Genomic DNA, 71,881 nt, shown 5'->3' with positions numbered 1-71,881 from the left:
CGTAGTTTTAAGTTTCCAATTGGAAGTGATAGTAATGGAAGTGAAAGGGTTGAAATCATTGGCTCCTAATCGCATCGTCTACTGTACCATGGAAGTTGAGAATGGCGAGAAGTTACAAACAGACCAAGCCGAAGCCTCGAAGCCTATGTGGGACACACAGGGCGATTTTACAACGACTCATCCATTGCCTGTAGTCAAGGTTAAATTGTATACTGAGAACCCTGGTATGCTAGCTTTAGAAGACAAAGAATTGGGTAAGGTGACGATAAAACCCACGGCTTTGTCATCAAAAACTCCTGAGTGGCATCGTATGGTGGTGGCGAAGAATCTGCCCGATCAAGATTTGCGCATTAAGATAGCCTGTCGTTTAGAGAAACCCCCCAATATGAAGCACTGCGGTCATTTGTATGCTATTGGCAAATCTGTATGGAAGAAGTGGAAGAAACGTTATTTTGTATTAGTACAAGTCTCCCAATACACCTTTGCCATGTGCAGTTACAAAGAGAAGAAGTCCGAACCGGCGGAAATGATGCAGTTAGACGGCTATACTGTCGATTATATCGAAGGAGCTAGCGCTAGCCTTATGTTTGGCACCGATCTCAACGGTGGCCGTTTTTTCTTTAACGCTGTGCGAGAGGGTGATAGTATTGCCTTTGCCTGTGATGACGAAAACGAATGCAGTCTGTGGGTAATGGCAATGTATCGCGCCACTGGCCAATCACACAAACCGACACCGCCAGTTACTCAGGACAAAAATTCGGCCATATCGAAAATTCAGGGTGATGCTGATAAGGCACGCAAGCATGGCATGGAGGATTATATAAGTGCCGACCCATGTTCTCTAGATCATGCACTCTTCTTTAAATTGCTACAAAATCTCGCTTTAGAATATCGCCTTAATGATCAATACGCTTCCCTAGGTTGGTTTAGTCCCGGCCAAGTGTTTGTGCTGGATGAATATTGTGCTCGCTACGGTGTACGAGGTTGTTATCGTCATTTGTGTTATCTCTCTGATCTGTTGGACCGTGCCGAAAAGGATTTCATGATTGATCCAACCCTTATCCATTACTCGTTTGCCTTCTGCGCCAGCCATGTCCATGGAAATCGACCAGACGGCGTTGGTAGTATTACGCACGAGGAGAAAGAGAAATTTACCGAAATCAAAGAACGCCTGCGCGTCCTGCTCGAATATCAAATCACAAATTTCCGCTTCTGCTTTCCCTTCGGTCGGCCTGAGGGTGCCCTGAAGGCGACCCTCTCACTGTTGGAACGTGTGCTAATGAAGGACATCGTGACGCCGGTGCCACCCGAAGAGGTGCGACAAATGATTAAAAAGAGCTTAGAATCTGCGGCCTTGGTTAATTATACACGCTTATCATCCGAAGCTAAAATCGAAGAAGATTTACGCGGCGAAGTTGCCGTACCTGCAGCGAAGAAACTGGAAGACTTGATTCATTTGGCTGAGTTGTGTGTGGACTTGCAGCAGCAGAACGAGGAACACTATGCCGAAGCATTCGCCTGGTTCAGTGATCTGCTGGTGGAACATGCCGAAATATTTTGGTCACTCTTCGCAGTCGATATGGATCGTGTTTTATCGGAGCAACCACCGGACACCTGGGACTCCTTCCCTCTCTTCCAAATTCTCAACGATTACTTGCGCGCCGACGACAATCTGCGTAACGGGCGTTTCCATCAGCATCTGCGTGATACATTCGCTCCATTGGTTGTCCGGTACGTGGACCTAATGGAGTCATCGATAGCTCAGTCCATCAACAAAGGCTTCGAGAAGGAGCGTTGGGAGAGCAAAGGCAATGGTTGTGCCACATCCGAAGACCTGTTTTGGAAACTCGATGCCTTACAATCGTTCATACGCGATCTCCATTGGCCAGAGCAAGAATTCCGCCAGCATCTAGAACAGCGTCTAAAAATGATGGCAGCAGAAATGATCGAACAATGCATAGCTCGTACGGATGCGTCGTTCCAATCATGGCTCAAGAAGAATATTGTCTTTGTCTCATCAACCGATTACATAGTTCCCACGGAAATGTGTGCCATGGTAAATGTGATATTAAATGCGAAAAATCAAAGCTTCAAATTGACAACAATTGACGGAATTGACCTGTATAAATTTCATGCGAAAATTGACGATCAGCTCGATAAAGCGAATGTAGCTATGACACAAGGCCTCAGCGGTAAACTTATGTCTGTGCTAGAGTCGACTTTGTCCAAATTGGCACGCTACGACGAGGGTAGCCTAATTGGTTCGATTCTCAGCTTTACAAATGTCTCCAGCTCGGGCAAAGATCTTGGCCAAGGTTATGTTATATTCTTTCGCAATAATATGGAACAGATACGCGGCAAAATTGGCGACGACTTGTGGACATTGAATTTCTTCGAACAATGGTACACGCAGCAAATTAATATGCTTTGCAATTGGCTTTCTGAGCGTTTGGATCATGCACTCCACTATGCTCAGGTGCAGGCGTTATCCCACATTGTGAAAAAGATCTATTCGGACTTTGAGTTGCAGGGTATGTTGGAGGAAAAGCTAAATTCTAAAGCATATCAAACTGTTGCCCAACGTATGGCTACCGAAGAAGCGACTTGTGCTCTAACCATGCCGGATGTTGCAGAAGGTGATGAAACTCTCGAGGATGGCAGTGGTAGAGCACTCGACGGCACCGAGGAGGAGGGTGTCGTTGAGGAACCCGGGCCACGCGTTAGAATGCCACAGCCGAAAGATGTTACGGCACAGGCGGCGGCTGTTACCAACGTTGTGGCCGGTCGCGTCGGTAATCTCCTCGGTAAGGGTATCGGCGGCTTAAGCTCAAAACTTGGTACTGGAGGTTGGTTCTAATGCCAATTCCGGCCGATCATTAGTAAGGTGGTCATTATAATACTTACAATACATAATATACATGCATATATATTCCTGCTGCTGCTGCTGCTGATGGAGTTGGTGATGGCAAGCTGCATATGATGATGATGATGACCACAACAACAACAACAACTAACCACACAATCAATGTGTAACACCACCAACAAAACTTTCTTCTCTTCAACCTGTAACCTTGTAACTTTAACTTTAACTACAACAAACAACAACAACAAAAACCCAAGCAACCAACAACAAGAAACATCAAACAACAACAAATATATAGGCACATTTATGGAACAATATATTAACGAATAGATACCAAAATTTAAATTTTAAATTATATCTACATATTATAATGAATTATATAAAATATTATTATTATTAATATAAATTATTATTATTATAACTATTAATAACATTATTATTATTATTATTACTATTAAATGAATAATATTATTACATATATTTAATTATGAATGAAAAAACAAAAAACACAAAAATCGTAAACCGAAAACCATAAAACAAAAAAAAAATATTAACATGTATTGCATTTTGGTGGCAGATGTAGCAGTAGAAATAATTAATTTTTACTAGGCAAATTACTTACATTTGAAACAAAATAACAAAAATCAGAAAAACAAAACAAAAAATATTCTATATATATATATATATATACATAAATTAATATATTAATATTTAAAATAACAACCAACAACAACAACTAAATAAAATTATACCAAAGATTAAATAACAACAAATGCTTATTCCCAAACCAAAATTTAACAAACCAAAAACAAAATGAAAAAATGGAAGAAAACAAAAAAAACATCCAAAAAGACAAAGAAAAAAAATATAAAGTAAAATATAACACCACAAGAAAAAAAATTTACATACATGTTGTTTCCCTTTCTTATCACAATTTGGTTAATTGGATTTAATTACTTTTATTCGCCAACCGTGGACAATGTGCATTTGTTTATAGATTTGCATTGTAGTTAGTAGCTACGACACAATAACAACAAAAAATGCATAGCTTGTAAGTTGTTTTTTTTTAATATTTTAGTTTTAAAAATGTTATTTTAAGTTAAGCAACTATGAAAAAATCCTCTTTGGGTTTCTTCGCCAAGGCTAGAAAGGTTCATAAAAAGTATTCGCCCAACAAGGTATTTGTATATCATATATATATCTATATTTTTTTTATTTATTTTATTATACCTTACACCACTTCGATGATGTTATAGGTTAGAGAGGAGGAATACTAGTTTATTGTTTAAGACTCAACGATTTTTGTTCAGGACCTTTTCATAATTTGGCAAGGTGTGAACCATATTTTTTTTTTTAATTTTTTTAAAATTTTCTTTTTAGAGGTTACTTTATAGTGGCATGGGGTGGATTCAAATCTGCAGCCTCTTTTTAACCTAACCTAACCATATTATTATATTATTATAATTTAGTGCATTTGTTTGTAACGCCCAGAAGGCAGAGAGATAGACCCCTTGATAAAGTACCGATCGACTCAGAATCACTATCTGACTCAATTTAGCTATGTCTGTCTGTCCGTCTGTCTGTCTGAGAAGTTTGCTTATAGCTCCCATATATATGTTCATTCGATTTTGAGAAATATTGCAATAAAGTGCTCATTTATTAACCGGTTCTCTCGAAACTCGGTAGTAAGGATTTTCTTATAACTCTTAATATCACTGGTGAATTTCAAAGAAATCAATTCAGATTTAGATATAGCTGCCATATATGTATTCGAAAATTTTTTTCAGACGATCTCGCCAGGATTCGGACCCACGGGTTCAGCATTATAGGCGGACGTGCTTACCTATGGGCTACGGTGGCCTCCACCACTTTATATAAAAGCTAAATCCAAATCTGTTATCCCCAACCACCTACATCAATAAGAAGTATGTGTGGAAAATTCGAAGTAGATACTTTTATTCCTTCGACCGCTACGTGATTTCGTCAAACAGATGGACGGACATGGCTAGATCATTACAGTAAAGAATATACGTATATACTATATGGGGGGTCTTTGGCAAATTTTTCATTAAGTAGGACATCGTCAAAGACTTCGTTCGGCACCAGCGCCATCGCCTCGATTATCCCGCGATCACATGACTTGCTTCTATTCTCAATTAATTCCCTAAACGACTTAAGCTTCACAGCCGCAGTGGCTGCGTCATACATAATCTGTAATCTGTAATCGTCTTCAGTGCCCTAGTAGGGTTGGGTTTCATTGCCCTACCTATGCCAAGGCACACGTTCTCTAAACCTGTTAGAATCTTCTTTTGTTGCACTTGCTTTGCACAGCCGTCTACCATACTTCGAGGAGTAAGTAACTATAGGTCCTAATCACATTCCTATAGAGATAGTGGACTTTCGTCGGAGTCAGGCTCCATTTCAAGCATACGAAAGCAAAAATACTTATTAGGATGTGACGGAAGATTTTGGGTAGGAAAATAAACAAGTAAACAGGCGTTAAGTTTGGCCGGGCCGAACTTTGGATTCATAGCATAGCAGCTATAACGAAAAATGGTACGATTTGGACTAAATTCGACACGGACATTGAGTGGTCTAATAAGTACAAGTCATTGTTCAATTTTGTAGAACAAAATTTTGGACGTTTTGGTAGCCATATCCAAATTTAGACCGATCTGAACCATATACGACACGGATGTGTCAAATTTTACCGAAATCGGATTATAAATGTGCCTTTTATGGGGTCAAAACCTTTAATCCAAATCTGGACCGATCTGGGCGAAATTGCAGAAAGTTGTTGAAGACCTTAACATAACTCGCTTTCCCAAAATGTGTCTTTTATGGGCCCAAAACCTTAAAAGGAGAGATCGGTCTAAATTGAAAGATGGATGTCAAATTGAAGATGGATGTCGAAGGGCCTAACACAACTCACTGTTCCAAATTATGGCGAAATCGGACAATAAATGCGCCTTTTATGGGTCCAAATCCTTAAATCAAGAGATCGGTCTATATGGCAGCTACATCCAAATCTGAACCGATCTGGGCCAAATCGAAGAAGAATATTGACTGGCCTAACACAACTCTCTGTCCCAAATTTCAGCAAAATCGTATAATAAATGTGGCTTTTGTAGGCCTGAGACCCCAAATCGGCGGATCGGTCTATATGGGGGCTATATCAAGATGTAGTTCGATAAAGCACATCTTCGAACTTAACCTGCTTATGAGCAAAAAATAATCTGTGCAAAGTTTCAGCTCAATATCTCTATTTTTAAAGACTGTAGCGTGATTTCGACATACAAATGGAAAGACGGACATGGTTATATCGTCTTTGATTTTTATGCTGATCGAGAATATATATACTTTATAGGGTCGAAAATGGATATTTCGATGTATTGCAAATGGAATGACAAAATGAATATACCCCCATTCTTCGGTGGTGGGTATAAAAAAGTCTCTTCCACACAACAGTTCAATGTAGAGGTGGGAGTCTAGCACTAGTTTCTCATTTAGCTCATTTAGGCAAAGAGCTCACTTGTGGTGTAGGGTATAATATAGTCGGCGCTATGCGACTTTGCTTTATATTCTTATTTATAAATATTTATACAGTTTATATTTGTAAACTTTTGCTTTTTCAGGTACATATCTTAACTTTATATTTGGGACACTGTGACATCTTTAATCCATACAAGGGGCAGCACATATTAACGAGGAACTGCAATCCAGTTTAATTTATCAGTTAAAATTTAAAAATAGCAGTAAATATATTTTTGCAGTGTCATTATTGTTGAATAAACTATTACATTACATTACAAACTATATTATTACATATTGTTTATCTTTTAAGGAAAACTGGTTATAATACACAAAAAATTATCAATAACAATGTTTTTAAGGTTAGCAGTTAAGGCAAATCCATTATCAAACTGATATTTGCAATACGCTAGATTTGGGAGGAACATGGGTCGATTAAACTGGACAAAATTGAGAAGGAATCAGTTAAAAACCATGATAAACCCAAATTACACTGCGGAATACAACAAAAAACAAGTAAACATACCCCCAAACTCGGGTATATATATGTAAACCCCCTTTCGTCCGCACAATCCGTTGAAAATTGGATAACTTATGCACCCAAATTCGGCACGGACATTGAGTGGTCTAATAAATATAAGTCACTGTTAAATGTTGTATTGTATATCAAATTTCAACAAAATTATGAGCTTCAGACCCTCAACCGGCATATCTGTCTATATGACAGCTATATTTAAATACAGTCCTATTTTTACCATATTTGGGTCGGATGTTGGGTGGCCTAAAACTATTCACTGTTTCATATTTCAGCGAAATCGGATAAAAAAAAAGCTTTTATGGGCTTAAGACCCTTTATCGGTCTGTATGGCTGCTTTATCTAAATATAGTCCGATCCGAACCATATTTGGGTCGGATATCGGGAGACCTAGAACTACCCACTGTTTCAAATTTCAGCGAAATCGGGTAATAAATTAGGCTTTTATGGGCTTCAGACCTTTTATCGACAGATCGGCCTATATGGCAGCTATATCTAAATGTAGTCCGATCTGAACTATATATGGGTCCTATGTTGGGAGACGTAAAAGTACCCACAGTTTCAAATTTCCGCGAAATCGGTTAAAAAATAAAGCTGTTATGGGCTTCAGACCCTTTATCTGGAGATCGGTCTATATGACAGCTATATCTTTATGTAGTCCGAACTGAACCATATTTAGGTCAGATGTCGGGAGGCTTTAAATAACGTATTGTTTCAAATTTCAGCGAATTCAGGGTAATAAATAAAGTTTTTATGGGCTTCAGACCCTTTATTGGCAGATCGGTCCATATGATAGCTATATCTAAATATAGTCCGATCTGAACCATATTTGGGTCAGATGTCGGGAGGTCTTAAACTACTCACTGTTTCGAATTTCGGCGAAATCGGATAAAAAAATATATATAGCAGCTATATCCAAATATGGTTCGATTTGGAAAAGACGTATCTGTTCTGTTTCAGCTCAATATCTCAATTTTTGAAGGCTATAGAGTGATTACAACAGACGGACGGACAGACACACGGAAGTCGTTAGAATTTTACGACGATCCGAAATATGTATAATTTGTAGGGTCGGAAATTGATATTTCGATGTGTTGCAAACGGAATGACTAAATGAATGTATCCTACGGTAGTGGTTATAATGAGAGGTAAGAAATGCACGGATTATGGAAGAAGGGGCAAAAAGAGAAAACACGTGTATCGGCGTGTTTAAAGTTTACATGGAAAAATAACCCAACAAGAGGAGACAAGTTTCCCACTTCTGGATATTTTTCTAAATATTCGGCTTACGGTAACTTTCATTTAAGGTGTATAGTGTATTCGGCAATATCACTGACAAGACTGCGGGCAATATTATTGTACAACATTTTAACCCTCAAGCGACTCACTAAAGGTATTTTGGTCTTTTTGGTCCCTTAAAAAAAACGTTTAAAACTCATTTAAAATGAATTAGTGGTTGATCAAAATATTCTACAAAAATTTTCGCTATGAAAATTAACCTGAAAGCTAGAAATCAGTAAAATTGTAAAGAACATTTAAGGGTTAAAGTATTATTTTTTCTAAGTTGGTGCTAGATTTGCCAATAAAACTTAATTTTAGGAGGATGTATCAAAGACAAAAATATTCCTTACTAAATTTGATTATAAGTCACTGAACAACAAAAAGACGTATATATGATACATATCGTTTGTGTGCTTGGCAAAAACACAAAATTATTTTCAACTTTTTTTGCTTGAACTTATGTCGCACTTTTTTCGAGTTTGTGCATGAAAGTAACATGAAACATCATTTTAGATAAATGATATAGTCAGAAGAAATAGTCTTAACCAAATTTCAAGACTATACATGTATGTAGATGTAAACAATTTTAAGGAAATTAAAATACAAAAACGAAAATAGTTTGATAACAACTTTAACCGACATTACCATCTTGTGAGGCATTTAGAGTCTAATGGCCTTTTAAGGACCCCATACTGTTGTTCCGCAGAAATCGCTCTACGGGCGACCTCATGGCATTTCTGCCGGAACGTAGGAGTCGCTCAATCAACCAGTTTGGTGATGACAACTTTAACCGACATAACCATCTTGTGAGGTATTTAGAGTCTAATGGTCTTCTTAGCGACTAACAGCATGGGTTCCGCAGATATCGCGGGCAACCTCATGGCATATCTGCCTAACGTAAGAGCCGCTCAATCAACCAGTTTGGTGAGAGTAAGGTTCTAGCTCTGGATATCTCCAAGGCATTTGATAGGGTCTGGCACGGTGCACTACTATCAAAGCATGTCACATTTAGTGTCGGTAATGGCTTCGTACTATTTATTTCGAGCTTTCTCAGATATCGCAGTACCGAGTCGTTAAAGATGGCTTCTCATCCAATGAGCAAAAATTGACCACAGGTATACTCCAGGGCTTTGTTCTTTCTCCTTCTCCTTTTGCTTTAACTTATTTTCATCAACGATCTGTTTAGTCAGACATCGAATGCGATCTATCGCATATGAGGATGACAGCAATCTCTGTCATACGTACTCATTCGACCATAGGCCGAGTCTTCGAGAGATTGAGGACAAGAGGTGGGTTATGAACGATACACTTTGCCAGGGATTGCTGGTCATTTCTGAGTGGGGACGAATGAATCGAGTAGATTTTAATGTGCATGGAAGACTCAGTGCTGTTTGTTGTCACACATACGATATTCGCTGACCCATTACGATCATCTTTGTCTATTAACGGTATTGATGTTGAGCAATCATAAGCTCTTGATGTTCTGAGCATGAAAATGCAAAGTGATGTCCGTTGGGTAAAACATATATTTGAAGTGTCGAAAGAAGCATTCAAATGCTTAGGCTTCCTTAAACGGCGTAAGAATTACATACTCCTTCTGATCTTCTTAACATCTATACCACTTTCACAAGGCCGCAAATGGAGTACAACTCACATGTATGCGCTGGAGATTCAAAATCATCCCTGGAGCTACAGGATATTGTATAGAGGAGGGCAATGGCGTTGATTGGGGACAGTAGGGTATTCAACTATATTGCCTCCCTTCAACATCGTCGCAATGTCGTCATGTGTTCGTCATGTGTTATTTCTGATGCTTGTAAGCCGAATATTTAGAAAAATGTCCAGAAGTGGGAAACTTGTCTCCTCTTGTTGGCTTATTTTTCTATGTAAACTTTAAAAACGCCGATACACGAGTTTTCTCCAGAGATGAAAGACAAATGTCACTAAACACTACATCCTTAATGTCAAAATGTTCTATAAAAGATTTCATCAGCTTTTTATTTCTATAGAATTAAAAAAAAAAAACAAGTAAAAAGGCGTTGGATACCCACCACCTCAGGTATATATGTAAACCACCTTTCGTCATATTCCCGTGAAAAATGCATTATTTATGCCCCCATAGAAGCTTTATTGAAATATGGTCCGCTTTGGACCAAATTCAAAACGGATATTGAAAGGCCTTATAAGTACAAGTCATTGTTCAATTTTGTAGAACAAAATATTGGTCCTTTTGGTAGCCATATTCAAATATAGACCGATCTGAACCATATACGACATGGATGTCGAAAAGCCTAACATAAGGCATTGCGCCAAATTTCAGCAAAATCGAATTATAAATGTGCCTTTTATGGGCCCAAGACTTTAAATCGAGAGGTCGGTCTATGTGGCAGCTATATCCAAACCTGGACCGATCTGGGCCAAATTGAAGAGGGATGTCGACTGGCCTAACACAACTCACTGTCCCAAATTTCGGCGACATCGGACAATAAATGCGCCTTTTATGGGCCCAAAACCTTACATCGAGAGATCGGTCTATATGGCAGCTATATCCAAATCTGGACCGATCTGGGCCAAATTGAAGAGGGATGTTGACTGGCCTAACACAACTCACTGCTCCAAATTTCAGCAAAATCGGATAATAAAAGTGGCTTTTATGGGCCTAAGACCTTGAACCGGCAAATCGGTCTATATGGGGGCTATATCAAGATATAGTCCGATATAGCCCATCTTCGAACTTAACCTGCTTATGGACAAAAAATAATCTGTGCAAAATTTCAGCTCAATATCTCTATTTTTAAAGACTGTAGAGTGATTTTAACAGACAGACGGACATGGCTAGATCGTCTTAGATTTTTACGCTGATCTAGAATATATATACTTCTAGAATATATATACTTCTAGAATATATATACTTCTAGAATATATATACTTCTAGAATATATATACGGAAATGGATATTTCAATGTGTTGTAAACGGAATGACAAAATGAATAAACCCCCATTCTTCGGTGGTGGGTATAAATAGTATCGTTGGTATATTTTTGTGTGTTTCTTAAAACTCAATTTTACTTAATAGACTACAGCTGGAAAATATCTTAAAAGTTTCTATTTTACCATGATGATTCACTGACCTATGGCTGTGAGCAATTATGTATTTATTTTATTGAAGTTTATCACAAGTATTTTAGAGTTATGTTTGCTAGAAATGTTGGCGCCACACGTTATACCACCCAATGATGTCAGCGGCAGGGTTTAAGTACTTTGTTATGTTCGGGATACTTTTTTCTAAGTATGTATATATGGGGGAATTTATAACATATTCGAGTGTATATATGTATGTACAGACATGTATATAGTCTGCAAGAATTTCAATTGCCGTCTGTACATATTCTGATTAATACGAATATTTGCGCAGTGACACAAATTATTATAGAGTACAACTTTTGGCTAAAAATTTTATCATTTTATTCGTGATAATATTCCTTTCATCCCATTTTGTACACACACGCAAATATTTGGCGAAACAAAGAACTAGGGATGCTTTTTTCGTACCAAAGACTAACTGATAATAAAGTTACCATAATAGTAAAGCATTACTGTTGCTTAATTGCTTTGGATGAGATTTAATACAAGAATAGATTCTAAATATAAAAGTCAAATTTTGCAAAAATGTTTGCTCAAAATAAAATATAAAACAATTTTTTTGGAAATATAACAGCAAAGCAAGTTTTTCTTTTGTAAAAACAAAAATAAAATTAAAAAAAAAATACAAAATTTTTTGTAGCAATAAAATTTTTAAGAAATTTGCCATCACAAAATTTTGATAGAATTTTCTACAGAAAAAGATTTTCTATGGAACTAAAATTTTGATAAAAGAAGTCAAATTAAAAAAAAAACAAGTAAGAGCGTGCTAAGTTCGGCCAGACAGAGTTCTTTGCGCGGTATCTCTTTTTAGGCAAACAAAGAATATAGAATAAGAACTGTTATGCTATTGGAGCTTTATCAAGTTATAGTCCGATTCGGACCATTGAATGGTGAACATTGTAGAAGTCATTGTGTAATATTTTAGTCCATTCGGATAAGATTTGCCCCTTGTAGGGGCTCAAGATACGAAATCGGGTGATCAGTTTAAATGGGAGCTGTATCAAGCTATAGATCGATCCAGACCATATTGGTCACGTATGTTGAGGGCCATGGGAGAAGTTGTTCTACAAAATTTCTGTCAAATCGGATGAAAATTGCGCCCTCTAGAGGCTCAAGAAGTCAAGACCCGAGATCGGTTTATATGGCAGCTGTATCAGGTTATGTATTGGAAGTCGAAATAAATCACCTCATGCAAAATTTCAGCCAAATCAAATGAGAATTGTGCCCTCCAGCAGCTCAAGAACTCAAGATCCAAGATCGGTTTATATGGCAGCTATACCAGGTTATGAACCGATTTGAATGATACTAAGCATAGTTGTTGGAAGTAATACCAAAACACCACGTGCAAAACTACATCCAAATCTGATAAGAATTGTGCCCTCTAAAAGCTGAAGAAGTCAAGACAACAGATCGATTTATATGGCAGTTATATCAGGTTATTAACCGATTTCAACCATACTTAGCACAGTTGTTGGAAGTGATACCAAAACATCACGTGCAAAATTACAGTCAAATCGGACGATAATTGCGCCCTCCAGAGGCTCAAGAAGTCAAGAAGTCTATATGGCCCATTTACAATCCCAACGGACCTACACAAAAAAGAAGTATTTGTGCAAAATTTCAAGCGGCTGGCTTTACTCCTTCGAAAGTTAGCATGTTTTCAACAGACAGACGGACGGACATTGCTAAATCGACTTAAAATGTCACGACGAACAAGAATATACATACTTTATGGGGTCTTAGTCAAATATTTCGAGGAGTTACAAACAGAATGACGAAATTAGTATACCCCCCTCCTATGGTGGAGGGTATAACTAAAGACAAAATTTTCGATAGAACAATTTGAAAAAAATTTCCATAAAAATATAAATGTTGGCACTGTTTTAGCAAAACGCATCAAAGGATTTTTTTTCTAAAGATCTAAAAGTTTCAATTAAAAAAAAAATTCTATATAAAAAATTTTGCTTTTCAAATTTTCAATAGAAAAAAAAAATTTTACAACAATTTTCGATGGAGCTACAATTTAAAAAAAATCCCTAAAAATATAAATGTTGGCATTATTTTGAGGAAACGTATCGGTGGAATTTTTTTTTATTTAGGTCTAAGATTTTTTCAAAATTTTCAATTAAAAAACAAATTGTATAGGAAAAAGAAAATTTTGACAAAATGTTCTTTAAAAAAAAATTCTCTAGAAATAAAAATTTGATAAAATTTTCTATAAAAATAAAATGTTGACATTATTTTCTAAAGAAATAAAATGTTGACAAAAATTTTTATAGATATAGAAAATTTGTAGTTTTGTTACCAAACAAAAAAGTTCAGACGCGAATAAAATTTTGAAAAAATTGTCTATATTTTGAGGGGATATTGTATATAGAAAAAATTATTAAAAATTTTTCCATAGCAAAAAATTTTAAAAAATTTTCTAAAGAACTATAATTTTAAAAAATTTACATAAAGATAAAATTTGAACAAAATTGTCTATAGAAATAATAGTTTGAAAATTTTTAATAAAATTTTAATGAAAAGAACGCATTAAAAAATGGTCTAAAGCCGGACAATATCCTGCAATGGAATTTCAACAAGATTTTAAGACTGAAAAAAGAAAGCGCAAACAGACAAAAAGTTTAGTTGGAATAAATCTTTGACAAAACTTTCTATAGAAATTCGATTCGATCCTGGGCACACGGAGCAGCGGCGAGAGCCATTGCCGTTGTCTTAGCGTCCGAAGCCATCAATACAACTTCCAACAGATGCACCAAGTCATGTGTAGTACGGAAGAAGTGTAATTTGTCACAGAAAAAATATCTGTCATTACACAAAAGACAGGGTTGTCGAGGCAAAACAGGCAAAAAAACTAGAAAATAAAATTTTGACAAAATTTTCTTTAAAAATAATATTTGGACAACATTTTCTACAAAAATAAAATTTTAACCAATTTTTTTTAGAAAAAAATGTTGACAAAATTTTCTATAGAAATAAAATAAAAAAAATCTATAAAAATAAAATTTTTGACTCAACATTGTTTAGAAATAAAATTTTAACAAAATTTTCTATTGTATATAAATACAATTTTGAATTTTTTTTTGTCAACAATTTAAGAACATTTTTGCAGACTTTTCTATAAAAATAACATTATGACAAAATTTTCTACAAAAATAAAATTTTGAAAAAACTTTCTTTAAAAATAAAATTTTGAAAAACTTTCTTCAAAAATAAAACTTTGTATAGAATTACAATTTTGAAAAATTTGCTATAAAAATAAAATTTTGACAAAATTTTCTATAGAAATAGAATTTTGACAAAATTTTCCCTAAAAAAAATAATTAAATAAGACGCAGAGCAAGTTAAAGGCATGGGGACTGAACACTGTAACGGTTGGTAGGATAACGAAAATATTGTGGGGAGATTCGGATCTTGAGAACACTAATACTAAAAGAAGGTAAGAAGAAGATCAGTATCGCTTTCGGCATCATTACGGGACACTTAGATCTGCAAGTGCACTTACGCAGAATTGGTGCGACAATTGATAAAATGTGTAGGGCGTGTGGGGAAAATGATGAGACGTTACAGCATATCTTATGCCATTGCCTGGCTTTCGCGGCTAACAGGCACCAGTAATTAGATGTGGGATGGGGATACCACACTTGCACCGACTTAGGGCGTGGAATGCAACAAATAAAGTTTTTATTAGTAGCGCGAAATTCCTGACTCTAAAAGTTTTTCGAGTTTACTTTTTAGCCGATTACTGGCTTAGTTGTATGTTCTAGTGGAATGGGGCGAATCAATATCCGCACCCTCTTTTCAACCTAATCTAACTTGGAGAAACGTCTCACCCAATATTCCCTCTTAGCAGCCAATACAGACCGATCAACACAATATGGAGCTCTAATGAAATGTATTAGTATGTAAAATACGAATCATCAACAATTGAAGCAAAAAAATTGGGTCCATCCCTAAAAACTACCGAGCGGTCATCGGTATATTAAACGATTTAGATGTATGAATTTGGGTAATAAGTCCGGGTGGACGCCTCAGTCCCAAAACCCCACCAAACAGGCATATACTAGGGAGCAGAGTGGGCAGAAAGCAAGTATGTGGAGAGCTGCCCCACCTCGCGAGGAGACAAGTAGACCCATGAAACCTAAAAAATGCATTTGTAAGTAGAGTGCGAAGTTGATCAAAATATAAATGCAGATGTCTAGGAGTTACACAAATAAACAAAAAAGTTGTGTTCCGCCTTTGATACTGAATGCCAGAGTTCGAATAGTTATCCAACACGCCATTCGAACTCGGCCATGAAAAGCATTATTGAGCAAAACTTTAATCGGGCAGAACTTTTTGATAGGAGAGAAGTACCCCTTTGGCAAGGAACTACTAAAAATATAAACAATTTAATAACTTTTTACAATTTATTCAAATAAACAACGAACCAAAAAATAACATGTATACAATTTATTTTATGCATGTACATACATTCTATGATTTAAAATAATATATGCACACATAATTTTGTTTTATTTCAAATCTTAGACCTTTACAATAATACTTCAAGGTATTATAATTGCTTCATAAATGTCCCCCATGCGTTCGCATATGTTGTAGTAGGCCAACTTTGAGTTTAAATGCTTTACCGCACAAGGAACAAACATGATTCCGCGAATCATTGTGTATGACCTCATGTTGTTTTAGGGTTTTTCTAGTCTTGAAAGCTTTGCCACATATTTTGCAAGCAAAGTCACGTATATTGTTATGGGATCTTATGTGATCATTCATTCTATCCTTCTTGTAGAAACCCTTGGAGCATATGGGACATTTGTGTAAATATTGTTTTTCATGACGCCTTCGATGCACATTCAGCGAGGTACTGTGACGAAAGGAAACACCACAAATTTCACAACAATAGGGCTGGGCTCCGGTATGAGAACGCATGTGTATTTTCAAATCGCTGACCATTAGAAACTTTTTGCCGCACTGTTTGCACTCCTCGTTTAGATCTTCACAATGTCTTCTGGCATGTGATATATAGGGACCGGAAGTATTGTAGGCCTTATTGCACAATGAGCACCTTATGGCTGCCAATCCATCATGTTGGGATCTATGAACTTTAAACGCTAAAGGACTTTTAAATACTTGGGAACATTCATGGCACTTGAAAGGTCCCACATGATCGTGTAGAAATTCCATACTTTTGTAGTAGATATCATTTTTGGGAGTTTTACCTTCTATTATCAATAAACGCTTCAGTTTTGTGAAATGATTGTGAAAGAAGAGTATATTGTTTTTGAGTAAATTTTCACTAAGTTTCAGCTGCATTTCAGTTTCAACCATGTTGCGCATTTGAGCCAAAGCCTCAAGACGTTTATTTTTACAAACATTTTCAATAAGATTGGTATTCCAAAGATAGGGTAATCTCCTATAGATGTCCAGCATTTGTATAATTTGTTCTTGCTCCAAGTTGGGCCTTCGCGAAGAATTCAAAGTCTTGACTAAAGTTTTTTCAACAATTGGTTTTAAGAATTCCAAGTGCATGAAGAACCAGGAAGGTGGATTCTTATCATCTGGTCTTTCTTCATGCAATTCCGTTAATCTTAATCTTTTCAAATCTTGTCGATATTTACGACACAAATATGTTATAACTGCTGATATTAAAGAACATGTCAATGATAGATTCATTTGTTTCTTTAATTCTTCGCGTATCTCTTCCAGGTATTTGTCATGTTTCTTTTTCAAAGCGAACTGGGGATATTTTTGATTCCATAATTGGGGTTGATTTTTATATGCCTCAATCAAAGCCATCACATTACGTTTAGATTTGATAAAATTATGAACAAATAAAGGAGAATTGCTATCATCCGAAGCTAGAGACTGAAATGGTAATAGTTATACAAATGTTAATTATTAAGGAGAAGGAGGGTTGAATATCTTACATCATTGTCAGAGTCCAATTCATTGCCATATTCCTCATTTTCCGAGTCGTTAGATAAATGACCTTCATTTAGTGATTCCTCTGCTTTGGTATCAATTAAACACTCAGGTTCTTCCAATGGGAATTCCTCCTTGATCTCAGTTAATTGTTTGCTGTCCTCCAAAGAGCCAATTTTTAAAATATTCAAAGGATCCTGTAACAAATATTAAAAGAAAAAATTTTGCAATTTTGATTTCTTGGTTTTTTAAAAGAGGTCTAATTAATGATTCACGCCCTACTTTGACCATAACCAAGGCTTCCTATAGGAAAACCAAGACTATATGGTGAATTGTTCTGCCAAAAACTGACTGAGCAAATTTTCGCCACATATGCATGTTCTCATGTTCTAGAGGGCGAAGGCTAGAGACATAAACAAATGCCCAAAAAAGAGCGTAGGTTACCACGTCCGCCTAAGACACTGAAAGACTGTGATCGAATCCAAGCGACAACATGGTAACAAAACGATGAGCAATCAATGCTGGTGGAAATTTGTAAGGACCATGAAAAAGTCTTCATACATAAAGTTATATTCTAATCAAGGAATTAGAGTTGCCATTATCAATCGTTCTATCTGCCTCTATCTGATTTTACTCTAATAAGAGTAAAATGTGGATCATTTGCGTACCCTGCGAACCGAGTTCACCAAAAAAAAAGTTGGTCAAAGGTTGCCACCCCATTTTTCTTACGTTGGAGAGCACGCGATAGCCTTAAGTCCATTGCGTTCATCCTAAAAGAAGGTAGAGGAGAAAATGAGGACAGTAAAACATACAAACTAAAAAGTAGGAAATCAGGCGGACCCGGGAGAAACTCTCACTGGTCAGAGCATTGTTCAGTCAGCCAATTCAAGCCTGATTCCGCAGCAAGATGACCGCTTAACAGCGATCCATACCTGACCAGTTTGTTTCACACCACCCCTTTAATGAGCCGGTATCTAGAACCTCTAGTGACTCTTGGTTATCAATGGGATTCTCAGGTCCTTCGAGGAGTAAAGAGTGAAAGGTCCTTCGAGGAAGAAAGAGTGAAAGTGCCTACCTATGCAAATGACTTCGTCATTTTTAGTGGCGGACGCTTTCTTTCTGCATGGCTTAAACTCCAACAAAACAGAGCTGGTGTTGTTCGCGAGAAGGAGATTTTAGGGGACCATTCCTTGGTGGAGTGGATTTGCCGCTCTCACGGGTGGCTTAATTCCTGGGCGTTATTCTTGACCCGAAATTGAACTGGAAAAGAAAAGTTGAGGAGAGAGTTAAACGGGGATTAAATGCGCTTTACTGGTGACGTAACTCAATAGGTAAGATTTGGGAAGTTAGGCCAAATACGGTCCACTGGATGTACCATGCTGTGTTTCGGCCAATTCTCACCTATAAGTGCCTGGTGTGGCTCCGGCCTCCCAAGAACGTGGGTCTTATCGGCATGATCGAGAAAGACAGGGTATTGCGGCGGTGCTTATATCGGGCGCAAGGAGGAGTACTCCGCAAGCAGCACAGAATGCGATACTTGATCTGAAACTATTACACTTGTACGGGATTTCGCGGCGTTAAAAACTGCAGGGATGACTACGTGGAATTGGCGACGCGTTGGACTTTGAGCTGGAGGAATCTTACTTCGATGGTGACCAGGAGGTTGTCTTCTCGGGGAGGGAACTTTGGGCTGGAAGCGTCCCTCAGCTATACGGATGGGTCCAAGCTTAATAGGTGGCACCGTGGCAGCGTTTTAGGATTCTGGACGGGTGCAAAGTTTTTCAGGCTGAAGTTTTTGCAATCCTCAGAGCCTTGGATGTGATCCTGAATCAGTAGCGGCGGCCCTCTCAGACTTTCACGATTTATAGGGCGCTGGAGGCCCTGCTGGCGGGTCACTTGAGGCCGAGTCTTATCAGTAGATGCAAGATACGTCTCGTAAATTTGGACGCTGCTGTAAGATTATACTAGATTCTGGGCTATCGAGGAGTAGCGTGGAACGAAACAGCTAAATAGCTGGACGGATTTGCGTTGCAGATGTACTCTGGGACTACGACACCGATGGTGAACGCCCCTCTGTGTTGGCTGTTTGGCATTGTGGATTCCTATTATGGCGATTGCGCAGACTCGATCTGGGCTGACGTTGTAAGCTGTATGGTTGGCAAGGCCCTGTGGCCAAGGTTCTCGGGAGCGAGGATGAACATTGTCCTTGAGTTGGGGAAATGTGACCTTGGATTGTTGGTGGGAGTCCTGACCGATGGGCTCGGGACGATGGAGATTTCTGTAGAGTCTCTAGGGTTGAGAAGGAGTCACTGAGCACTTCACAGTCATTTTCGACTTCTGTAAGTGCCCGGCTTGGATGACGGGGCGGCCCTCTAGTCGGTGAGTTTTTTTTCGGTCTCTAAGACGGCATTTTGTTTGACTTTATCTTTTTCCCAACGGATCTCGTCTCTCTCCCTCTCTTTCTCTGTTCTTTCTCATTTCAATTCTTTATAGGAAGAACACAATGGACCAGTGGTTGTTGTTGTTGTAGCCAAATTTTCATGTGGAGTTGGCGATCCTCGTCAAGCTCTTATAGACGAGCATGCTCTTTTCGGTCTATACGACCGATCGCCGCGTGAATATGATGGTCATTGGATATTTAAAGGCGCCAATGACCCGCCTTGTCATATCGAACATCATAGGCACTCAGTATTTAAGCAAAAGCCGATGTTGACCAGCCTTTCACTGACATTTTCCACTCTATACCACCTATTGTCCGGATCTGTAGTTGGAGCTACTCCGTATGGAGCATTCCACTTTCCGCAACCCGTGGACGCGCTCGGTAGCTTCCAGCTAAGTTTCTCGTGATAACGAAGAACACCACACAGATTGGAGCTTAAAGTTCCAGCCTATGTAGTGGTCATAGTTATGTAGTGCGGGGAAAGACAACATCATTCACAAAGGAAACGTTCTTTGCCTTTTCCTCCTCAAAGTATTTGAGAATCTCATTGATAACAAAAAGTACAAAAGGAGGCAATAAACCCTCCCTTGTGGAGTCCATCTAGGCACAAATTTCTTAATCGAGCCCTTCTCCAGAGCGTTGATTATACAGCCTTTCAAAATCATATCAACCCAATTCACTAAGAGGGAATTCTATTGTCTATTAAAACACCACGCATGTACTCAACTTCACGTTATAAAAAAGCAACTTCTGCTTCCAAGAAGATCGACAAAGTGAAGTGGCTCACCCCCATATTCCTTTTGATGCAGCCAACCACATTATGTAGAGCATTGAACGTACAATAGTGTTAGCATGCTGATATCTGCATACCAATGAAGAATCTAGACGTTCCCCAGGGTCTTAAAGACGAAGGATGAGAGACCGATTGGCCTGTAGTCTCTGGGCAGGGTATGACTCGGTTTGCCTAACTTGAGAACTAGCATCTCCTGTTTAAGCTTCTAGTCCTACAGCCTAAATCAGTGGGCTTATCAGGAAACGCCGAAAAGTTACTATTTTGAAGCATTTAAAGCAAGGCGGAACGCGGTCACATGTCAGGTATGTCTTTATCCTTTGATAGGATAAAGTTTTCTAAGTTTATAAAGGAAGAGATAAGTGCCAAAGTATTGCCACCACCATTCGGCATTGAATAGGTTCTTTATTTTCTAGTTAGACTGACATATTCAGTCTACAGTTCCTATAGAGGCATATTTGGTATACGCCTACATTAACTTACCACATCCACTTTCGCAATATCTTCATATTTGATTTCAACATCTTCACTAGGTTTTTCATTTTGGCTATCTGATGCTGCAAGGATGCAGTGTGATGTATCTCTGTACAGCAGCTTATCATTGTTAATAATATTGCTGCATAGTGGTAGTATAAACTTTTCAAGATTAATATAATGTTCTTCGTTGTAACACAAACACTTGAAAACATATTCTTCTTCCTTGGGATTAATGGAGGGTGACTTGTAAATCTCTCCACATTTAATGTAGTCCTTGTATTTATTCATTTTTATATATAAAATAGTTTGGAAAATCCAAAGATATCCATGGAAGGGTTTTATTTATTAATTGAAGATTGCATAGTAAGGTATATGTTCAGTTGTTTTGTTTACATTTTGCAATGCTTCTTCTTCTTGACGTGCATTCAGTGTAAATCAGGGTTACCGACTTGATGTATACAAATTACCTATGTTCAACCAATAAAAAAAATACTGTTTGTTTTTTGTAAAATAAGTTAAAACCTACATTATTCCAAATTTATACAAACAAACCCATATCTCCTAATTTCATATATCCATCAACATTATGTTTCATCTGAAATTGAAGCACCAACTAAACATGCCCTCACAGGATTTACCTTCACTGAACATACACTTCAAACTAAAAACAAAATATAAGGCTAGGCTGCGGAAATTACAGAAATAAAAATTTACATTTTTTCATACAAAATGCCTCCATCCGTTGATAATGTTAACAATAATATCAATAAAAAATGTGGAGAAATAATTATCACTATGAAAAAGAACGCCAAGAATGTGTATTCATTTAATTGCTGGTTTTGTGACACTATTTACATTCAAATGAAAAAGTTCACTTTGCACTTGGAACAAGAACACGAAACTCAACTGATCCAAGCAGAATATAAAGAGGATACGCGAAAAGATGAAACAAATCCTTCAGTTGATGACAGTCTTTTTTTGCCCGAGATTAAGGTGGAGGATTGTATGGTTGATACCATTAAGATGGAGCAAGAAGATGAGGAGCAACATCAAGGATCTGGTGCAAGAAATGCCAAAAAGGTAGGTATGGAAAGGATTTTGATAGTACTTCAATTTAAGCTATCCCATGCGTTACGCTCACATATTTAGCCTCAGCTTGTAACGCTGAGAGAGCATTATTTTACATTAAGTTCTCTTTTGGGTGTGTTCTATAAAACTATTACCTTTTCAATTTTTAGAAAGGCCATAGTCCTCCATTTCAAGATCCCTTGGAAACCTCAGATGATATTGTTGAAGAAATAGCGTTGCCATCAACGGAAAATACACAAATGAAACATTTTGCTGATACTTCGGATGCAAAAGATGAACCCCAAATATCCCATGAAAGTGATAAACCTAAAGAAGATATTGATATGCAAACAGATTCCGAGGATAATGATAATGTAAGTAATGGAATTTTAAAAAATCCCTTATTATCAGTTATCAACATTTTATTTTAGGTTAACGAATGCTCCGATTTAAGCGCCGACGAAAATTCTTCTGCCTGTGATTCGGAATACAAGCCAAACGATAGTGGTGACGAGGAACGCTGTACGAAAAGAGTTAAGACCAAAAACTCAAAATCTCAAGATTCAAAAGAGCTACTCACTGCTCTAATAGATGCCTTTAAGAGTAAGCCCCGTCTATGGGATGCCACAAATCCAGAAAAATGTAGTGGCCAAAAACAGAGAGATGACTTATTTCAAAATATTGCCGACAATTTAAATGTGCTACTCAAACAAGATTTGACATTGGAAATGGTAAAAAAGAAAATTATGCTTTTATGCAAAGAGTATGAGAGAGCTATGGAGAAGCAAATCAGTAATGAGGAAAAAGGCAAAAATGAAAAACCCGATCTGTGGTATTATGAAAATATGGAATTTCTAAAGCCATCTATTGAAAGTAAGATTAAAATTAAAAGGGTGAGTTTAAAAAAAAAACATAGAAAGGTATAAATAATATTTTCTTTTTTTTTATTTTACAGAGAAGGTATCATCAAAAAGTGGTAAGTGCATAGAATCTAAAAGTTCTTCAGCTTCAGTGTGTGTGATCATAATCTCTCTTGCCTAATTTTCAAAAGATTCATGTTATCACTGTTTCTACTATTTACTTTGCTTTTTTATTCTATTTTTGTTCTTGTTTCTCTTTACAGAAACCTCTAAGTGATAAACTAATCAACGATCTGATAGATATTTACAAAAATTACAATAGTTTGTGGGATGCCAATCACTTGGCATTTACCGTAAAGGATAAACGCCATGAAACTTTGCAAACTATGGCAGATGAAATCAAAACAAAAATGAATCTCACTGTAGATATATTCGTACTGGAGAAACACCTAAACCACATACATAAATCATTTGCAAAAGACAAACAAAAAAAGTTGGAATGCGAAAAAACTAAACAAGAATTCCAGGCTTCCTGCTCGTATTACGGCAAATGTGATTTTCTGGAATTACATCAGGGTCCCTTCTCATGCTCCACATGCAGTGATATAATCGATACCTATAATGATTTCCAAATACATCGTTCCTCTCACGATGGTTCCCCTCCCTTCAAGTGCAAAGAATGTGGCATGGGTTTCAAGAAGATTGGCAACTATACCATACATGCCAAGCGGCATTTGGGTGTCTTTAAGTTTTTTTGCAAGGTATGCGGCAAAGGTTATCCCTTCAATGCTGAACTCGATTTACACATGCGTTCCCACACAGGGGCACAGCCATATTTGTGTTCGGTTTGTGGTGAGGGCTTCCGTACTGCCATAAGCTATGACAATCACATTCGTAGGCATGAGGAACGTTTCAAATATTTTTGCCATATTTGCAAGAAAGGTTTCAATCATCTAACTCGCATGAATGATCATGTGAAGGCACATTTGAATGTTCGTGATATCATCTGCACTGTGTGTGGCAAGGGATTCACAAGTCGAAAGTATTTAAATCATCACAAGCGCATACATGAAGGTAAGAATTATGTGTGCAATATCTGTGGTAAGGGATTTGCCCAGGATGCTGGACTGAGGGCGCACAAGAAATACCATGGCACACCAATTGGTATTAGCAGCATACAAAAGGAACAAAATAAATATAAATTATAATAACAATAACATGCAGTATTTTTGTCTAGAAAATAAAAAAAAAAACTTTAATAAAATTATTCAAAATTTCCAAAATTTATTTATTTCAATTATCTACTAATCAACCAACCAATTACTGGACAACAAATCCCCTACTGAATTGCAAATTCAAATTATAAAAAACAATTTTATAAAGTACTAGCTGGCCTTATGTGCTTCGCTACGTCCTTAAGTGTTTGCTAGATAAGGATTAGCGGGATACTGTCAAGCACTTGTTTGGTACATTTGTTCGGATATGAAGAAACTCTGCTTGTCCATTTCAGGCAAGTGGCTTGCCTAACATCGATAAAATACTTACTACTTGACTTAATTCCAGAGCTTCTTATACAACCTATCTCAAACATATCACCTATGATGACAACCACATTAAATCGCCACATGTTATACAATAAATAATTTATTTAATATTTTAAATAATTTTTACAAAATGTATAAACCACAAGACTTTAATCATAATTGTATCTTCGCTTCCTCCCACCATTCTTTGGACCTTCCACTGCATCATGTTGTTTTCGATGAGCTCGCAAACCGGCATCCTGTGCAAAGGCTTTTTCACAAACATCGCATTTGTAACGCTTTATGCCCGAGTGTATTTGTTGATGTCGTCTCAAATGATTCATGGCTGTAAAACCTTTGCCACAGACATTGCACAAAATGTCACGTATATTGAGATGTGCCTTAACATGGGATTTCAATTTATGGGGATGATTAAAGCCATGTTTACATATGTGGCATTCATAACGAAATCGTTTCTCATGTCTGCGTATATGATTATCATAACTATTTTGGGAACGAAAGCTGGCACCGCAAATTTCACACAAATATGGCTCCTCTCCCGTATGCTGTCTGACATGCCATTCCAATTCGGATCGAAACTGGTAGCCCTTGCCGCAAATATCACAGTGATATTTATGCAAACCCAAATGACGTTTGGCATGCACAATGTATTTGGAAAGCTTCTTGAATCTCACTTCACATAGGGCACATTTGAATGGCACAACTTTTGTGTGTTCCGACACATGAATATGATATTTTTCAAATTTTGTTATAATTTCTTGGCAGTGGCAACATAAAAAGGGACCCTGACTTTCACTAAGAAAGGAGAGTTGGTGATAGTATTTCGAATTTGGTTTAAATTCCTTTTTTTCAATTTCACACTGTAATTGTTTGCCTCTATCTTCGGAGTAAAGGCGATTTATATAGTCCAGACTTCTTTGCATATCCTGCAGATTAATGTCTACATTGTGTTTGGTCTTTAGCTCTTGTATCATTTGTTTAAGCGTCTCGGTTTTCTTGGTTTTCAAAACAAAATTGATGTTATTCACCTGCCACAGAATTTCACAATTTTTATAGCATTCAATAAAAATTGGTATGTGAGCGTCATCCAAAGTTTTCTGCAAAATAATTTTTATTTCTTTAGAATTAAAAACTTGGACAAAAAATTTATAGAAATAAAATATTAAAAAAAATTGTAAAAATTTTACAAAATTTTCTTTAGATTAAAATTTTAACATAAAATTTTACTTCTTTATACAAAAAAAATCTAAAGAAATAACATTTGGCAAAGTTTTCTATAGAAAACAATTGTTTTTCATCTGTTTGGTTTTCAACAACCGTTCATGCGAATCAATTTCTGTTTCATTGTTTTCAAATCGAGCTTAATGACCAAGTCAATGCAACACACAAAGGAGAGATGAGATTTCACATAGGATTTGTGCTTATGATCTCAACTATAAGTAATACGAACAACAGACGGACGGACATAGTTCACGATGGTTCCGATGAGCTAAAGAAACACAATTATCGAAACGCATCCACCAGTTGTGTGATATGTGTCCTGCCTTGTCTGAGGAACTGGCAATTTCTTTTCTCCAAAACTCATTTCTTCATTTTGTGTTGCATTCGCTTAGTCATTAGGCTGGACTTGAAAAACAATGAAACAAAACAAAATTTTACAAAATTTCCCACAGAAATAAAATTTTGATAAATTTTCTATAGAAATAAAATTTTGCAAAATTTTCTATAGAAATAAAATTTTGCAAAATTTTCTATATAAATAAAATTTTACAAAATTTTCTAAAAAAATAAATTTTGATAAAATTTTCTATAGAAATAAAATTTTGACAAATTTTTCTATAAAGACAAAATTTTCTATAACATAAAATGTTGACGTAATTCTCAATAGAAATAAAATGTTGAAAAAAATTTTGAAAATTTTCTATAGAAAAAAATATTGATAAAATATTCCATAAAAATAAAATTTTTATTAAAATTTCTATATAAATAAAATTTTGATAAGATTTTTTAAAGCAAAAATATAAAATTATGAGCATTTGCTATAAAAGTAAAATTTTGACAAATGCAAATTTTGCCCATGAACAAACCACTAAGGAACAGGGGCAAACTGCTCATATATCAATGAGTGCAGTTCGATTCATGTTTAAGCTCAATGATAAGGGGCCACCTTTTTATAACCTAGTCCGAATGCAGTGCCGTAGTGCGACACCTCTGGAGAGAAGTTTTATACGGCATAGTATCTTACAAATGTTGCCATCATTAGGAGGGGAAAACTAGGATTCGAACCCAGGCGTTTAGCGTTATAGGCGGACATGCACCGCAGCGCCTCCAGAAGTAAAATTTTATAGAAAAGTCAAAATTTTCTATAGAATTAAAAATTTGACAAAAAGTCTTATAAAAATAAGATTTAAAAAAAATTCTTCAAAAAATAAAATTTTGCCACAATTTTTATGAAAAAAATTAAAAAAATTTTTTCAACAAAAAACCTTTACTAATTTTTGTATATAAATTAAGTTTAACACAACATAAAAATAAAATTTTCTATAAAAATAAAATATTCTATAAAAATAAAATAATATAAATCGCAAACAGACAAACAATTTTTTTACAAAATTTCCTACATAAAAAAATTTGGGAAAAATTATCTATTTAAGTAAAATTTTGACTATATTTTGTATAGAAATAAAATTTTTGCAAAATTATCTAAAGAAATAAATTCTTGACCATCACCAAATTTTAAAAATAAAATTTGACAAACATTTCTATAAAAATTGTCAAAATTTTCTTAGACATAGAATTTTTAAACAATTTCTATAAAAATAAGAATTTGGAAAATTTTTCTTCAAAACATAAAAATTTGACACAATTTTTTATAAAAAAAAATTAAATTTTTTTTTTTCAAAAAAAAACTTGGCTAATTTTTTTATATAAATACAATTTTGACATAGTTCTCTATAAAAATTAAAATTTTCTACTAAAATTAATCATTCTATAAATATAAAAAAAAGCGCAGACAAATGAAATTTTGACAAAATTTTCTAAAGAAATAAAAATTTGACTAAATTTTCTATAAAAATAAAATTTAACAAACATTTCTATAAAAAAAAATTGACAAAATTTTCTTTAAATATAAAATTTTGAAACATTTTCCAAAAAAAAATTTTCTATACAAAATAAAATTTTGACAAAATTTTCTACAAAAAATAAAATTTTGATACAATTTTTGATACACTAAAAATAAAATTTAAAAAAAATTTCTATAAAAATAAATTTTGAAATTTTCTACAGAAATAAAATTTTGACAAAATTTTATATAAAAATAAAATTTGGGAATATTTTCGATAGAATAAAATTTTGTCTAGGAATAAAATTATGAAAAATTTTCTATAGAAATTAAATTTTGACCAATTTGTCTATATAAAACAAAATGAAAAAAAAATGTTTTTCTTAAGAAATAAAATTTTATCAATATCCTTTCAAAAAGTAAAATTTATAAAAAAAATTATGCCCAGAATTAAAACTCTGAGCAAAATATAGAAAACTTACCAAACGTTTATACTTTTTCTTCTTGAACTGCAAAATATTAAAAATGGTTATTTTGTTTTCAGTTCTTTGCGCCACGAATTTCACAAGATATTTTTTTTTATTCTACTTACTCGATGTTTTATTAAAGCTTCTATATTTTCTTTAAGAAATCCCATATGCTCCGAATACCAAGGCATCTCATAATTTTCTCCCTTCTTTTGTTTATCATATTCATATGAATAGGAAGTGCGTAAATCCTTAACATGATTTCTAACAAATTCCCATTTTATCTGAATTTTTAGGTTTTCATTAATTTCATTGGCTATATCTTGGAATCGAGCTTGTCGTATAATTTTATTATGTGAGCGGCTCTTGACATCCCATAGAGCAGGTTGTTTCTCCAAAGCTTTTAATATGCACACTGTTAACTCTGTTTCATTGACATTGCATTGCAATTTGTTTGTAGATGTAGGTGTTTCCTTGGTCCAAAAAGCAATCAAATAACTTTAAAACCTTTTTTGGTAATGTTTTACTTACAGTGTCTTCAGAGTTGGTTGTTGCATGTCCTTCCTATAAAAAGTTTTAAAAGACATGTTATGTTTAAATTTGTTGATATTTTACTCTTACCTTAATGGTGACCTTGTCTTTATTTCCCTCATAATCATTCTCGCTCTCAGAAGAAGTGGAATCATCTACACTTTCTTCATATTCTTCGCTTTCATGCTGGTATTTCAAAGCTATGGACTCTGCCTCAGCCGCCAATGGATCTAGATATTCAACGGTGTAAGTTTTACTTTCATCAATCTTTTCGATAGTATCATGTTCAATTTCTTCCATTAATTCTATCTTGACTTCCGTTTCGGGGGAAAAGGACAAGTTGCCTTCCTCAACTTTGGCTTCTTTCAAAAAAGGCATTGGTTCATCTAATATTTCTACAGAATGTTTTTCCTCGAGATGCAGGGAAAATTTTTTTAGTTGGCCACAACTTGTATTACAAAATTCGCATTTAAATGTATAGCTCTTGGTTTTATTATTCTTTTTAATATTTATCAAAATTTCGCCACATTTTTTGTTACTTTGTTGGTCTGAGCCCATTTTAACTGTATTCAACTTGCTTGTTTACATTTGCTGAAGGTGTGTGTTCAGTTGGGGTTGTAACATAATAACAATTTGAGCAGCAGTTTGTGCAAAAATTCAACTCTGTTAACCGGATGTATAAAATTAAATTCACAACGGCTAAACAACTTAAAATGTATCTGATACATAGATATAGAATTTCACAGGTACTCAATATTTAAGCAAGAGCCGGTGTCGCCTGACTTCTCTCCACTCGATACCGCTGATTGTCCGCTACTGCAATTGCAACTTCTCTGTATGCCTATGGAGCATTCCAATATCCGTAACCTGTGGTCGAGTCTGGTAGCCTTCACTGAGTTTCTCTGTTCATCGGAGAACGGAGTTCAAAGTTCCATCCTGTGGGGTGCTCATAGTTATTGCGTGCCGAGACCGGTTAGAGTTGACTGCTGCCCTCATACGTTTTAGTTATGCCTCACTAGTAACGTCATATATAGATGAGGTAGATAGATCTATACAGCACAGAAGGTGATGCTAATCTTGACCCACTGCTATCTTCATTGGTACTGCAACTTTCAACAAAGGCTTTTATATGACCATGTTCGGTAAGGCATATTCTGACTGGCATGCATGCCGTAGCTCTTAAATTAAATAACGGTGGTTTTCTAGGTTTAACACATGGTTAAATTAAGAAGGTTAGGCCATGACCAAGGCGGATTCGCAACTGTATGTTATTTTCGTATGACATAACCTAAAAATTTGAGCAAAATTTAGTTTTTTCATGTGTAATAATTTTTAAAGTTGTGAGAAATCTGGTTAAATCATAAGTCTGTGAAAACAATTTAATTGGGGTTGCTTTCATTCGACTGACAACAAAAACAACTGAATTATTTATGTTTTTGTCAGAAGGAATAGAGCACGCTCTAATCGAAAAAATTACATGTGCTATTTTGAAAAGTGATTTTCATATGTTAATTTCGTTTGTATCACACGACATGTACAACTCAACATGTGCTAAATTTGACATGCTATAAGACAACTACATGCCGTATAATAGAGCCTTAAGATGTCAGATTTTTGCTGGCATTCTCTTTGTTGTTATCTTCTTTCTCGCATATTCTCTACTCATGTACGCACACGTACACAAATTTCTTTGTGTTTCGCCATGTGTCTTTACCTTGTTTATTTTTAATTTTTCTAGTAACCTTCTTTAGTGAACCCTGGTTTAACAGCTGTTCCCTGTTTGTCATTCAACATCCATACTTCAACGAAGACAGACAAAATATTTAGAAATTTCTCGTAAAACTTCTCACAAAATTTTCACAAATATAACAACAGACAGATTGTGAGTAATAACGTAAGTGCGAAAATTAAAAAAAATAGTCCGCATAAATGTATTAAATTTGTATAATGGTTATTTTTCTAGAATTTCACCATGTTACTGCGTCTTGCATCAGCATTGCCGGCCAAGGGTCTATTGACCACTTCTTTTTCGAATTCTGCAAAACAAGCCTTTTTGGCACCTAAATTGGCCAAAGCGCCCAATAATAATGCAGTGCTCTTGCGTAATTATGCCAGAGGACCTCGCGAAGCACCGCCCGCTGTTCGAGGTGAGGTACGCCGTGGCCCCACTTTGAAGGAAAAATTAATGGGTCCCCCATCAGCCAATGGTATGTATTTAAATGCATTCAAGTTATATACAATATACAATATTTTTTTGTGTGTATGTTTCAGCATATTCTTTGGGTAAGGGAGCGGCGGCAGGCGCCGCAGGTATTGGCTTGGGTGCCCTTTGCTATTATGGCTTGGGTTTAAGCAATGAGGCCAGCATTCAACATAATTCACTGTAAGTTGTATACAGTTCTGTTAAACTTAACCATTGTCTCCTTGAAATAGCATGACATGATCAAGAGAAAAGTGTTGAAATTTCATTATTCATCAGCTTAAAGTTGCCATTAGACGATAAGACATGTCATATGTAATTTCAAAAACAGCAAAAGTTGTACACATCGTGTGATACGTACGAAAAATTTGATCTGACAAATGGATTTTGGAATAACTTTTTCGAATAAATCGTGCTTTTATTTCAGCAAACATACATGTAAAATACCTATGAGAATACATGCCGATTGGAGCGCGCTCCATTCGTATTCGACGTATATAAGACAAGTCTTATGAATACAGAAAGTGACAGCTAATATGACATGTCTTATCGTCTAAAAGCACCTTAAGGAGTTATGAAACAAAACCATAAGTTTTAAAATTTTCACCATAAGGTATTAATTTTAAAACTTTATCTGCTTGGTAATCTTAAGTTTTTTCGGGTCTACGAGGGAAAGTGTTACACAGAACAGTCTGGATAATTTTGCGATTAAGTAAATTAATTTTTTTTCTTCCTATAGATTATGGCCTCAATATGTAAGAGATCGTTTACATACTACCTATGGTTATTTTGGAGCTGCATGTATAGCCACCGCTCTTTCTGCGGCTGCTGTGTTCCGCTCACCCCGTTTGCTTGAATTGACAACCCGTAATGGTTGGCTGGTAAGTGTTTATGCATTATAGTTGTACAAATATTGTTTTACTGTTCTATTTAGTCTACTTTGGGCACATTTGCCTTGGTCATTGGCACTGGAGCTATGACCCAATCTATACAATATAAGGAAGGTGTTGGTCCCAAACAATTGTCATGGCTTTTGCATTGTGCCGTTCTGGGTGGCGTCATTGCACCTCTCTGCTTCTTGGGTGGCCCTTTGCTAACACGTGCGGCTATTTATACCGGTGGTGTAGTGGGTGGTCTTTCCACAGTTGCCGTATGCGCTCCAAGTGATAAATTCCTATACATGGGTGGTCCTTTGGCTATTGGTTTGGGCTTGGTTATGGCATCTTCATTGGCTGGCATTTGGCTTCCCCCTACAACAGCCCTAGGCGCAGGTAATGAAAATATTGACTCAAAAAAATGTCCATGTATTACTACAATTTTTTTTTTAATTTGAAGGTCTGGCTTCTTTATCTCTTTACGGCGGCCTGATCTTATTCAGTGGTTTCCTACTGTATGACACCCAACGTATTGTTCGCAAGGCTGAAATGTATCCCCAATATGCAATGCAACCCTTTGATCCTATCAATGCGTGAGTATTTTAAAATTTCCATTAAAACATCAAATATCACCTATGATTGCATTTTTTTCTTTCTAGGAGTCTCTCGATTTATATGGATGCCTTAAACATTTTCATACGCATTGCAATGATTTTGTCGGGAGGTGGTGGCAACAGTCGTCGCAAATAAATTTATTTTAGTGTCGAACCTTATTCATTTTAAATATATGCTAGTTAGCGATATGTGATGATATTGTACGAGTTTGCGAATTAAATTGTATTCAGTAGCGTAATACGTAATTAGAAAAAAAAGAAATCCATAAAAAAATTAACGAACAAATTATTTGTTTATGCGCACACACAAAATGAATACACAGTTGATGAGAGCAGGAAAATGACAAGTTGAATGCATCTTTTTCTTACATAGTTGACTTGATCCATTAGTCGAACCCACAATTGATTTATCCGGGAGCCCTGAACTTTTGTTCTTTTTTAATTAGTGGCAACTCGTTTCCAGATGTGTTTTCCACTCAGTCTTTCCATCGAAATTTTGATCCTCATCTTTCTGCATTTAGCTACGCCAAAAAAGGACGAAGAAAGAAAAAACGGAGTCCTTTAAAAATGACGACTCACATGATTTGCGAATCAGCACCTGTATTGTCCTAACTCTATACAGAGAAGGTGCAGCATACGCACATCCGGAATTGTGTCGGTATAGGACAAGGACGGCAGTAATGCCCTAAAGGCATTAATATCGATGTTGTTCGCTTATACGAATGTGGCAACCACATTGTTTCACATTTTGGGGAAAAAAAAGTTGGATATCATCTCACAGTAGCGCTCACCATTCACAGACGGTAGGATAGAGAGCAGCACTATTGCACTGATCATTAGACTAGCCATCCAAAAAACGTTTACAATTGGCGTGCATGTGATCAAATCCAATCTATTGTCTGACAATTTATTTTCAGTAATCAATAAAAAACCTTGGTTTATTGTGAGATTCATTCCCTTGGTCAAATTAGCTCGTCTTTTTCACCCTATGGGAAAAAATAATAACGTAAAAAATTTTTTTCGTTTCCCTTGGTCAAATTAGCTCGTCTTTTTAACCCTGTGGGAAAAAATAATAACGTAAAAAAATTTTTCGTTTTAGCAGATTTTTTTTCAATATTTTTTTTTTAATATTTTTGCCGATTTTTGTATTTAAAACAGCAGATTGTGTTAGCTGAGATAGCAGCACGAAATGGTTGCTAAAACAACAGCACTAAGATTGCTGAAACAACAGACGTGTCTGCTTTCCCTTTTTCAGCAAAGAAAAACTGTTGTTTTGGCAAACATTTTTTCTGTTTTGAATAACAAATCTAATTGAGTGTATATAACAGCAGAATTGCAGCTTGAATAGCAAAATTATCTATAAATAGTCAACAAATGGCGTTTGCTATTATCAGTTTCTTCAGTTTTTTTCTATGTGTGTAGCAAGTTTTCGTGGGCTTACTCTAGGCTTGATAATCCATAACGAAAATTGGAATAAAATAAAATTGCAACTGAACTTTTCACTACATAATGCCATAATCATAAATCACTTACTGCTACTATCAGCTTTACTTATCATCTAACATTATTGGCTTTTATACCCATCACCATAGGATGGGGCATACAATGTAGTCATTCCGTTTGTAACACTTCGAAATATAGATCTGCGACCCTTTAAAGTGTATATATAGTTGACATTTGAAGTTGATATAGCCATGTCCGTCCCTCTGTCGAAATCACTATAGCGGTCGTATGAATAATGATTTCCCCTTAAAATCTTGCAGAGACACTTATTTTTGTTTTATATCGTTGGAGTTTGCTAATAGGCTATATCGGTTCAGATTCGAATAGAGCTGACACATAAAATGGTTTTTCGACTTGACTAAGTGAACCCCTAGAAGTTGCTTTTATTATCCGATTTGGCTGAAATTTTGCACGGAGCGATTTGTTATGATTTTTAACGTTCTTGATATGGATTAAATCGGCGTATAACCTGGTATAGCTGTCATATAAACCAATCTCTCGGTTTGACATCTTGAGCTGCTGGAAGCCGCATTTATATACAGATTTGGCTAAAATTTTCGTGAAGTGTTCTGTTGCGACTTTTACGAAACGTACGGTATAAAACGCTCTTTAATATGATATACAATAGTTCTTAAATAAAGCAATCTCCCGAGTTGACATCTTGAGACCTTGTAAGCCATAATTGTTATTCGATTTGGCTGAAATTTTGCAGGGAGTGTTCTCCTGGCGAGAACATCTAAACAAATCTTTCAGCAATGGTTATCTCCTCATGCTGGCGCATTTGTGAGGTACTGTACCATTTGGTACGGCAGCCATATACAAACTTCTCTACAAAGAGGTGTTGCACTGCGGCACGCCGTTCGGACTCGGCTAAAAATAGGGTTGTCCCTTATCATTAAGCTTAAACTTGAATCGGACAGCATTCATTGATATGTGAGAAGTTTGACCCTGTTCCTTAATGAAATGTTTATGGCAAATTTGCATTTGCATATTGTGTTCTGTTACAACCGAGACAGGTACGGTCTAAATCAGTTTATAGGCTAATATATGTAGCTACCATATAAAACCATCTCCCGACTAGTTTTTAAGGCCCTTGACTGCTTAAATTTGTGTCTGATTTAGTAGAAATTTGGTATTTAAAGAACACAAATACCCATCAACTGGGTTTATTTGATAAAGATGTTGGGTTCCTAAGTTTCGGCAATGCCGAACTTGGCACGTTTTTAATCATTGATTTTACAATATATGCAATTCAAATGTCCCTATATAAGTTTGCTTTTGAGCACCTTTAAAATGTTGTTACCAGTTGCTTGCCAACATCATTTACATTCGCAGTAATGAAGCATTCGCTGTTGCTTATTGTGGTTTCTGTAGTTTTCGTTCTTGGCACCAACCGCACGGAAACAAAGGAATTCTTAGTGAGTGAATAAATCTAATTTTAAAGAGTTCAAATGAGTGAATTAAGTGTTGTTGTGGAGATGCAAAAGGCTATTGGCAAACTCCATGTGCGGGAGAATGTAGTCCCTGGAAACGACCGCCGCCTCCCATTGCACCTTAAGAAATTGACCTCCCCCGGCAAACCAGAGTAGTTCTGGCTCAATTACGTTTCGGCAGATGCAGCCGCCTCAACTCCTACAGAGCAAGGATTGATGCCGACATGCAAGATGTATGTCCCGATGGTAACCACGGACTGCACGAAACACGTTTAACTGCCCAGCCAGACCCACTCGACTCAGACCCAGATCCCTGTGGACGCACCCCACTTTAGTCGCAGAGTTCCTAGGTCTTGACACTCAACAGAATCAAGCAGACGAAAAATAGAACACAACAAACTGCTACAACAACCCTGTGCGAGTTATTTGTATGCGAGTGGAATGGATCATCTTTCAACATTTTTACAACAAAACTCAACCTTCGAAGGAATAGGAGGCATCTGAGCTAGTGTAAGAGGCTACACCTCTGGCAAATTACATCAAAGCCGGTTTTGTTTTATGTATAGACCTGTGTTACCAATGCCATTTGATTTTTAACATAATTTTTTTTAATATTTTCGCAGGACTTTAATGATCCAGATGACAACAATTTCATAATAAAACATCTCTTTGTGAAAATCAACACCATCCTGGAAAGGTTAGTCATATGCTACTTAATTCTGTCTATGAAACATTCCTTTAGGCTTTCATCTTCTATACACCATCAAAAGACGCAAAGGTAGACGTTTGCGATACAATCCCAAACCATTGACTACTAAATATGTTCATCTACTTATGGCTGATACTGTATTCGTTTTTCACAGTTGAAAACACATCTTTTTCGCGATTACTTTATTGAACCATTACAAAAATCTTAATGATAATATAATACATTTATTATTATTGTCTCATAAGTTACTGAATGAAATCAGCAAGTTTTTCTGCTTCAAAACCTTTTATTGAAAAAAAAAAAATAAGCACGAAAAAATCCCGGTACGAGGTACAATTTCCCATCCGAATTTTCCTGGAATTTTGCTCCGACATCGGTACGATATGGCGGTGAATAAATCAGGTTTCCCTCAGCCGTCTCGTTCCGGCAACAGGACAACCACTTCTCTCGTTTTTAGTTACGATGTCGATAAGACTTCGTATCCGATATCGGATGATTCATTGGATTGTCGGATCGAAATTGGAAAATTTTGGGATAGTACTTTTATGAAAAAATTTTCATTATAAATGAGGAAATGTCCTGATGAATGAGAACATTTTCATAAAAGTATTATGTTATCATTAAGATCATCATTGAGAGACCCTATCACACCTAATATGGTTGAAAAGTCTTCTAACCAAAGACGAAACGCGTCCCATAGTGGTTGGTGTGTGTTGCGATCTCTGGTTTACCTTTTCCATTTGGAAAGAAAATCTCCGATCATAAAGCTCGTCTCGAAAGAGAAACCAACAAAATTGTGTCATTGAGATTTTTGTAGTGTTTGAAAAAAGTAACCGTGAAAAACGAATATAGTACCAGCCTTTAGCAAAAATCGTAATTTATCACAAATTGTAAGAAGTGTTGCCCTAGCAGCCATGATTGCAAACGGACGTTAGCATGTCAAGACCTAGGTAGATTTAAAAAGGTGGAGTCATTAGTGCAGCCAGGCAGAATCTTATATACCCTCCCCCATAGATCGCATTTGTCGAGTTCTTCTCCAGGTATCTCTTTTTGAACTGAGAATTTTAGCCAATTCGAATAAAAATTGCGAGATCATTTTATATGGGAGCTGTATCAGGTTATAAACCGATTCAGACCATAATTGACACGTGTTTTGAAGTCGTTGTACAAAATTTCACCCAAATTGGATAATAAATGCTACCTCTAGATGCTCAAGAAGTCAAGATCCCATATCGGTTTATATGGCAGCCATTTCAGGTTAGGGACCGATTTGAACCACACCTAACACAGTTGTTGGAAATCATAACTAAACACCTCATGCAAAATTGCAGCCAAATCGGATAAGAACTGCGCCCTCTAGTGACTCAAGAAGTCAAGATCCAAGATCGGTTTATAGGGCAGCTATATCAAAACATGGACCGATATGACCCATTTACAATCCCAACTGTCCTGCACTAATAAAACTTCAAAATTTCGACAGACCGACGGACGGACATGGCTAGATCGACTAAAAATGACATGACGATCAAGAATATACTTACTGTATGGGTTCTCAGAGGAACATTTAGAGGAGTTACAAACAGAATGACGAAATTAGTATACCCCCATCCTATGGTGGATTGTATAAAAATCAGAGTTGCTCTAATAACTGGTTTTAATAAATAGTGTACTCAATATTTTGTTATTGCGCAGCTGCCACTACCTGTAAATGAATATATCTTAAATACAACATTGTGGGAATGGTGTTAGAAATTCCCACTCATTTGTTAAACTTCTATACACTGTCAAATTGACATTTTTTTTTTATTTGCATTGCCACGTGCAGTAGCCAGAAAATTAAAAGATTTGTGATTACAAACCTATAAATTATAAATTAAAACATTAAAACAAAAAACATTAGCAAGTGTAATATCTCGAAAACTAGATAAGGGATAGTCGTTCTTTATTTTTTCTTTATTGTATACTTGTTGGACCGGACCCGCTCCGCTGCGCCTTCTATTGATGTTGATGTAAAAGCAGTGTGTGGTACACTGAGGCGGCAGTCCTTGCCGATGAAGGAATTCATCGGGTCAATCCGATACATACAACCGGCTGCCATTGGATTGTTTCTTCTTTTACTTTATATGGAACAAAATTTTCCTTGGAATATTTATTTTCAACAATTAAAGAGCTTTTAGTGAAATACCATGCTACGAAAATAGTATATCTTTTGACAAACAGTTTAGCAATATATGTAAGTGCCTTTATCTGAATCCCTTATGATCTTTATTGGTCTACGAATTTAAAAGTTTGGAATGTAAGGCGTGCTACTTTCTTAAAATACTTTATTTCAGCTCGATATTCTCATGATGTCTGATTTAGGGGTGTTTTCGAGGGTGAGGCGGTCCTCAGCATCGTGCTCTTCCTTCAAATACTATTTATTTAAACCCCATATTGCCATTGGTTTTGAGGGGGAGTTTACAGCATGAGGCATCCCCCAAACACATGGTCCCAAAATTGGTTATCAAATTAGTTTTCTAATCTCAAATACCTTTTATTTGAGCCACATATTGCCATGGTCGAAAAATTTTTACCCTTTGGTTGGTGTTTTGGGGAAAGGGTGATGCCCTAAATACATTGTCCTACATTTGGATATCAAATTCGTATTCTATTCCCAAATACCTTTAATTGAGCCCCGTATTGTGATTGTCAGTAAAAACTAGCTGTTTGTGGGGTATTTTGGGAAAGGAGTAGATCCCCAAAAATTGGTCCCGAAAGTGGGTATCAATTCATGCTCTGCTTCCTAATACCTTTCATTTAAGCCCCACATTGACATGGTCAGTAAATATGCCCGATTTGGGGGTGTTTTGGGGGGTGGGTTGGTCCCCCAATCACTAAGTCCTGAAAATATATCAGCAACATGATCTATTCTCATATATTTTAACCCCATATTGCCATTGGTCTCAAAATTGGATATCAAATTCGTTTTCTAATCTCAAATACCATCCACTTAAACCCCTTATTGAAAAAGCCAGCAAATATGTCCGGTTTGGGTTATTGGCCCTAAAAACTATGAATATTTAGTTCCACTCTCTTTAAGACCCAAATTGTCTTGGTGAGCACATACGTCCTACTTGGGGGTTGTTATGGTGGTGGGTTCCCTAGACAGTTGGTCCCGAATGTTGATGTCAGATTCATCGTCTACTCCCAAATACCCTTCATTTGAGCTCCATTTTTCCATAGTCGGCAAAAATGACCGGTTTGGGAGATGGGGCGGCCACTCAGTGACTTGGCTTTGAAAATATATATCAGATTCGTGTTCTACTCTAAAATACCTCTTATTTGAGCCTCATATTGCAATGGTCAGCAAATACTTCCTATTTGGGTGGTGTTATGGGGGTGGGGTGGCTCCATAGACACTTTTCCCGAACATTGATATCAGATTCGTGCTTTACTTCCAAAGACCTTTCATTTGAGTCCCATATTGCTTTGGCGGTAAATTTGTCTTCTTTAGGAGATGTACTCGGGGAAGGGCGGGCCCTCAAACACTTGGCCCACACCACCCATCTCCGAGATCTGGCGTTTCTGAAAATTAGGGTAAGGGGGAGGGTCCGCCCCCCTTCATATATCAAAAAATGTAGTACCCTATTTTCACCATGGGATCTTTATGTACCATTAGTGAAAATTTTAAGAAAATCGGTTAAGCCGTTTCTGAAACAAACACAAATTGATTTTTATATATGTATTAGATACTTAATAAATGTAGAAGTATTGAAAAACCAGTAAGGAAATATAATACCCTACACCACCGAGTCAACATACATACTACTTTCAATATATGAAACCTATTGAAAAACTGAATAGAAACTTGTATGGTCGCTATTACAGACTTTAAAGGCCATATCGGATGAAAGATATATCGGATATATATCTAAATTTAGACCAACTTTAATGCACACGTGCTAGGATGTTAAACACCTCACGCAAAATTTTTATAAAATTCGAACAAATTGTGGCGAAATACTGCCTTAACAGGCCATATGGGATGAAAGATTTAAATGGAATCCATATCTCAATTTGAACCAATTTTCATAAAAACATTAATGAAATACATCATGCAAAATTATGTAAAGATCGGATCAAAACTGTGGCTTTTGCAGTATTGGCTGAAGGATATATATGGGAGCTATATCTAAATCTGACCCGATTTTAATAAATTTTTGCAATCGTATTGGAGCGCAAAATAAAACATCTCTGCAAAAGTTTGTAAAGATCGGACCAAAATTGCAGTTTCTACAACCTAAAAGCCATATCAGCTGAAAAATATATATGGAAGCTATGTCTAAATCTGATGAAGTATTGCACATATATTGGGACGTCAAAAAAAAGCTCTTTGGGTCAAATTTGGTGAAGATCAGACCAAAATTTTGGCTTCATAGGTCAAAACGGATACGAATTTGGTGAAGATCAGACGTGGCTTCTTAAGCTTTAAAAGCCATATCGAATGAAAGATATATGTGGCAGCTATATCTGGTCCGATTTCGATGAAATTTAGCACATATATTTTGACGTCACAAAAATCACTTCATGCTAAATTTGTGTAAAGATCGGACCAAAATTGTGGCTTCGACAGCCTTAATAAGTCAAATCGGATGAATGATATTTATGGTAGCTATATCTAAATCTGGCCCGATTTTGATGAAATTTTGCACACACATTACGACGTCACTCGTAACTTCTCACCAAAATTGTGGCTTCTATCAATCGAATCAGGAAGTTAATCTAAGCCGATCGAATCAGGAATACTTATCAATGGGTCTACCTCGTTTCCTTCTTTGCGTTGCAAACAAATGCACAAATCTATAAGACCCTGTACCACAGTGGTAGTGTAGGGTATAAAAATCAATTTGTGTTTGTTTGCTTGTCGGTTTGTTTATTTGTTCCGTAAAGAATCAAAAACGGCTGAATCGATTACCTTGAAATTTTCACAGATTGTGTAGAAAGAAAACATAGGCTATATAATTTTTTAAATCGGAAGGGGACCCTCCCCCTTACATCAAAAGTACTACCTAAAAATAAAAGTGGACCGATAGGGACTCAAATGAAAGGCATTCAGGAGTAAAGTACGAATTTCGTATTAAAAATTGGGTCCAAGTAATGGGGTGGCCGCCCCAACCCCAAAAAATAGGTTTGTTGGGCGATCATGACAATATGGGACACAAATGAAAGGCATTCGGGGGCAGATTACGAATAAGGTCAGGAAGGAGGAATAGGTATTATAATTTGTTGATATCGGAAGGGGGGACTCTCCCCTGTTACTCCAAAAACACCACCCAAAATCAAAAGTGGACCGATGAGGACAATATGGGTATCAAATGAAAGGTATTGAAGAGTAGAATACGTACATGGTATTAAAAATGAGTTTCAAGTACCCAGGAAGTCGCACTAACCCCAAAATTCCTCCAAGCAGACAAATTGAAAGTTCCTATTAGTATGGGACTCAAATGAAAGGGATTCGGGAGTAGATTACGAATATTCCAGTATAGGGTGTCACCCCACCGCTCCAAATAGCCATATTAGCCAATCACGACTATATGGGATACGGTTCTTTGTTTGTTCCGTATAGACTCAAAAACAGCATAACCGTTTTCTCGAAAACTACACAGATTGTGTAAGTTGGTCTGGAAGAAAACATAGGCCATATAGGTTTTCGATATCGGAAGAGGGGCGCACCCTCCCCCTTACCTCAAAAACACCACTCAAAATCAAAATTGGACCGATCAGAACAGGCTAATACCTTTAGTTTGATACCCATATATCAAATTAAAGGTATTGGAGAGTATAATACGAATATGGTATTAAAAAAACAGCAGAACCGTTTTCTAGAAAATTACATAGATTGTGTAAGTTGGTCTGGAAGAAAACAGGCCATATAGTTTTTCGATATCGGAAAACACCACCCAAAATCAAAAGAACACCGATTAGAATAATATGGGTATCAGATTAAAGATATTGGAGAGTATAATACGAATATAGTATTAAAATTTTAATCTAAGTACCCAGCGGGTCGCCCCAACCCCAAAACTCTCCCAAACAAACATATTAGACGTTCATGTCAATATGGGACTCGAATGAAAGCTATTCGGGAGTAGATAACGAATATGTCCAAAAAATGAAGTCCATGTAATGGGAGGTGTCCTCTCCCCCAAAAAACCCCCCAAATAGGCATATTAGCCTATCATGGCTATATTGGACTCAAATGAAAGGTTTTTGGGTGTAAAGAACAAATTTTATATCGATTTTTTAGGGCAAAGTGGCGAAGTACCACACCCAGCCCCAAAATGCCCTCCAATACCTTCATATTTATCAACCATGGCAATGTTGGGCTTAAATGAAAGGTATTTGGGAGTAGAGCATGAATTTCACATCCAAATTTTGGGCGGAATGTTTGAGGCACCATCCCACCTCCAAAAAGCATTCCCCGTCAAATGAATCACGTCAGTCACGACATTATAAGGCAGAAATGAAACAGGACTTTTTTACCGACTATGTTAATATGGGGCTCATATAAAAAGTATTTGAGAGTTTAGCACTAAGCTTTTATTTACTTTAAGGTCCAATTGTCAGGGTGGCCACCTCACTCCCAAAATACACCCCAAACTGGACCTATTTTTGTGGGATTTATTTACAGAGTTGCATTTTCAATGCGCGCGCGTAGTATGTAACTCTACCTTTAGAAAGTACTACATCCAACTTTGGATGTCGGTTCAGTACGGGTAATCGATAACCGATATCCAAAATATTTCTTATTTTGCTTATTACGATCACAAGAAAAAAAATTTAGGGCATGCGTTTCCCAATTTATAGCGTGGGACAGACTAATATACATATGCATGCACATACGAGTGCAAGGACGCTTATCAATATATTGAGATGTTTTAAATGGAATAACTAGATTATCATAACTCCATCCTATATTGAGGGGTTTAAATAGTAAATATGTGCTTACAAAATGCAAGAAAAAAAGTTTTAAAGGGTCAATAGATTTCGAAAACTATGATTTTAGGGGGCAATTCAGACATGAAGTGAAGGGAATAATGAGGTCCTGTAGCGCAATATTTAAACCATTTGTACAAGACGGATAAATATTCAGGCCAGTAATAAACGTTAAAATAATTGAGAACGTAGCATTTATAAGAAATTTAATTTTTTTCTTTTTTACAGATTAGATGAGGAGGGCACAAAGACAAAACGGCTGCAGGAAGACTTGAGACAATCCAATATGAGGTGTAGACCAAAAAATCATGCGTAGTCAACAATGTATCTATAATCCGGTTTTTTTATTCTTAATTTCAGACTTGAAGCACTTACCAAACAGTAAGTAGGTACACAAACCTAAAAACAAGTAAAAGTGTGCTAAGTTCGGCCGGGTCGAATCTTGGGAACACAATGGATTCTGCTTAAAATGTTTACAAAATAAATTTTGTTGAAGGACATAATTTTACACTACATACCAAACTTCTGTCAAAGCAGCAAAAATTAAAGCTTCTAGGAATCGAACAAGGATGATCGGGAGACCGGTTTATATGGGAGCTATATCAGGTTATAGACGGACCTGGACTGTAATTGGCGCAGTTGTTGGAAGTCGTTACATAATTCCGCATTTAAAATTTCAGACTAAACGGAGAAAAATTGCGGCTTGTTAGGAATCAAGAAGTCAAATCGTGAGATGGGTTTATATGGGAGCTATATCAGGTTTTTAATCGATTTTTACCGTACAAGGCACAGATGTTGGAAGTCATTACGGAACACCACATGCAAAGTTTCAACCAAATAGGACAAAAATTGCTTTTTAGGACTCAAGAAGTCAAATTGGGAGATCGGTTTATATGGGAGCTATATCAGGTTATAAACCGATTTTGAGCGTACTTATCACAGTTGTTGAAATTGCGGCTTCCAGGGCCCAAGAAATCAAATCTGGAGATCGGTTTTATTTGGGAGCTATATCTAAATCTGAACCGATATGGCTCATTTGTAACCCCCAACGACCTACATCAATAAGAAGTATAGGGTCTAAGCGATTTTCGAGAGGAGAGTCAGTTGGCACTGGCTTTTAATTATATACTGAGTGCCAATGATACTCGAGATGACAAGGCGAGTTATTGGCGCCTTCAAATAACCAATGGTCAACATCATCGTCTGTTTCCAGGTTAGGGGTGGCTGGAGGCGAGCGTCGGATCTTGTAGCAAGCGACTCGCCACAACGAGGGATACATGTGCAATCCCACAAAACCCATGCGGTTGGGGCGCCCGGCCAGTAACCCGCCTTCGGAAAACCATGAGAAACAAAGGAATAGTAAAAACGAACCCCCAACCTCGACGGCCCATGCAAACGAAATAAGAACCATGATTTGCAAATCTGCACCTGTAATATCCGCACTCTCTATAGAGAGAGTGCTGTATACGCGCTGGTACAAGGCAGATATTACCGCCTTACAAGGAGTGCGATGGACTGGGAATGGCGTCACTACAACACCAAACAGTGACGAACTATACTATACCTGCCATAACACGAGACATGAATTTGGCTTTGGATTTATGGTTAGTCGGAAACTGAAACACGTTGTCTCTAGCTTTAGTCTGGTGGATGAGAGGCTAGCCACAATCCGCATAAAAGCCAAATTCTTCAACATCAGCCTTACTTGTGCCCCGTCGGAAGACAAGGACGAGCAGACCAACGATATTTTCTGCGAGCGCCTAGAGAGAGAATATAACTGCTGCCTCACGCATGGTATTAAAATCGTTCTGGGAGATTTTAATGCGAAGATAGGGAAGGAAGACATCTTTGGTCCAACAGTCGGAGATAACGAGACAACGTCCAGTAATGGGTTGAGGCTGATAGAGTTCTCCGCGGCAAAAAACATGGTAATTAGTAGCACCAGATTTCAACATTAAAATATTTACAAAGCCACATGGCTGTCACCCGATCAAAACACGAGGAACCAAATTGATCACGTTGTGATAGATGGAAGGCATTCATCCAGCGTGTTAGATTTATAATCGATTCGTGGAGCGAATATAGATTCGGATCATTATCTTGTTGCAGCAAAGATTCGCACCCGTTTGAACGTGGCGAGGAAAGTACGATCTGACACTGCACGGAAGCTCGACATTAAAAAGCTTCAAACACACCAGATGGCAGCGGCACAATCCACTCGACTGATTCAACTGAATTAAACATCAAATCGATGGCTTTGATGCAGGCACATCCTCCTGCAGAGACAAAGAAGGAAATCAGGTAACTGACACAGATAGCATGCTGAGGATATGGAAATAACATTTTACCCAACTGAAAGTGTCCGACGTTGGCGGCGAAGAGGATACCGCAGAACCAATCAATGATGATGGTATAGAATGTTTGCCTCCTAGTCAGAAAGAGGTCCAAGTAGCAGTGGCCCGACTGAACAACAAGGCAGCAGGAGCCGACGGGTTACCCGCTAAACTATTTAAGACCGGAGGCGACACGCTTATTAGGTGTATACATCAGCTTATCTGCGCAATCTTGCTAAAAGAACGCATACCCGATGATTGGAACCTCAGCATAATATGTCCCTTACACAAGAAAGGAGACAAGGCGGAATGTGCCAACTACAGAGGAATAAATCTCTTCTCCATAGCACACAAGATACTCTTGAGCATACTGTGAAAGATTAAAACCAAAAGTCAATGAGATAATTGGGCCCTATCAATGCGGCTTTAGACCTGGTAAATCCACCCTAGACCAGATATTCACACTGCGCCAAATTCTGCAAAAGTCCCGAGAAGGACAAATCAACTCCTACCATCTCTGTGTTGACTACAAAGCCGCTTTCGATACTCCTTAACGTTCAAAGGTATTTCAAGTCATGTCTGAGTTTGGTATCCCTGCAAAATTAATAAGACTCTGCAGGATGACACTTGCTGATACACGTTCCTCAGTAAGATTAGGAAAGAATCTCTCGGAAACATTTAATACCAAACGAGGTTTCAGATAAGGAGACAGCCTATAGTCTGATCTCTTTAATATCCTGCTGGAGAAAATTATACGTGATGCAGATGTGAATAGATATGGCACATTAATCACAAGAGAACACATGCTACTCACCTATGCCGACGACATCGACATCATAGGTCGGCCACCGGAAGTAGTAACTGCAGCCTTTGAAAGAAGTGAATATTGATCTGGCAGTAAATGGAGATAAGACGAAATGGATGGTTTCAACTTCCAAAGAGCCTTGTACGACCGAGCAGATAAAGAAAATGGAGAAAGTTTGGAACCACAACTTTGAGATAGCCAGCAACTTTATCTACCTTCAGCACCGCCGTAACCGAAATGAATGACACCAGTTTTAAGATAAAGCAAAGAATAATACTGGCAAACAGATGCTACTTTGGATTAATTAAGCAGTTTGGAAACAAGGCCACCTCTCGACAGCCGAAGATTACCCTATACAAGATACTGATACTACCCGTGCTGTTATATGGTTCTGAGACATGGGAACTTGTGAAAGCAGATGAGGCAGTGCTTGCAGTATGTGAGAGAAAGATTCTTCGTAAAATATATGGGCCAGTTTGCGTTAATGGAAAATATAGGCGACGTATGAACCACGAGCTGTATGACGACGATAGCATAGTTACACGTATCAAAATACAATGGCTGCATTGGCTAGGTCATGAATGGATGAAGAAGCTTCAGCAAAGAAGTCTTTTGAAGGCAAAGACGGTGGTACACGCAAACCGGGAAGACCAAAAGCTCGTTGGAAAGATCAAGTGGAGGGAGACATCTCGAAACTTGTTGTCAGAGATTTTTGAATGAGCGCAGAAGATCGAGGCGCTTGGAACGCTATCCTACGTTCGGCTAGTGGAACAAATGTTCTGTCATAGCCTATTAAAGTAAGTAAGTTAGTATGGGGTCTGAGGCGAATATTTCGAGGTGTTACAAACGGAATGACTAGATTAGTGGTGGGAATAAAAACTCCAAGAAATAAACAAGAAGCAATTGTATGACAATGGGCACATGCAAACAATCACAAATGTCTAAATATTATTGAATCAATTGTCAGCGACTAAATATGTAACTTCTTTTTATTTTCTCCCTGGGAGATTTTTAAAGAAAATGTTAAATGCATTTTTATATCCTCCACCATAGGATGGGGGTATACTAATTTCGTCATTCCTCGAAATATTTATCTAAGACCCCACAAAGTAAATATATTCTTGATCGTCATGACATTTTAAGTCGATTTTGCCATGTCCATCCGTCCGTCTGTCTGTCGAAAGCACGCTAACTTTCGATGAAGTAAAGCTAGCCGCTTGAAATTTTGCCTAAACACTTCTTATTAGTGTAGGTCGGTTGGGATTGTAAATGGGCTATATCGGTCCATGATCTTGGATCTTGACTTCTTGCGCCACTAGAGGGCACAATTCTTATCCGATTTGGCTGAAATTTTGCATGAGGTGTTTTATTATGACTTCCAACAACTGTGCTAAGTATGGTTGAAATCGGTGCATAACCTGATGTAGCTGTCATTTAAAACTATCTGGAGTCTTGACTTATTGAGCATCTAGAGACCCAATTCTTTTCCGATTTGGCTAAAATTTTGCACGACGGGTTAAGTTATGACTTCCAATAACTGTGCTAAGTATGGTTTAAATTGATCCATAACTTGATATAGTCGTCGTATAAACCGATCTGGGGTCTTGACTTCTTTGGCCTCTAGAGGGCGCAATTCTAATTCGATTTGGCTGAAATTTCGCATGACGTGTTTTGTTATGACTTCTAACAGCTGTGCCAAATATGGTTCAAATCGATCCATAACCTGATATAGCTGCCGATCTAGGATCTTGACTTCTTGAGCCTCCAAAGGGGGTAATTTTTATTCTATTTAGCAGAAATTTTGTACTACGGCTTCTCCCATGACCTTCAACATACGTGTCAAATATGGTCCGAATCGGTCTATAGCCTGATACAGCTCCCATATAAACCAATCTTCCTATTTCACTTCTTGATCCCCTAAAGGGGGTCCGAATCGGCCCATAACTTTATATAGCTCCAATATTATAGCAATTCTTTTCTTTTATCCTTTGTTTCCCTAAAAAGAGATATCGGGAAAAGATCTCGACAAAAGCAATCTATGGTGGAGGGTATATAAGATTCCGCTCGGCCGAACTTAGCACGCTTTTATTAGTTATATTTTAATATTTAAATATTTTTTAGTAGCATTAAATAAACAGTTTCTAATATTTTTTGCAATGTATTGTCTTTAATTTTAGGCAAGAAAAACACTTTTCAAACCTTCAGAATAGAGAATGGAAAACTATACTTCGACGCCAAGATGGTTCAGTGGATTTCAATAGAAATTGGACCGAATATAAATTTGGTTTTGGTAATCGGAATGGGGAATTATTCATTGGTCTTGAAGAATTGCATGTCTTAACCACCTATGGCCCACCCCAAGAGCTTCTTGTGATGTTGCGAAGTTTTGAAAATGAAACACGATATGCCAAATACGATCGCTTTCGGGTGGGCAATGAGACCGAGAAATATGCTATAATCGAATTGGGCACATACAGCGGCGATGCAGGTAATTCACTTGAACAACATAAGGGTATGAAATTTTCAACTCCTGATCAGGATAATGATATCTATGATTCGTTAAATTGTGCTAAAGATTGGGCGAGTGGTTGGTGGTTTCGCAAATGCTATTTTTGGTAAATACTTTATTTTATTCGATATTGAGGATTGAATTGCATTTTAAAAACTAATAAAACGTTTTAATTTTTTCAGTAATTTAGCTGGAGTCTATAGATCCAAATCGAAAAGTCGGGGCGTTGATTGGACTGATTGGAAAAGAGACAACTTTAGCTTAATGTTTGCCGAAATGAGATTAAGATCAAAAATATCATTAATAAATTCATGATTTTCACAATGACCATAAGAAAAATCTGGTTGGCGCTTAAGTTTTATTTGGTTTCAAAATATTTTGAGATTTCTGCGGAACATTATGTCACCTAAGACTACCAAATTTCATTGTTTCCAGTCAAAATATAGCATAAGAAAGCACTTTAAAAAGCAATGAGGTCGCTTTCACACTAATCGTCAAATGAATTAAGTATTCTGCATACCTATAACTAGTGAGTGGAGTACTACTTTGAGTTTGAACAAGTAAAAGGGCGTTAAGTTCGGCCGGGCCGAACTTTAGATACCCACCACCTTGGGTATATATGTAAACCACCTTTTGTCATAAACCGGTGAAAAATGCATAATTAATGCCCCCATAGCAGCTTTATCGAAATATGGTCCGATTTGGACCAAATTCGACACGGATATTAAGAGGTCTAATAAGTACAAGTCATTGTTCAATTTTGTAGAATAAACCAGTAAGGAAAGGAAAAAGTCGGGCGGTGCCGACTTTATAATACCCTACACCTACCCTAAAAACACAAAGTGGGAGCTATATCGGATGTTTTCAGAAGGGTTATTAAAATCCCTGTATTGAAATTCGAGTAAGCAAACATGTTCAAAATGTAATAATTAGAGTGGACAAATGACAACAAATTATCCAAAATTTGACGAACATATATATGGGAACTACATCTTAATCTTCTTAGATATTGTGGTAGCCATCGAGGAATGCGTTGTGCACAATTTTGACAAAGACTGGTCAATAAATGAGCTTGCAGTGGATTTAGAAGTGAAAATTGGGCGGCATACTTATATGACAGCTATATCTAAATCTGAACCAATTTCTATGAAATTCACCAGTAATAAAGGGTGATTTTTTTGAAGTTAGGATTTTCATGCATTAGTATTTGACAGATCACGTGGGATTTCAGACATGGTGTCAAAGAGAAAGATGCTCAGTATGCTTTGACATTTCATCATGAATAGACTTACTAACGAGCAACGCTTGCAAATCATTGAATTTTATTACCAAAATCAGTGTTCGGTTCGAAATGTGTTCATTCACCGTAACGTTGCGTCCAACAGCATCTTTGAAAAAATACGGTCCAATGATTCCACCAGCGTACAAACCACACCAAACAGTGCATTTTTCGGGATGCATGGGCAGTTCTTGAACGGCTTCTGATTGCTCTTCACTCCAAATGCGGCAATTTTGCTTATTTACGTAGCCATTCAACCAGAAATGAGCCTCATCGCTGAACAAAATTTGTCAAAATTTGAACACATTTCGAACCGAACACTGATTTTGGTAATAAAATTCAATGATTTGCAAGCGTTGCTCGTTAGTAAGTCTATTCATGATGAAATGTCAAAGCATACTGAGCATCTTTCTCTTTGACACCATGTCTGAAATCCCACGTGATCTGTCAAATACTAATGCATGAAAATCCTAACCTCAAAAAAATCACCCTTTATTAAGAGCCATAAGAAAATCCTTTCTACCAAAGATCGAGGCTTTAGGAACGCTGTTCTACGTTCGGCTAGTGGAACAAATGTTCTGTCATAGCCAATTAAAGTAAAGTAAGAGCGTATAAAAGTTGCATTTATTACCCTATTTCGGATCATATTTACATATAGCTATCATATAGGCCGATCTGTCTCTTGAATTTAAGACAGTGAGAAACATTGGGTCCCTCTATATCCGAAACGTATGTGGTTCAGATCGGACCATATTTAGATATAGCTGTAATATGCACTGGAAGGCCACCTTGGCACAGAAATTAGCATTTCCGCCTATGACGCCGAACGTCTGTGTTCAAATCCCGGCGTGAATACAAAAAAAAAAATGTCAGCTGTGTCTATCCCCTTATTAATGCAGGCTATATTTGTGAGGTATCCAGGAATGTTAAATCATCTCTACGAAGTGGTGTCGCTATGTGGCACGCTGTTCGAACTCGGCATAAAAAGGAGTTCCCTTATTATTGAGCTTAACATTAATCATACTGCACTCATTGATATGAAAGAAATATCCCTTGTTCCTTAATGGAATGTTTATGGGATATTTAGTTTAGCTTAGTAATGTGCACTGATTATGGACTCAAGTCGATTATGGAATACATCTGGTGTGTAGAACAATATGCCTATTTACGGTCTTAAACAAAACTAATTTAAAAAAAGAAAATCTTACTGCAGCCCAATATTCTGCCAGGGTGTACCTGTATGCCAAATTTCAGAGATCTAGCTCAATCCGTAAATAAAGTACCAAATAGTACCAATTACACCACTATAGGGCGTTTCTTCCACTTCTTGTACGATTTATTTCCGCATATTCTATATATTTTAACTCAAAACTACGATAATTTTTACCAAATCGCTTAATTCGCCGTTAACTGTACAGGAACGTACTATTTTACACTTGGTATCGAAATGTACGAAAAAATATTTTAGTGGGCCAACATATTCTTCCCTGTTGTACCCACATGCAAAATTTTACAGCTCTATATAGTACCAATTGCCGCACTAAACTTATGATTTGCGAGATGTTTTTCTTTCAACCTTATTTTTTCGAGACACTCTTTAATTGCAACCAAACTCATTCTTCTAGTCCTTTCCCTTCGCCTTGGGCAAACAAACCCCATTTTCGTACTATTAGTACTTTTTAATACCTTAACGTAAGAATATAACCAAACCAAAGACTAACATTCGTACATTTCTTGATTCAAAATTGTGCCATTTCGGTAGTCACACTGAAAAAAATAACTCTTAGAAAAAACCAACTACCAAATTTGTATGTGAAACTTTAAATTCTCAATTAATTTTAGCATTGAATCGAAGACATTATTAGTTGAAGTACGTAAGTAAGTCTCTACAAGAGACTTGACAGACAAAATTATTAAAATTTTGTTGACTTTCAACAAACTATTTAGTTGAGGTAGTTGTAAAAATGGGCGTATTATCATGTGGAGCACAGTGGCTGGGTTAGGTTGAATGGGTCGCCCACCAAAGGTGAGTTCACTCGGAGGTCAGTTTGGCCCATTGTGGTACCCTAGAGAGAGAGAAAGGGAAGAAAAAGGAAAATGTGAGAGGTTATACACGAATAAAAATGAAAAGACAGAAGGAGTGGAGAAACCCGAGAGGAAGGTGTAGAACCGCCCTTCCCTACGCAAGCACGGACCTACCTACGCGGTAGCCTGTGTCTCTCCACCGTCGGAACCATCTTGTTCCCTCAACAAACCTCAGGAGAGATACCAGAGGTACGTTCGTTCACCCAGATAACAGAAGATACGGCTCCCCAGAAAAGAGAGCCTACGTCTCTGCAGAACCAGACAGGAATACAGCAAGTGCTCAATAGTCTCCTCCTCATCGAGGCAAATCCTATAGAAGTTATTTTGCGGTATCCGCGCCGCCATGCGGCCTATGTCACAGTGTCCGGTTATGACCTCTGTCAAAGTACTCATCGACTTCTTATCGAACGCCAGAAACTCTCTCGTCCTCCTCCGGTCGATGACCGGCCATAGCGCCTTCGCAGTCCGGCAAACATTTACCGACTCCCGGATCGCCACCGGCGCCGCACAGGCTATCCCCTCTACTGTGTTCAGTAGCTCGACAAATGGCACGTAGGCAGGACCGATGTCTGGTCCGCTCAGCGCAGACGAACCCCTCCTGGTGCTCTCGTCCGCCCTCTCATTTCATGAAATACCCTCATGCCCAGGAATTCATGTCAGCGTCACATCGTGGGCCCGGAGCCTATCCAGGGATTCCAAACAGTCCGTCACGCATTTCAACCCCAAGGCCTTGAACGCCGCCATTTTCTCTTGCGACTACTGCAATGACACAGACCTCTGCCTGAAATCCCGAAGAGCACAAATCTCCCATACCATTCATGACTAGCAAACACAGGTTCGAGTCCCTCGGTCGTCCAGAAAAAAATTGTTTTTTTCATTAAATTTATTTTAGAAAATTAGGCATAAAATAATCTGTCTGTATAGACATGAGCTTTAACATAGCCCGCATGTGGCACCGTCTTGTTGAAACCACATGTCATGCAAGTCAAGCTCTTGCATTTTGGGCAAACAAAGTTGGATACCATCTCACGATAGCGCTCACCATTCACAGTTATGTTACGATTCGCATCATCTTTGAAGAAGTACGGTCCAATGATGCCACCAGCCCATAAACCGCACCAAACTGTAACTTTTTCTGGATGCATTGGTAGCTCTTGCAATGCTTCTGGGTGATCTTTACCCCAAAATCGACAATTCTGCTTATTTACGTAGTCATTGAGTCAAAGATAAGCACGCATTTTGAAAATAAAATTCAATTATTTGCAAGCGTTGTTCGTTTGTTAGACTATTCATGGTTAAATTATAGACCAAACTGAAGATGTTTGACAGTGAAACAAAACACGAAACGTGCGTGAGCTGTTTAAACCAGTGTTGCCCAGAAAGATAATAGCTAAAAATTCACCCTTTATGTATATCGGCGACTAGAAGATTTTTTTGAAATTTAGGTACTAAAACGTACAAAATAGTACTTTCTTTACAGATTGAGATACAGTTCTCAACATTGGCATACGGTTACAGTTTGACCGTATATATTGGGTGACTAGATGATTTTTCTGAAATTCGTACATTTAGGTACTAAAAAGTACAAAATGGTACTTTCTTTAAAGATTGAGCTACAGCACTTAAAATTGACAATATATACCGGACGAATGGAAGTTTTTTTTTGAAATTCGTACATTTAGGTACTAAAATGTACAAAATTGTACTTTCTTGACGGATTGAGCTACAGCTCTCAAAATCGGAATACAGTTACACCTTGACTGTATGTATCGGACGACCAGAAGATTTTCTTTGAAATTCGCAGATTTAGGTACTGAAACGTACGAAATTGTTCTTTCTTAAGGGATTAGGCTAAAGCTCTTAAAATTGAGAAAGAGTTACACCTTGACACTGGCGCCCAGGTAGCCGAGTTGGTAGCGTGCTCGGATTACCAGTTAGGTGGTTGTGGGTTCGACTACCACCAAGGGCGTTGGTCTGTCGCTACTGTGGTATCATAATGGACTTAAATTGTCTAAGTGAGTACCGGGAGTATGCTATTATAAAATAAAATATTTAGCATTTTAATTGAATAACCCTAGACTTAATAATCCATGCAAAAATTGGAAGAAGAATTAAAACTTCAAATGAACTCTCCGCTGGTAAATGCTATATTTATGAATATCTCACTACTACTACTAGATTTACTTATCAACTCACTGTCTTTATTTTCTACAATACAATACAAAAATATATATGGGCAATTCCATAAAAATTTACCCCTTTTATTAAAAAATTTTAATTATAAATTTAAAAAAAATTAATTCCTTTAGAAGTGGAAGCATTGATTTCAGTAAAAAAAAAATTAATTATTAAACTCGTTCTAAAAGTCCCAAAAATGCGCATTTTCATATAGGTAATACCGGCTGAAAATCTACCTTACAATAGGTCGGATTGACATCATTGTTTCTCGCAAATGGTAGAATCCTTTCATGATTAACAAATGAGCAATTTATTGCAATATTTCTCAAAATCGGACGCCCAAAATCCGACTCCCATATACATATTAATGGGACCTATATCTTAATCTGGACCGATTTCGACCAAACTATATACATATTGTTGTAGTCGTCGAGGAAAGCTTTGTACAACTTTTTTTTTCAATTTTGGTCAATAAAGGCGCTTGCTGTGACTTTAGAAGTTAACCGATTTCTATGCAATTCACCAGTAGTATTAAAAGTCGTAAGAAAATCCTTCGTGCCAATCGAGAATCGGTTAACAAATGAGCACTATACAGCAATATTTCTCAAAATCGGACGAACATATATATGGTAGCTATATCTAAATCTGAACCGATTTCGAGCAAACTTCTCAGATGATAGTCGGCGAAAAAATCGCTGTACAAAATTTTGGGAAGATTGGTCAACAAATGTGCTTGCAATGGCTCTAGGAGTGAAAATCGGGCGATATCTATATATGAGAGCTATATCTAAAGGAGGACTCGGTGGGCAAGGTAAAGATCTTCAGTTGGTAGAAAGGTAAAGGATATTCAAATAGGGATTAGTGGCGTGAAGAGTATAGATCTCCAGGTTCAATCGCTGAAGTTTCAAATGACGTTGGCTTTTAAATCGGCTTGTCCGGTCAGTAGGTCGAAGAAGAAGGACAAGAGTTGTTGAAACAGGAACCTAAGGAAACTCAGAAAGCTTATAAGGATAAGTTTAGAATTTATAAGAAGACACTGTGAAAGGTCAAAATGGGGGACTTTGTCAGGTTGATCGAGGTACTCTCAAATATAAAGGATACTTCAAGATTACAGAAACTATTGGCCAACGATTCTCCATTTACGAGGAATCTGCGGACGCAGGATTGGGAATGGACCGAATCCCCTCGTGAGACTCTATTGCATTTGCTCGGGACACATTTTCCAGGCTGTGAGCTTTGGAGAAAATTTTGGATTTCCACATAAGGAGTAAACTTGGGGGTCATACTTTTCTGGATGCCAGCACTCATATATTAAGGGCAGATTAGGGGGCTCTGCTCTGCATAGTGTGGTGCACCACCTTGAGAGGACACTGGATTATAAGGAATTTACGTTGGCCGCTTTTTTGGATATAGAATGAGCTTTTAACAATGTGCGGGCGTTACGGGGTGCAGGTGTGGATCATAGCTTGATAGCTTGGATAATGAGAATGCTTTCGCATAGAGATATCATGGCCAGTATTGGTCGGACGACAGTAAGGTTTAACGCCACTAGGGGCACACCTCAGGGCGGCGTCATTTCACCGATACTATGGATTCTTGTTGTTGTATGATTCTGTTCAGATTGGTGGCGAAAGGGGTGAAGGTGTGTGCTTATACAGATTACCTTGTCATTCTCGCTACGTGTAAATTTTAGACACTATATCGGACATTCTTAGAAGCGTTCTTGGGTGCACGCGATCTTGGGTCGCGAATTGCGGGCTAAGGGTGAATCCTAGGAAGGCGGAACTGGTCTTGTTCACTAGAAAGAGAAGTATTCCAAAGTTCAAACAACCCACGATTCGGCGTTATTCTTGATATTAAATTGGAGTGGAACTTGAACAGAGCCTTCCGGGTAAAAAAGTCTTTGCGGCTCTTTACTGCTGTCAGAAGCTCATAGGAAGTAAGTGGTGCACTGGCTGTATTCGACGGCGGTAAGGCTAGTTCTAAGGTATGGCTGGCATGTTTGCAACACATGTGCGCCATCTAGACAGGGTTAATAGGGTTGCCCTGAGATTCATTACTGGGTCTATGGGCACTACTGCGACAAGGTCCCTAGAGGTTATGATGGGAATACAGCCGATCGATTTGTTTATAAAGGAATCGGCAGAGAGGACTCTGTTGATACTATTACAGCTTAACCTGCTTAGGAAAACTCCAGTTAGTCATACCCGTATACTGGACAGCACATTAAAAGAACTGCAGATGGACTTACAAGTAGGGACGAAATAGTAGAAGGCTGACTATACATTAGGATACCGACTCTGACGGATTGGCTAAAGGGTCGAATAAGTTAACGGATATTAATATATTTACAGATTGATCTATGATGGAGAACGGGACTGGTTGTGGCATATATTGCGGTGAACTTGACATCAACGGCTCTTTGCGAATACGTGATAACTTCATCATATTCCAGGCAAAGGTTTTTGCGATGACAAGTGCAGCAGAGATTGTACTATCCAGAGGTATAGATCGATCTAACATCCGTATCTACAGCGATAGTCAAGCAGCGTTGAAGTCTTTAGTTGGCACGAGTATAAGATCTAAGGTTTTAGGTCGCTGTCGAGAGGTCTTCAGAGGAATCATAATCTGCCTTTATGCTGGGTTCGCGGACATAAGGTTGTCATAGGAAATGAGAAGGCGGACATTCTTGCGAGAACGGATGCAAGACTTGCTTTTGTGTCAATATTGGATATATACCCACCACTATCAAAAATTTTCCATGGAGTTAAGGAACTTTATCTTCCCAGACAGCCTGGCAGCCATTAAATTCCTGGAGAACGTATTTCTGAACACAAAAACCGCCCTCCACTGTAGCAGATCTCTCAACGAGATGGCTGAAGAGTTCAAAATTCACCAGTTCTGGGTACCTGGCCACAGAGATATCCCAGGGAATTGTAAAGCGAACGAGCTTGCGAGACTAGGAACTACTTTACACAATCCAGGGATACTGACATCTGTGGGTATGCCTCTAGCGACATGTAAGCTAAGTTTTCAGGACCAGGCCCGAAGGGCAACAAATGATAGATAGTTACAAAGTGGGGGCTGTGAGCATTCCAAAACTATGTGGACTAATCTAGACTTGAAAAGGTCTACCGCTTTGCTGTCACTGGCTAGAACAGAAGTCTCAGTCATAGGGTCCGTTGTGACAGGTCACTGTCTAATCGGAAAATATGTTGACAGACTGAAGGTTGCCAGCAACGACTTTGAAGAAGCTGTGAGGACATCGAAGAAGAAGTGACTATGGAACACCTTCTGTGTGTGTGTCGCGCACTAGCAGTTACAAGGAGTTCCACTTTAGGTTCTCATTTCTTTGATAACCTGTCTGATTTAGCGGATGTGAACATTCGCAAGTTATTGGTCTTTTTAAAGCGATCTGGATGGTTCAACGGTAGGAACTGGAGGGCATCTTCCTTCTTCTGTTCCTGTGGTATCACAATGGACGAAACCGTCTAAGTGAGTCTGATGACAGACTGCCACTTAAACCTAACCTAACCTAAGGAGCGTTATAAGGATTTATGGTTTAATCGCTGGAATTCAACAGCCGGATGTGAACAAACAAAGCTTCTGTGGGACGAATGAACTCTCCGCTGGTAAATGCTATATTTATGAATATCTCACTACTACTACTAGATTTTCTTATCAACTCACTGTCTTTATTTTCTACAATACAATACAAAAATATATATGGGCAATTCCATAAAAATTTACCCCTTTTATTAAAAAATTTTAATTATAAATTTCAAAAAAATTAATTCCTTTAGAAGTAGAAGCATTGATTTCAGTAAAAAAAAAATTAATTATTAAACTCGTTCTAAAAGTCCCAAAAATGCGCATTTTCATATAGGTAATACCGGCTGAAAATCTACCTTACAATAGGTCGGATTGACATCATTGTTTCTCGCAAATGGTAGAATCCTTTCATGATTAACAAATGAGCAATTTATTGCAATATTTCTCAAAATCGGACGCCCAAAATCCGACTCCCATATACATATTAATGGGACCTATATCTTAATCTGGACCGATTTCGACCAAACTATATACATATTGTTGTAGTCGTCGAGGAAAGCTTTGTACAACTTTTTATACCCTCCACCATAAGATAGGGGGTATACTAATTTCGTCATTCTGATTGTAACTACTCGAAATATTCGTCTGAGACCCCATAAAGTATATATATTCTTGATCGTCGTGAAATTTTATGTCGATCTAGCCATGTCCGTCCGTCTGTCCGTCCGTCCGTCTGTCTGTCGAAAGCACGCTAACTTCCGAAGGAGTAAAGCTAGCCGCTTGAAATTTTGCACAAATACTTCTTATTAGTGTAGGTCGGTTGGTATTGTAAATGGGCCATATCGGTCCATGTTTTGATAAAGCTGCCATATAAACCGATCTTGGGTCTTGACTTCTTGAGCCTCTAGTGTGCGCAATTCTTATCCGATTGGGATGAAATTTTGCACGACGTGTTTTGTTATGATATCCAACAACTCTGCCAAGTATGGTTCAAATCGGTTCATAACCTGATATAGCTGCCATATAAACCGATCTTGGGTCTTGACTTCTTGAGCCTCTAGAGTGCGCAATTCTTATCCGATTGGGATGAAATTTTGCACGACGTGTTTTGTTATGATATCCAACAACTGCGCCAAGTATGGTTTAAATCGGTTCATAACCTGATATAGCTGCCATATAAACCGATCTTGGGTCTTGACTTCTTGAGCCTCTAGAGTGCGCAATTCTTATCCGATTGGGATGAAATTTTGCACGACGTGTTTTGTTATGATATCCAACAACTGTGCCAAGTATGGTTCAAAACGGTTCATAACCTGATATAGCTGCCATATAAACCGATCTTGGGTCTTGACTTCTTGAGCCTCTAGAGTGCGCAATTCTTATCCGATTGGGATGAAATTTTGCACGACGTGTTTTGTTATGATATCCAACAACTGTGCCAAGTATGGTTCAAATCGGTTCATAACCTGATATAGCTGCCATATAAACCGATCTTGGGTCTTGACTTCTTGAGCCTCTAGAGTGCGTAATTCTTATCCGATTGGGATGAAATTTTGCACGACGTGTTTTGTTATGATATCCAACAACTGTGCTAAGTATGGTTCAAATCGGTCCATAACCTGATATAGCTGCCATATAAACCGATCTTGGGTCTTGACTTGTTGAATTGTTGAGCCTCTACAGTGCGCAATTCTTATCCGATTGAAATGAAATTTTGCACGACGTGTTTTGTTATTATATCCAACAACTGTGCCAAGTATGGTTGAAATCGGTTCATAACCTGATATACCTGCCATATAAACCGATCTTGTGTCTTGACTTCTTGAGCCTCTAGAGGTCGCAATTATTATCCGATTTCCCTGAAATTTTGTACGACGGATTCTCTCATGACCATTAACATACGTGTTTATTATGGTCTGAATAGGTATATAGCCCGATACAGCTCCCATATAAATCGATCTCTCTATTTTACTTCTTGAGCCCACAAAGGGCGCAATTCTTATTCGTATTGGCTGACATTTTACGCAGGTCTCCAACATATAATTTAATTGTGGTCCGGACCGGACCATATCTTGATATCGTTTTAATAGCAGAGCAACTCTTTTCTTATATCCTTTTTTTGCCTAAGAAGAGATGCCGGGAAAAGAACTCGACAAATGCGATCCATGGTGGAGGGTATATAAGATTCCGCCCGGCCGAACTTAGCACGCTTTTACTTTTTTTTTCAATTTTGGTCAATAAAGGCGCTTGCTGTGACTTTAGAAGTTAACCGATTTCTATGCAATTCACCAGTAGTATTAAAAGTCGTAAGAAAATCCTTCGTGCCAATCGAGAATCGGTTAACAAATGAGCACTATACAGCAATATTTCTCAAAATCGGACGAACATATATATGGTAGCTATATCTAAATCTGAACCGATTTCGAGCAAACTTCTCAGATGATAGTCGGCGAAAAAATCGCTGTACAAAATTTTGGGAAGATTAGTCAACAAATGTGCTTGCAATGGCTCTAGGAGTGAAAATCGGGCGATATCTATATATGAGAGCTATATCTAAAGGAGGACTCGGTGGGCAAGGTAAAGATCTTCAGTTGGTAGAAAGGTAAAGGATATTCAAATAGGGATTAGTGGCGTGAAGAGTATAGATCTCCAGGTTCAATCGCTGAAGTTTCAAATGACGTTGGCTTTTAAATCGGCTTGTCCGGTCAGTAGGTCGAAGAAGAAGGACAAGAGTTGTTGAAACAGGAACCTAAGGAAACTCAGAAAGCTTATAGGATAAGTTTAGAATTTATAAGAAGACACTGTGAAAGGTCAAAATGGGGGACTTTGTCAGGTTGATCGAGGTACTCTCAAATATAAAGGATACTTCAAGATTACAGAAACTATTGGCCAAAGATTTTCCATTTACGAGGAATCTGCGGACGCAGGATTGGGAATGGACCGAATCCCCTCGTGAGACTCTATTGCATTTGCTCGGGACACATTTTCCAGGCTGTGAGCTTTGGAGAAAATTTTGGATTTCCACATAAGGAGTAAACTTGGGGGTCATACTTTTCTGGATGCCAGCACTCATATATTAAGGGCAGATTAGGGGGCTCTGCTCTGCATAGTGTGGTGCACCACCTTGAAAGGACACTGGATTATAAGGAATTTACGTTGGCCGCTTTTTTGGATATAGAATGAGCTTTTAACAATGTGCGGGCGTTACGGGGTGCAGGTGTGGATCATAGCTTGATAGCTTGGATAATGAGAATGCTTTCGCATAGAGATATCATGGCCAGTATTGGTCGGACGACAGTAAGGTTTAACGCCACTAGGGGCACACCTCAGGGCGGCGTCATTTCACCGATACTATGGATTCTTGTTGTTGTATGATTCTGTTCAGATTGGTGGCGAAAGGGGTGAAGGTGTGTGCTTATACAGATTACCTTGTCATTCTCGCTACGTGTAAATTTTAGACACTATATCGGACATTCTTAGAAGTGTTCTTGGGTGCACGCGATCTTGGGTCGCGAATTGCGGGCTAAGGGTGAATCCTAGGAAGGCGGAACTGGTCTTGTTCACTAGAAAGAGAAGTATTCCAAAGTTCAAACAACCCACGATTCGGCGTTATTCTTGGTATTAAACTGGAGTGGAACTTGAACAGAGCCTTCCGGGTAAAAAAGTCTTTGCGGCTCTTTACTGCTGTCAGAAGCTCATAGGAAGTAAGTGGTGCACTGGCTGTATTCGACGGCGGTAAGGCTAGTTCTAAGGTATGGCTGGCATGTTTGCAACACATGTGCGCCATCTAGACAGGGTTAATAGGGTTGCCCTGAGATTCATTACTGGGTCTATGGGCACTACTGCGACAAGGTCCCTAGAGGTTATGATGGGAATACAGCCGATCGATTTGTTTATAAAGGAATCGGCAGAGAGGACTCTGTTGAGACTATTACAGCTTAACCTGCTTAGGAAAACTCCAGTTAGTCATACCCGTATACTGGACAGCACATTAAAAGAACTGCAGATGGACTTACAAGTAGGGACGAAATAGTAGAAGGCTGACTATACATTAGGATACCGACTCTGACGGATTGGCTAAAGGGTCGAATAAGTTAACGGATATTAATATATTTACAGATTGATCTATGATGGAGAACGGGACTGGTTGTGGCATATATTGCGGTGAACTTGACATCAACGGCTCTTTGCGAATACGTGATAACTTCATCATATTCCAGGCAAAGGTTTTTGCGATGACAAGTGCAGCAGAGATTGTGCTATCCAGAGGTATAGATCGATCTAACATCCGTATCTACAGCGATAGTCAAGCAGCGTTGAAGTCTTTAGTTGGCACGAGTATAAGATCTAAGGTTTTAGGTCGCTGTCGAGAGGTCTTCAGAGGAATCATAATCTGCCTTTATGCTGGGTTCGCGGACATAAGGTTGTCATAGGAAATGAGAAGGCGGACATTCTTGCGAGAACGGATGCAAGACTTGCTTTTGTGTCAATATTGGATATATACCCACCACTATCAAAAATTTTCCATGGAGTTAAGGAACTTTATCTTCCCAGACAGCCTGGCAGCCATTAAATTCCTGGAGAACGTATTTCTGAACACAAAAACCGCCCTCCACTGTAGCAGATCTCTCAACGAGATGGCTGAAGAGTTCAAAATTCACCAGTTCTGGGTACCTGGCCACAGAGATATCCCAGGGAATTGTAAAGCGAACGAGCTTGCGAGACTAGGAACTACTTTACACAATCCAGGGATACTGGCATCTCTGGGTATGCCTCTAGCGACATGTAAGCTAAGTTTTCAGGACCAGGCCCGAAGGGCTACAAATGATAGATAGTTACAAAGTGGGGGCTGTGAGCATTCCAAAACTATGTGGACTAATCTAGACTTGAAAAGGTCTACCGCTTTGCTGTCACTGGCTAGAACAGAAGTCTCAGTCATAGGGTCCGTTATGACAGGTCACTGTCTAATCGGAAAATATGTTGACAGACTGAAGGTTGCCAGCAACGACTTTGAAGAAGCTGTGAGGACATCGAAGAAGAAGTGACTATGGAACACCTTCTGTGTGTGTGTCGCGCACTAGCAGTTACAAGGAGTTCCACTTTAGGTTCTCATTTCTTTGATAACCTGTCTGATTTAGCGGATGTGAACATTCGCAAGTTATTGGTTTTTTTTAAAGCGATCTGGATGGTTCAACGGTAGGAACTGGAGGGCATCTTCCTTCTTCTGTTCCTGTGGTATCACAATGGACGAAACCGTCCATGGGATGGGAACTAAATCTCGACAAGAACATAAATCAGGATTAAGTGGCAAATGTAAACGTACTTATAGATAGTCTGTTGTCAATGGAAAAGGCACATCTGAGTATGGTTATCGGAATTATAACAGGACATAATAAGTTCAGTAAACATATGTCTCGTATTGGCATTAGAAATGATGACATCTGTCGGTGGTGTCTTGAGATCGAAACCTCGGAGGACAGCTTTCATTTTCTTTGTCAATGCTTAATGTCAAAGTAGAAACATGATACCGGATTCTTTTTCATTCAGGCACTTGAAGAACTGAGAGGCGTAAATCCGCGCGGTATCAAGCTGTTTGCTTTTTTTATCTGGTGGCTCCAGAGAGTATGTTAAAGTACGATTTGTTTTGTGAAGTGAATTCATCAGAAGGAGAAGAGGGAAGACAAGGAATCTCAATGGACCTTAATCTGGCTAACGTGAATGTCTATACGATAAGGTCTTGGCATTATCCTAACCTAACCTATATATAAATCTGAACCGATTTCTATGAAATTCACCAGTAATGTCGAGGGTCAAGTGAAAACCCTTCCTACCGAATATCAACGGAATCGGTTAACAAATGACAATATTATTGCAATATATTGGGTTGCCCAAAAAGTAATTGCGGATTTTTTATATAGTCGGCGTTGACAAATTTTCCACAGCTTGTGACTCTGTAATTGCATTCTTTCTTCTGTCAGTTATCAGCTGTTACTTTTAGCTTGCTTTAGAAAAAAGTGTAAAAAAAGTATATTTGATTAAAGTTCATTCTAAGATTTATTTAAAATGCATTTACTTTCTTTTAAAAAATCCGCAATTACTTTTTGGGTAACCCAATAAGTCCAAATCGGAATATATGGAAGCGAATATATAGGGAAGTTCTATCCAAATCTGAACCTATTTTTTCCTATTTCCCTTCCTTCGTTTTCCTTCGTTTCTAGGCCGAAAAACATGCCTGTACCAATTTTTAAGGCGATCGGACGAAATTTGCGTACTTTCTATACAAATTAACATAGACGAATCAGAAATCTCCCTCCCTTCCTTCTGGATGTTACAAACAAATACACTAAGTTATAATACCCTGTACCACAGTAGTAGTGTAGGGTATAGTGAAACTGTTAAATATATTTGTTCAGAAGAAATATTCATATATTTCAGTAATAATGTTAGACCCGCTACAATGGAATCGCCCATATACAAAGCATAGGTAATAATACAATTTTGCTTTTGATCGCCTTATAAATATTGAAACCAGATGTGTGCAAAAAATCATTTATTTTCGAAGCAATGAAGCATTCACTGGTGCTTGTTCTGATAACTGTTGGTTTCGTTTTTGGCACCAACGACACTAAAACAAAGAAGTCCTTAGTGAGTGAATAAGTCAAGTTTTATAACATTAAAATATTTGATTTAAGTGTGTGTGTTTGTGTCGGGATACAGAAGTCTATTGGGAAACTCCTTGCGAGTTATGAGAATGGAAAATTTATAATTTTGAAACATTTCATAAAACCAAACTCGATCTTCGATTCAATAGGAAACCTCTGAGTTATCGTAAGAGGCTGCAACTCTGGCAAATCTCATCAAAGTTGACTCCGATTAAGTTACCGCTGTCATATTATAAAACCGCTCCAATTTATACTTCTAGTGTATGTGTATATAGTCAACCAATTTTTGCTTTGCTTTTTCCATCATTGATTCAAACTCTACATTCTATGTAAATTGCAAGAAAACAGCGGTTCAACTATCTCTATAAAAAACCCACTTTTGTATAGACTTATTGGGTTGCCCAAAAAGTAATTGCGGATTTTTTAAAAGAAAGTAAATGCATTTTTAATAAAACTTAGAATGAACTTTAATCAAATATACTTTTTTTACACTTTTTTTCTAAAGCAAGCTAAAAGTAACAGCTGATAACTGACAGAAGAAAGAATGCATTACAGAGTCACAAGCTGTGAAAAAATTTGTCAACGCCGACCATATGAAAAATCCGCAATTACTTTTTAGGCAACCCAATACATTACCCATGCCATTTGTTTTTAATTCAATTTAATTTCAATCTTTTTGTAGGACTTCAATGATCCAGGTGACAAGAATTTCATAATAAAACATCTCTTTGTGAAAATCAACACCATCCTGAAAAGGTAAGTAAAATGCTACTTAATTCTCTTTGTGAAACATTTCTATAGAATTCATCTTCTATACACCACCAAACGGCCCGGACGTAGTCGTTTAACATACAATCCCAACCAATAACTTCTGAATATGTCCATCTAAACAGAAACGGTGTTGGATCAATTATTGCGTTAGCAACAAGCTCAAAATCACATAATTAATATTGGAAAAAGTAAAAAGCCGTTAAGTTTGGCCGGACCGAACCTTGTATACTCAGGTAAACCACGTAAACCACGGTATATACGTAAACCACCTTTCGGCAAAATCCGGTGAAAAATTCATACCTTATGCCCCATAGCAGCTATATCGAAATATATTCCGATTTGGACCAAATACTAATAAGTACAAGTTATTGTTCAATTGTGTATAACAAAATATTGATCGTTTTAGTAGCTATATCTAAAAATAAACCTATCTGAACCATATACGACACGGATGTCGATAAGTCACTGTGTCAAATTTGAGTGAAATCGGATTATAGGTTCGCCTTTTATGAGGCCAAGACTTTAAATCGAGGTATCGGTCTATTCGGCGACATGGAACAATAAATGCGCCTTTTATGGGCCCAAAACCTTAAATCGAGAGATCGGTCTAGATGGCAGCTATATTCAAATCTGAACCAATCTGGGCCAAGTTGAAGAAGTATGTCGAGGGGCTTCGAAGTATTGCAAACGGAATGACAAAATGAATATAATACCCCCATCCTTCGGTGTTGGGTATAAAAATCGTTATTTATCACAAATTCGAAGAACTTTGCCGAAGCAGCCCTAGGTGCAAGCGGATGTTAGAATGACTAGACGATCAAGAATATGTATTAGGGTGCCCCAAAAAGTACTTGGTTTGAAACGCATATCCTTGATTTTTTATTTCCGTTTTCATCCCAATAAGCTAAACGCGAAATATTATGGCGATCGGATTACTTCACAGAGACATACAGAGCATTGTATAAAATTTGTAGTCGCTATAAGTGTAAATCGGACGTTATAAATATGGGAGCTGTATCTAGCTGTGAGCCGATTTTTACCAAAATTCACAGCACTTGTTTTTGGTATCCACAAAAAAAACCGTATACACAAAAAAACGACAGACTGATTATCCGTACAAAAAGGATACGCTAGCAGACGATGGCTAAACCCAATCAGAAGGAATTTTTTAGTCGAACCAGTCACTGCATGCAGTAGTGGCACAGGGTGTAGTTCTCGTTTTAACCATAAAAGCTATATAAATGTGTACTTTGTTTACGAATTTCATTGTGGGATCTAAAATTCTCAACAGCAACCCTCAGAATGTTCTATATCCAACTTTGGACGTCGGTTCGGTATGAGTTATCGATAACCGATAGCCATAATATTTTGTACAATATTTTGCTTATTGGGATCAAAAGGAAAAAAACGAAGGGTATGAGTTTCCCAATTTGCGGTGTTAAAAAAAGAATTACTAGATTATTATAGGAGGCCACCATAGCGCAGAAGTTAGCATGTCCGCCTATGACGCTGAACGCCGGGGTTCGAATGCTAGCGAGACTTACTTACTTTACTTTACTTGAATTGGCTTTAACAGAACATTTGTTCCACTAGCCGAACGTAGAAAAGCGTTCCAAGCGCCTCGATCTTCTGCGCTCATTCTAAAATCTCTAACACCAAGTTGGGAGGTGTCTCCCACCTCTTGATCTTCCATCGGGCTTTTGGTCTTCCCGGTTCGCATGTACCACCGCGTTTGCCTTCAAAAGACTTCCTTGCTGGAGCTTCTTCATCCATTCTGACAACATGACCTAGCCAAGGCAGCCGTTGTATTTTGATGCGTATAACTATGCTATCGTCGTCATACAGCTCACACAGCTCGTTTAACGCAAACTGGTCCATATATTTTACGAAGAATCTTTCTCTCAAATACTCCAAGCACTGCCTCATCTACTTTCACAAGTTCCCATGCTTCAGAACCATATAACAGCATGGGTAGTATCAGTGTCTTGTATAGTGTAATCTTCATCTGTCGAGAGGTGGCCTTGTTTCTAAACTGCTTACTTAGTCCAAAGTAGCATATGTTTGCCAGTATTATTCTTCGCTTTATCTCAAAACTGGTGTCATTCGATTCGGTTACGGCGGTGCCGAGGTAGATACAATTACTGACTAACTCAACGTTGTGGTTCCCAACTTTCTCCATTTTCTTTATCTGCTCGGTTGTACAAGGTGTTTTGGCAGTTGAAACCATCCATTTCGTCTTATCTCCATTTACTGCCAGACCAATTTTCACTGACACTCTTTCAATTCTTTCAAAGGCAGCAGTTACTATTTCCGGTGACTGACCTATGATGTCGAGGTCGTCGGCATAGGTGAGTAGCATGCGTTCTCTTGTGACTAGTGTGCCATATCTATTCACATCTGCATCTCGTATAATCTTCTCCAGCAGGATATTAAAGAGATCACACGATAGGCTGTCTGTATTAAATGTTTCCGAGAGATTCTTTCCTATTCTTACTGAGGAACGCGTATCAGCAAGTGTCATCCTGCAGAGTCTTATTAATTTTGCAGGGATACCAAACTCAAGTATGGCTTGAAATACCTTTGAACGTAAAGGAGTATCGAAAGCGACTTTGAAGTCGACAAAGAGATGGTAGGTGCTGATTTGTCCTACTCGGGTCTTTTCCAGAATTTGGCGCAGTGTGAATATCTGGTCCAGGGTGGATTTACCAGGTCTAAAGCCACATTGATTGTGCCCAATTATCTCATTAACTTTAGGTTTTAATCTTTCACACAGTACGCTCGAGAGTATCTTGTATGCCATGGAGAGGAGACTTATTCCTCTGAAGTTGGCACATTCCGTCTTGTCTTCTTTCTAGTGTACGGGACATAGTATGCGAGACCGGTGAGACCTAAAAACCATTAGAAAAAATTTTCAGCGGTGTTTTTCCCCTCCTAATGCTAGCAACATTTGTGAGGTACTATGCTATGTAAAACTTCTCTCCAAAGAAGTGTCGCACTGCGGCCCGCCGTTCGGATTCGGCTATAAAAAGGAGTCTTCTTATCATTGAGCTTAAATTTGAATTGGACTGCACTCATTGATATGTGAGAAGTTTGCCCCTGTTCCTTAGTGGAATGTTCATGGGCAATATTTGCAATTTTGCAAAATTATTATAACCCTATCAAATATTTATGGATATTAAAAGTAAAGAAAGGGTGATTTTTTTGAAAAATATAGGAGAATTTTCAAAAAAAAAAAAAAAATACATAGAATTCATAAAAATGCATAAAATCTTTATTTGAATCGATAGTACGGTCCATATAATTCAATGTTCGAAGATTATTTCATGCAAATGTTGACCGTGAATGCGCCTCAACTGGTCCATGCACTTAGTCCAATTTTGGCATACTCTTTTTAATATTTCAGCCGATATCTCACGAATAAATGCTTCAATGTTGTCTTCCAATGCGTCAACTGAAGCGGGCTTGTCTTTATAGACATGATCTTTAACAAAGCCCCACAAAAAATAGTCTAAAGTCGTTTAATCACACGATCTAGGCGGCCAATTAACCGGTCCCGAACGTGAAAAAAAATGTCCACCAAATTCAACTCTCAATAACTCTATTGTTACGCGTGCTGTGTGGCTTGTGGCACCGTCTTGTTGAAACCATATGTCAAGCAAGTCGAACACATGCATTTTGGTAAAAAAAAGTTGGATATCATCTCACAATAGCGCTCACAATTCACAGTTACGTTACGATTCGCATCATCTTTGAAGAAGTACGATCCAATGATATCACCAGCCCATAAACCGCACCAAACTGTGACTTTTTATACCCACCACCGACGGATGGGGGTATATTTATTTTGTCATTCCGTTTGCAACACATCGAAATATCTATTTCCGACCCTATAAAGTATATATATTCTTGATCAGCGTCAAAATCTAAGACGATCTAGACGTGTCCGTTCGTCTGTCAGTTGAAATCATGCTACAGTCTTCAAAAATAGAGATATTGAGTTGAAACTTTGCACAGACTCTTTTTTGTCTATAAGCAAGTTAAGTTCGAAGATGGGCTAAATCGGACTATATCTTGATTTGGCCCTATATAGACCGATCCGCCGATTTAGGGTCTTAGACCAATAAAAGCCACATTTATCATCCGATTTTGCTGAAATTTCAGACAGCGAGTTGTGTTATGCCCTTCGTCATCCTCCGTCATTTTAGCCTAGATCAGTCCAGATTTGGATATAGCTGCCATATAGACCCATCCTCCAATTTAGGGTCTTAGGCCCATGAAAGCCACATTTATTATCCGATTTTGCTGAAATTTAAGACAGTGAGTTGTCTTAGGCCCTTCGATATCTTCCGTCAATATGGCTCAGATCGGTTCAGATTTGGATATAGCTGCCATATACACCGATCCTCCAATTTAAGGAGGATTTTGCTGAACTTTGGGACTGTGAGTTGCGTTAGGCCCCTCGACATCCTTCATCAATTTGGCCCTGATCGGTCGAGATTTGGACATAGCTGCCATATAGACCGATCCACCGATTTTGGGTCTTAGGCCCATAAAAGCCATATATATTATCCGATCTTGAGGAAATTTGGGACAGAGAGTTTTGTTAGGCCCTTCAACATCCTTCTTCAATTTGGCCCAGATTGGTCCAGATTTGGATATAGCTGCCATATAGACCGATCCTCCGATTTAGGGTCTAAGGCCCGTAAAAGCCACATTTATTATACGATTTTGATGAAATTTGAGACCGTGAGTTGTGTTAGACCTTTCGACATACTCCCTCAATTTGGCCCAGCTCGGTTCACATTTGGATATAGCTGCCATATAGACCGATCCTCCGATTTAGGGTCATAGGCCCATAAAAGCTACATTTATTATCCGATTTTGCTGAAATTTGGGACAGTGAGTTGTGTTAGGTCCTTTGACATCCTCCGTCAATTTGGTTTAGATCGGTCCAGATTTGGATATAGCTGCCATATACCATATGCCATGCCGATCCTCCGATTTGGGGTATTAAGCCTATAAAAGCCACATTTATTATCCGATTTTGCTGAAATTCGAGACAGTTAGTTGTATTAGGCCCTTTAACATCCTCTGTCAATTTGGCTCAGATCGGTCCACATTTGGATATAGCTGCCATATAGCCCATAAAACACGCATTTATTGTCCGATGTCGCCGAAATTTCGGACAGTGAGTTAAGTTAAGCCCCTTGACATACTTCTGCATTATCTCACAGATCAGTCCAGATTTGGATATAGCTGTCATATAGACCGATCTTTCGGTTTTAGGTTTTGGGGCCATAAAAAGCGCATTTATTGTCCGATGTTGCCGAAATTTGGGACAAAGAGTTTAGGTAAGCCCCTCCACATATTTCTGCTATGGGACATAAGGTATGAGGTTTGCACCGGATTTTGACGAAAGGTGGTTTTATATATATACCCGAGGTGGTGGGTATCCAAAGTTCGGCCCGGCCAAACTTAACGCCTTTTTACTTGTTCTAGATGCATTGATAGATCTTGCAATGCTTCTGGCGGATCTTCACTCTAAAATCGGCAATTATGCTTAGTTGCGTACCCATTGAGCCAAAAATTAGCTTCGTCGATGGAATGGAAGAAGCACGCGATAAACTTTCATAACAGAGCACGCATTTTGATAATAAAATTCAATAATTTGCAAGCGTTGTTCGTTTGTAAGACGATTCATGGTTAAATGATAGACCAAACTGAAGATGTTTGACAGTGAAATAAAAACACGAAATGTGGCTGAGCTGTTTAATCCAGTGTTGCCAAAAGACAATGGCTATAAAATCACCCTTTAGTTACATACAAAATGCAATAAAAAATGTTTCAAAGGGTCTATAGATTTCGAAAGTTAAGATTTTTAAGAGACAATTAAGACGTGATGCGAAATGAGTAATGGGGTTATTATACTGTAGTGCAATATTTAAACCATATGTACAAGAGGGAAAAATATTCAGGGCTAGTAGTAAATGTTGAAATAATTGAAAATTTAGCATTTAGAAAAAAAATCGATTTACTTTCTTTTTTACAGATTAGTTGAGGAGGGCACAGAGACAAAACGGTTACAAGAAGACTTGAGGCAATCCAATATAAGGTGCAGTACCAAAAGTCATATGTAGTCAACAATGCACATTAAGGTGGAGCGATTAGTATGGAAGGAAAAAAATCCTAATGGGCCCTTCGCGTTTCTGATTCTTGGGAATGTACTAAGCAAAAAAGTCCACTATACCATACGTCTACGTTGAAAATCGAGCCTCCAGATTTTGATTTGCAATTTTTACTCAGACTTTTGTCACTTTTTTTCGATGTTTTGGACTATAACAGCCAAGCCATTGAGATTTTCGATCGAATACTAAGACAAAAAAATTTAACCTAGGCAGTTTTGGCCTTGTTAAAGCGGCAATTTTTTGGTAAAATATTGATAAATTGCTATAAACAACTAAAAATCGCAATTTATCAATATTCTAAACAAAAAAATTTTGCACTTTTACAAGTCTAAAACTGCTTGAAGGAGCGTTGCAATGCTTTTGCGATGCGATCCTAAATAGTTCTTAACAATTGTCTTGGCTACAATTTTTGTCTTAGTATTGGATTTAAAGTCACAATGGTTTGGCTGTTATAGGCCAAAATATTAAAAAAAAAAAACCTTCTAAAAGTCGGAGAAAAAACTGCAAGTCAAAATCTGGAGGCCGTTTACCGTAGACGTATGGTCTGGAGGACTTTTTTGCTCAGTACAATCCCAAGAATCAGAATGCCGAGGGGCCCCTTAAGATGCTCAAATCGCCCACCCAAATGTACATATCTTAGTCCGGCTTTTCTTCTTAATTTCAGGTTTGAAGCTCTTACCAAATTGTAAGTAC

The 71,881-nt window shown here is 37.7% G+C and overlaps 6 protein-coding genes across 17 annotated transcripts in view; 5 read left to right on the top strand and 1 right to left on the bottom strand.

Annotated features, from left to right (window-relative positions):
• The window catches only part of LOC106085317 (calcium-dependent secretion activator), a 9,879-nt gene extending 3,200 nt beyond the window's left edge, over positions 1-6,679 (top strand). For all 11 annotated transcript variants that reach the window (XM_013249550.2, XM_059366760.1, XM_059366764.1 and 8 more), the window contains 2 exons: positions 1-4,041; positions 6,499-6,679. The exon at positions 1-4,041 is cut by the window's left edge and continues 1,593 nt beyond it. In XM_013249550.2, coding sequence (XP_013105004.1) covers positions 1-2,857 — 2,857 coding nt within the window. In that variant the 3' untranslated portion in view covers positions 2,858-4,041; positions 6,499-6,679. The remainder of the gene's footprint in view (positions 4,042-6,498) is intronic.
• Positions 6,680-15,785: 9,106 nt separating this feature from the next.
• On the bottom strand, positions 15,786-29,697 carry LOC106084567 (uncharacterized). The gene is made up of 8 exons (XM_013248336.2): positions 28,611-29,697; positions 28,521-28,553; positions 28,115-28,462; positions 28,005-28,031; positions 24,611-25,555; positions 20,993-21,325; positions 17,285-17,476; positions 15,786-17,222 (listed from the first exon to the last, which is right to left on the bottom strand). The coding sequence occupies exons 1-8, from the start codon at positions 29,076-29,078 to the stop codon at positions 15,924-15,926; spliced, it is 3,645 nt and encodes a 1,214-aa protein (XP_013103790.1). The 5' UTR covers positions 29,079-29,697; the 3' UTR covers positions 15,786-15,923.
• Positions 21,647-24,197, top strand: LOC106085667 (gastrula zinc finger protein XlCGF48.2). The gene is made up of 5 exons (XM_013250002.2): positions 21,647-22,066; positions 22,225-22,428; positions 22,486-22,947; positions 23,010-23,030; positions 23,178-24,197. Exons 1-5 carry the CDS (start codon positions 21,716-21,718, stop codon positions 24,120-24,122), a joined length of 1,983 nt encoding a protein of 660 aa, XP_013105456.2. The 5' UTR covers positions 21,647-21,715; the 3' UTR covers positions 24,123-24,197.
• A 591-nt stretch (positions 29,698-30,288) lies between the features above and the next one.
• On the top strand, positions 30,289-32,556 carry LOC106085675 (growth hormone-inducible transmembrane protein). Of its 2 annotated transcripts, none has more exons than XM_013250011.2 (7): positions 30,289-30,414; positions 30,484-30,727; positions 30,792-30,903; positions 31,460-31,601; positions 31,655-31,991; positions 32,056-32,188; positions 32,255-32,556. In XM_013250011.2, the coding sequence occupies exons 2-7, from the start codon at positions 30,493-30,495 to the stop codon at positions 32,343-32,345; spliced, it is 1,050 nt and encodes a 349-aa protein (XP_013105465.1). In that variant the 5' UTR covers positions 30,289-30,414; positions 30,484-30,492; the 3' UTR covers positions 32,346-32,556. The 2 variants fall into 2 exon arrangements, with proteins under 2 accessions (XP_013105465.1, XP_013105474.1); XM_013250020.2 differs by having other exon boundaries at positions 30,298-30,402.
• A 2,438-nt stretch (positions 32,557-34,994) lies between these two features.
• LOC106084980 (ficolin-2-like) lies at positions 34,995-48,815 on the top strand. Its single transcript, XM_013248973.1, has 6 exons — positions 34,995-35,130; positions 35,769-35,842; positions 43,058-43,120; positions 43,190-43,210; positions 48,145-48,582; positions 48,659-48,815. The coding sequence occupies exons 1-6, from the start codon at positions 35,050-35,052 to the stop codon at positions 48,789-48,791; spliced, it is 810 nt and encodes a 269-aa protein (XP_013104427.1). The 5' UTR covers positions 34,995-35,049; the 3' UTR covers positions 48,792-48,815.
• Positions 48,816-64,134: 15,319 nt separating this feature from the next.
• The window catches only part of LOC106085170 (ficolin-2-like), an 11,909-nt gene continuing 4,162 nt past the window's right edge, over positions 64,135-71,881 (top strand). The window contains exons 1-4 of the mRNA XM_059366768.1: positions 64,135-64,215; positions 64,915-64,988; positions 71,053-71,115; positions 71,853-71,873. Of these exons, the coding sequence (XP_059222751.1) occupies positions 64,135-64,215; positions 64,915-64,988; positions 71,053-71,115; positions 71,853-71,873 (239 nt within the window). The remainder of the gene's footprint in view (positions 64,216-64,914; positions 64,989-71,052; positions 71,116-71,852; positions 71,874-71,881) is intronic.

This window comes from Stomoxys calcitrans, chromosome 4 (assembly GCF_963082655.1).
Source record: "Stomoxys calcitrans chromosome 4, idStoCalc2.1, whole genome shotgun sequence".
NCBI lineage: Eukaryota > Metazoa > Arthropoda > Insecta > Diptera > Muscidae > Stomoxys > Stomoxys calcitrans.
This window is presented reverse-complemented; position numbering and strand designations above follow the sequence as displayed.

What these genes read in the sequence shown, in the direction of transcription:
- LOC106085667 (XM_013250002.2), top strand. Translation starts at nt 21,716, where the DNA reads ATGCCTCCATCCGTTGATAATGTTAACAATAATATCAATAAAAAATGT. An exon ending in ATTCCGAGGATAATGATAAT is followed by an intron (nt 22,429 to 22,485) that starts GTAAGTAATGGA and finishes ATTTTATTTTAG; the next exon opens with GTTAACGAATGCTCCGATTT. An exon ending in GAAGGTATCATCAAAAAGTG is followed by an intron (nt 23,031 to 23,177) that starts GTAAGTGCATAG and finishes TTCTCTTTACAG; the next exon opens with AAACCTCTAAGTGATAAACT.
- LOC106084980 (XM_013248973.1), top strand. Translation starts at nt 35,050, where the DNA reads ATGAAGCATTCGCTGTTGCTTATTGTGGTTTCTGTAGTTTTCGTTCTT. An exon ending in CGGAAACAAAGGAATTCTTA is followed by an intron (nt 35,131 to 35,768) that starts GTGAGTGAATAA and finishes ATATTTTCGCAG; the next exon opens with GACTTTAATGATCCAGATGA. An exon ending in ATCAACACCATCCTGGAAAG is followed by an intron (nt 35,843 to 43,057) that starts GTTAGTCATATG and finishes TCTTTTTTACAG; the next exon opens with ATTAGATGAGGAGGGCACAA.
- LOC106085675 (XM_013250011.2), top strand. Translation starts at nt 30,493, where the DNA reads ATGTTACTGCGTCTTGCATCAGCATTGCCGGCCAAGGGTCTATTGACC. An exon ending in CAACCCGTAATGGTTGGCTG is followed by an intron (nt 31,602 to 31,654) that starts GTAAGTGTTTAT and finishes TGTTCTATTTAG; the next exon opens with TCTACTTTGGGCACATTTGC. An exon ending in CCCTTTGATCCTATCAATGC is followed by an intron (nt 32,189 to 32,254) that starts GTGAGTATTTTA and finishes TTTTCTTTCTAG; the next exon opens with GAGTCTCTCGATTTATATGG.
- LOC106084567 (XM_013248336.2), bottom strand. Translation starts at nt 29,078, where the DNA reads ATGGGCTCAGACCAACAAAGTAACAAAAAATGTGGCGAAATTTTGATA. An exon ending in AAGCTTTAATAAAACATCGA is followed by an intron (nt 28,032 to 28,114) that starts GTAAGTAGAATA and finishes AATATTTTGCAG; the next exon opens with TTCAAGAAGAAAAAGTATAA. An exon ending in AATTGGACTCTGACAATGAT is followed by an intron (nt 17,223 to 17,284) that starts GTAAGATATTCA and finishes TTACCATTTCAG; the next exon opens with TCTCTAGCTTCGGATGATAG.